Source organism: Taudactylus pleione, unplaced genomic scaffold (genome assembly GCF_031769625.1).
Source record: "Taudactylus pleione unplaced genomic scaffold, aTauple2 ptg000726l, whole genome shotgun sequence".
Taxonomy (NCBI): domain Eukaryota; kingdom Metazoa; phylum Chordata; class Amphibia; order Anura; family Myobatrachidae; genus Taudactylus; species Taudactylus pleione.
Window position 1 is genome coordinate 5,414,940 of NW_028285128.1, and position 72,089 is coordinate 5,487,028.

The window sequence follows — 72,089 nt, forward strand, 5'->3', positions numbered from 1 at the left end:
CCCCCAAAGGCAACAAATTGTTCTACCAAATTAAACCATATATTTTCTGTTGATTAAAATGGTGGAAAAAAAACAAAAAAAACATTTTGTTTTGATTTTTAACTTTAGCCATTAAATATTATTGGAGCCCTCTCCTAAGGATATGTAGTTATCTGTGCAGTTTCATTAACATGCTAAGTGCATAAAACATTATAAAACTGTATTGGAGCATATGTTAGCGATACAAGTGTTCCTAATTGTTATCTCCCCTCTTTCCTATCCAGTTACTATCCAGCGGTGTGCTGCAGAGGGGCAGTGACAGGCAAGGCTTCTATGGCTTCCTGTACCCAGACGTGCGGAAGGCAGCCAGCCGTGCGGCAGAGCAGGTGAGGAGCTGATCGTGCTGATACTTTCTCATGTCATGTGAGGAAGTCAACGGAGAACTGAATAACACATATTTGGCCTAATTGGGAGTTTATTCTATTCCCTGATAATCCACAGAGAATAAAATAAACAGCTTTGTGACGCCACAGTGAGAACGGCTCCGTCTGGAGCCGCGGTGCAGAATGACTGTGGAACTGCAGTGACCAGGAAGGTCAGAATCCACTCAGCCAATCAGAAGTGTTTTCCCAAGGTGGCCGACAGATTCTGGGGAGTCTTATTTATATAAAATGTTTGGGTCTATAGACCTAATTCAGAGGTGGATGCATTGCAGGTGTTGGCGCAGTTGGCCATTGTGTTTTTTTTACTGTTCATGTGTCCTGATGGTTTACCGACTGTGGTCGTAGTGATTATTTGGATGCAGAGCAGACAGTGGGTGCTTGTGGAAAGAAATGGGGGAGGAGGTGGGGGTTGTAGCTAGTCTAACACAATTCCCCAAATAGTCTTTGGGAGCAGATAAGCGATGCTGCCTGTCAGCGGTAATGCAGATCTTTCTGCTTCCCCGAGCCAGTGTGCTGCTAAATGCACATGTGTGATCCAGCTTGTCGGTTCCTGCATGCACAGAGGACTGGAAGCTCAGACATGCACTTGCACTTCCCTAATATTAGGAAGTAAAGGAGTCTAGAACAAAGGTTATTTATACTGGGGAACCTATTTACACTCATGTTTTTCTCAGTATTGTAATTAGTTAATCATGTTTTGCAGCCCTGCACAGTGTGCAAGAGGATGGGCGCCTCCATACGCTGCAGCAGGAAGGGCTGCACTGAGACCGTGCACTTCCCCTGTGGCCAGGAAAAGGAATTTATATTCCAGTACTTCAAGGAGTTTCCGTGAGTAATCCATTTGCTTCTAGGTATATAGGGCTCGATTCAGACTCGCTTGCTAGATGCGTTTGCACGCAGCCGGCGTATGCAAATCCGGCAAGGTAGACGATTGCACGGCAAGGCATTAGCACGCCCACTATGTCTTGGCGTGCGATCGCGCTGTGTATGTATGTTCCGTTACAGTGGGGTTTGTTGTTTGAACATCTCACAATTTATTCTGTAATATCTGTTTCCCTGCAGATCATTTTGCCCAAGGCATCGGCCTGTTCAGAAGGCTGCGGTACAGGACGGACTAAGTGCATGTACCATCTGCCTGGAGGAGCTGACCCCCGCCCCTGCATATGATGTGATTAAGAGCCCCTGCTGCAAAAACACCTGGTTCCACAGGACTTGCCTGCAGGTGAGCTATGGCTTTACTATTTACTCCTCACTATCGGAGTCACCGGGAGGAGGCCAACCAGGAGAGAGCCAAGGCATGAGAGCCAATGGAGTGGAGGGTTTGAAGCTGATCCCGGTGTCCGCTCTCTGTATATGAAGGATTATGGCGAGTCCGGCCTGACGTTAGGCTGGTCGGCTTGTCCTTGCTCGTCAGCTCTTGTGCAGAACGATTGCTTTATGACTGTAGATATATATTTGGTATTTCATCGGAACTTCATACATTACAGATGCAGGCATTAAATGCAGGGAAGTATTTCCTGAAGTGCCCCATATGCCAGAACATGGAGAGTTTCCAGCAGGAGATGCTGCAAATGGGAATTTACATTCCCCACAGGTATTTGTAACTATTGTATTTATCTAGAACATAAAATCCAGCTTCATCACAGAGGCTTTGCCGGAACTCTCACTCGATCACATGGCTATATGCATGTGCCAACCAGGGGGCAATTTAAGACTGGAGGGGGCCCATGTGAGGATTTCTGTGAGCCCCCTACCCCTGAAAAAAAATGGCACTGGCGCATGCGCAGAACATCACCCAAAATCTGGAATTTACCTAGAATCCCTTGTGCATGCGCAATAATCTGGCGTTATATCCGTACATATGGTGCAGCTGCCATGTTTCTGGGAATCGCTTCTGATACACGGTGCTGGCTGCATTTTTTGAAAGCTATCAATGGAATAATGGGGCGAACGGCATCAGTACGGCTCTGAGACAAATCTGTTGCATCCGTCATTGTAACTACCAAAGTGCCTTCTCTTTGGAAGCTTACACACCATGCTCCAGCTTGCACACTTCTATCATAGCTGAAAGCCTTCAGGCTTCTACCTACAGCCATAATTAATAGCCAGCCTGGTGTGCAATGGCCGTGAGGTTTATAATATAGTCACAGTGCTGGACACTCCATTCCAGGCCCAGTTTCCTTGGCCAGGTCTGTAGATTTGGTGCCCGGGACACATTAAGACAAATTTATGTGTGGATGATACCAAGGACCCGTTACAGTGTCCAGATATAATGTGTTTTCTGCCATCTGTATTAGTCGGAGGAAGCCCATGTAGATGCCAGTTTCTGCCTGTTAATATTACTATGTGTCTGGCAAGGCTTGGAAAAGACTACATCAGTGGTTCCCAAACTTTCTTGGATCATGGCACCCTTACTATCTCAGTATTATTTTGCTGCACCCCTAGGCCTAGGAATAGATTCAATTAGCGTTGAGGTTCTTTTGGAAATTATATTGCTAATGTAATACTAGCAAAACCAAGTGAGGTCATCTCACAATAATAACCTCTTATGTGTGCATAAGACATACAGACATACATATATACATACCGGCAGGGTCACGCATAGACACATACATTACATACAGATAGGCGTGGTCACATATAGACACATACATTACATACAGACAGGCAGGGTCATATATAGAGACATACATACAGACAGGCAGGGTTATATATAGAGACATACATTTCATACAGACAGGCAGGGTCACACATAGACACATACATTACATACAGACAGGCAGGGTCACACATAGACACATACATTACATACAGATAGGCAGGGTAACATATAGACACATACATTACATACAGACAGGCAGGGTCATATGTAGAGACATACATTACATACAGACAGGCAGGGTCACATATAGACACATACATTACATACAGACAGGCAGGGTCACATTGAGGTACCTCTCACCTTGATGTGGAGCCATTAGCTCCTTCCTCCATGCTGCCAGGACAAGCTGCTGCAGTCGCGCCCTCTGCTGGGGTTAGAGAAGCATGTGCTGGGCTCCACCAATCACGGCTCAGCACAGGCTCCTCTGACCCTGGAGCCTCACCATAGAGCAGCAGGAAGGAATGACCAGAGCTGCTGCTTTGTATCTCCCAATACCATCTGGCCCTTCCCTAATGCAGTTCTCCCAAAATCAGGAGTACCGCATGGTCCCAGAGACTGGCTGGGGAGAACGCCTGGCGGTAGCCAGGCCCGGGCCTGCGCAGCACTCCTGTAAATACACTATGACTCGTCAGGGCACCATGGTACACAGTTTGGGAAATGCTGGACTAGATGAAACAGACAGAATAAAGCGTTGTAATGTCACATTGATTAATTACATCAGCGATAATAACTCACATTAACCTTTCAGAGATGCATCCTGGGAACTGGAGAATAATGCCTTCGGAGAACTGCTGCAGGTCCACCAACAGTGTGACGTGGATCCCTGCTGCTGCGAGCATGGAAGAACTCATAGTGAGAGCGGCAGGTAAAACTTTTTGCATTTTATTTAGTAAGGGCCCAGCAGCAGCCCCTGGGAAGGTTCCCCTGCTCATTCCGCATGATTAATGTGGCCGAGACTCTTGATAAATAGGCCCCTACGTTTATTAGCTAAGGATCTACTGGGTGTTTGCGTAATATATGTGATGGTATATTTACTAAGAGGCTGAGGACCTCATTCAGAGTCTCTCATTAGGGCACGCTCGCTCGCAGGGAGCGATAATCGCACATCTGCACATGCGTATAATTCGCAGTGCGCGTGCGCAAGTCATTCGTTGCGATCTGATTTTGCTAGCTCGCAAGCCACTTTCAGGTCATTGCTTTGAGTGACAGATAGTGCCGTTTGTGGGTGGTAACAGGGGAAGGTGCTTGTAAACGGAGAGTGGTTGTGTGAACGCAGGCGTGTCTGGCTGCCAAAATGGCGTTTAAAGGGTGTGCATAATTAGCAAAGTAGCGTCATAGCACACGTGACTTGGTTGTTTTTTAGCCTGAACTGCTCGCAGTGCTTGGGGTAGGTTAGGTCAACCTTAAGCGCTGCGAGCAGCTCTGATGGCCCTCGATGTTCACGATTAATCAGACTCTTCCCGGAGATGACGTGTGCTGCGAGTGACAGGTGGGAGGTTTTATAGTCCAGTGTACACTAACTGCCGTTGCTCACTAAGACATAGAGGGCGTCCTTACAGCGCAAAGAGCGATCGCTTCATTTGCATACCTGGCCCCTTTTTGCAAGGGACCGATCTCATCTTGCAACCGACTCTGAATGAGGTCCTGATATCTTTCACATTTACTATGTGCTTACTAAGAGGCCGACACTAAGAACCTGGCTACTATAATCGTTTTCTGTTATTATATATGTTATGGGATGGGTACAGGATGTGCCGGGATACTGAACATATCCCACATTTTATGTGTTGTGAATCTATTGTGTATTCAATAAATTGTATCATTGGAATCTTTATCAGAGAGTTCCCAGTACGTTAGGTTTTCTTGATAGCGCTGCCCACTTTGTTATTGGTTTTACCCCACACTTACCTGCTCCTCTGCCTCTATCTTCTTCCTTTGCCCTATAATTCCGTTCTTCTTTATCGTGCTTCACTGTGCTGGTTGGGCGGCTCAGAGGCTTCTCTTCCCGACTGCTCTTCTATTCGGCACCAGAGACACATTATTCTATCCCATGCCCACAATATAAAATAATGAGGGAAGCAAGGTGGCGTTTTAACCATTGTGCCGGGTGGCGTATCAACCATTGTGCCGGGTGGCATATCAACCATTGTGCCGGGTGGCGTATCAACCATTGTGCCGGGTGGCGTATCAACCATTGTGTGGGTGGGGTATCAGCCGTTACAGTGTTGCAGCCACTGGCACTGTAACATAGCATTTCGCATACAGATACACCCGCAGTCACACACAGAATATAGGCATGCCGTATATCATTTTAATCAGCAGAAGCTGCTTGTGCATCCTACTCCCATCACTGTTTACGATGCATTTGAAGGTAAAAAAAACGCATGAAAATACGCTCAGCACTACAGAGTCGTGTCATGGCATGGCACGACAATAGGGGCACGCAAGGAGGCTAGATGTATTTGGACACAACTGTATAATATAACTCCCCTACAAATTGGGAAATGTTTGCTGTAGAATTGCTGAAATGTATACATTCTTATAAGCTGCCAAACTGTTTAATCCTCTCTAGAATACAATAAAACATTTAGTATCTTCGGGGCTATTTCTCAGATTTATAGCTCTAGCTGTAGGGAAGAGATTTATCCTCTGTGTCTCCTCTTTCAGTGAATGGTATATAATTCGATGTCACTGCTGTGGGTCAGCGGGAACCCACCTCGCCTGCTCAGCCCTGAGATCTGCTGAGAGCACATGGACCTGTGCAGAGTGTGTCTCCATTCTGGAGAAGCCGGAGGATGTTGATGGTAAGTACTTTCCCCTGTCATTTGTCACGTATTACTAGGTAGTACAGTATCTAACATGATAACTTATATTTCTCTTACGTGGTAGAATGAGACATTAGTGAAAACTATCATTAAGTTACCAATATTGGGTTATTGTCGCTGTAGTGTAATTGATGTGTGGCCCTTTTCATGTTACAGTAGCGTTAGCCAACCTGTGACCTGTAGGACACAGAGTACGTCCATCCGCATAAACATATCGCTAACAATGTTGGATCTCTTTCTGATTGCAGAGTCATTGCCAGAGGCATCTGTGGTAATACCATCAACGAGCAGAGAAAATCCTCCGCCTGCAGTAACACCAGGAGAGACCTGCGCCCGGACGAGGGGGCATTATTCAGTAACACCAAGAGAGACTTGCGTCCGGGTGAGGGGTAACAAAATGATAACATCCAGGAGGACCAGAAAATCACCTCTTTATAGGGTGCTAAACCCAGAACCTGGGGGCCCAGGTGGAGACAAAATGCCTCATGATCCGCTCCCTACCTCACGTGCACATCCTGCAGGAACAGAGAACTGTGTGGATCCGTGCAGTGTCTCTCACTCTCGTCCCCATATACACATCAGTGGAATTAGAGCAATTAAATAACTTTTGCTTTCCAAACCAAGTAAAGAGAAAAATCTTCTTTATATAATATTTTAGCAGGGGATTACAAATCAGCAATATTGATTTTAGCCATGCCTAAGGTTTCAATCCAAAGGCTCTCATTTACATAGCTTCAGGGCATTACGGTGGATTTTGTTCTGATCAAAGTGAATGGTTATACCACATAACCAATTGAGTGAGTACAAATTAACACACTTTAAGTACAAGTAACATACAAAGTATACAGTATACTTTTGTCTATGTGTTCAGATGACACCAGTGAATCATTATCTTCAACATAAGATCTAGTTCATGTTAATCTGGGGAGCCCTCGTTTCACAATGCCCAGGTCTTTCAATTTACATTGCAGACACTCTACTGCAGTCTCAGGTCCATGTACGAGCCGAAGAGCCTTTGTCTAAGTCTTGATTTATAAACCATTGTATGGGTATTGATTTTCCGGATATTAAGCCCATATTTGTTACATACGGAGTATCTAGCACTGATTGGTACAACATAGCATGGACCATTCTTATCTCTTGCACATGCTCAGTAAGCACTAAGATATACTCAGGACAAAGAAATACAGTTATGACGTGTTCTAGAATGTCTGGAGTTACACTATCTCAAAGCCCCTCTTTGTCTAAAGAATATGGACATCGCTGTCAGTAACCCATAATGCTTAGCATCTATACACATCTTACAATGGTTATTCTATTGGAATGTGGCGAACTGTCTACAACTAACACCATATAAGGTCTTAAGGGCTCATTTCTGCTAATGACAGGTACAAGTAGGCCCCCCAATATATGTCTTGTCTGACCCCAAAAGTGAATCTGACCAGTCTATGCATAGACTAGAACTACATGAATACAATCTCTTTTCAAACCTCAATGGGGCCTAGCACAGTTGTGTATTACAACTTATTTACCTATCTAGAAATTAATTATTTAACCCACTGGTTACACTTCAGTCCTGCTATTTATCCTGTACTTGTGCCTATCAATCACATATTCAAATGAGTTTTAATTAAAGACTGTTGCTTTTAATCAGACATTATAAATATAAGTGGTTGGCACGGTTCCTGGCATCCTCCCATCAGTTATGGATTGGTTGATAGACCCCTACAATGTTCTGGAAATCAATTCATCAGTGAATGTTATCAAAGGGGATTGTGTTAATCTGTGCTGCTACCACGTTTATGTGAGACCGCAATCACTGGTGACAGATGGACCTTAATATCTCTAGCCCTTGATCTTCATATCATATAGCAAGGTGAACAGTATCTTTTAGCATTATCATCTATGACATCTCAGGAAGCATCTGTGAGCCTGTAGATTACACTCGGCATTAAAAGAAACAACATGTTGTATAACAAGACCTCTTGGGATTCTAACATCTTCGATAAGTTAAATGCATATATATTCCTCTAATTGTGCATTTTCTATATGCAAGCTTTTATTAATTTTAGACTTGTTACTTATTATTTCTAATCTCATATATATATATATATATATATATATATATATATATAAAATCGCTTATCAATATGTTATCACTTATAAACATTGCAAGGTTAATAGCTCAATTAACTTCACACAAGTGTCTTTATACTTAATATATGGGAAAATTATATTCTTTCTGTAACAGTAAAAACTCTGCTATTTTCATTGGAGTATGACAGGGAGAGACATGCGGTGAGGTATCGATAGGTTCTCTGACAATCAGAAACTGCCTGGAGCACAGGGGGCTGTGCCACGGGCAATAATACTGCACTGAAAATATACAGGGCACGTCCTTCTCAGAGATGTGATAGCTCTGATGGGCAACTCTAATGATCAGGTGACCTATCCAGAGGCTATTGACAGCACACTGCCGCTGCCATAATGCTCCTGTGCCATCTATACCCAGCATCTACATCATCTACCACTTGCTAATGAGAGGTGAGCTGCTATTTTCATTGGAGTATGACAGGGAGAGGTGAGAGGTGAGGCAGCGACAAGGTCAGCCTCCCCTCTGATTATCAGAAACAGCTTGGAGCACAGGGCAGGCTGTGCCACAGGCAAAAATACTGCACTGAAAAAGCTGGGTGGCAGCTCAGTTCTGCAGTAAACCATTGGTGAGTCAGCAGAATTGCTAGAATCAAATACAGACCACACAAGCGCCTGATAGTATAGCGGAAAAACTAATTTCACATCAGAATGGGTACAACTCCAAATGATATTGTATTGGTAATAACATGTATTTTTCCCTCTTGTACAGTTGTATGTAAATATCCTTTGTATAGCGTTATTCTAGGGTCTGGAAACAGACAAATCTCAAGTGCACAACTTCAAATTATTAATAATATATATAAATGCAATAAAATGTTGCCATCAATAGAGGTTTTCAGCATAATCATGGCCAAGCTTATGGGCCTACCCACCATATCCAGGTAACCTCTTTGGGGTAGGTCCCTAACATACTAGGGTTCAAATCCAGAGCGCAGGACCCCCCAAAAAAACTGCCCCAGCCAAGCCACCCCAGTGCACCAGCATAGTAAGAAAAGTGCAGTGTAAAGAGATAGTTAGGAGAAGCTGCAGCTGCATATAAAGAATGAAAATAAAAAATTGAAGTACATATATATTAAACACACAGTGAAGGGTTAAAATGTGTTATAATGGAAAATGTGTTATAATGTAGTGCCCTGAGACAAATCAGCCAATGCAATCCAGGTTGACCCACGCCCCAAAAATGAACCAAAGTTGCACTACAGTATATAACTTGTAGGACTTATCTAGAATTGTGCATAATACAGTGTGCATATACATTACAAGACTCCATGCTTTTAAACCAATAAGGTAGGGTGCTAGTCCAGAATGAGGGCGTCTCATTTCCCTCAAAAGTGCAGTAAAGCACATTAAATGGAACATATGGGAAAGATTTCTGGACTGCACAACCTGACTATATATATAATGGGAGGTGCTACCTGATGAGACTAATTGCAGGCACAGAAACAGACAAATCTCAGGTGCACAACTCCAAATTATTAATAATATATATAAATGCAATAAAATTTTGCAATCAATAGAGTTTTTTAGCATAACCATGGCCAAGCTTATGGGCCTACCCACCATATCCAGGTAACCTCTTTCGGGTAGGTACCCCCCAAAAAACTGCCCCAGCCAAGCCGTGTTTAATATATATGTACTTCACTTTTTTATTTTCATTCTTTATATGCAGCTGCAGCTGCTCCTAACTATCTCTTTACACTGCACTTTTCTTACTATGCTGGTGCCCTGGGGCGGCTTGGGTGGGGCAGTATTTTGGGGGGTCCTGCGCTCTGGATTTGAACCCTAGTATGTTAGGTACATACCTGAAAGAGGTTACCTGGATAGGGTGTTTCAGTGTCTGCAATTAGTCTCATCAGGTAGCACCTCCCACCATATATATAGTCAGGTTGTGCAGTCCAGAAATCTTTCCCATATGTTCCATTTAATGTGCTTTACTGCACTTTTGAGGGAAATGAGACGCCCTCATTCTGGACTAGCACCCTACCTTATTGGTTTAAAAGCATGGAGTCTTGTAATGTATATGCACACTGTATTAGGCACAATTCTAGATAAGTCCTACAAGTTATATACTGTAGTGCAACTTTGGTTTATTTTTGGGGCGTGGGTCCCCCTGGATTGCATTGGCTGATTTGTCTCAGGGCACTGCATTATAACACATTTTCCATTATAACACATTTTAAGCCTTCACTGTGTGTTTAATATACAGTCAGGTGTATAAATATTGGGACATTGACAGAATATTCATATTTTGGCCTCTATTCACCACCACAATGGCTTTGAAATGAAACAAACAAGATGTGCTTTAACTGCAGACTTTCAGATTTAATTTGAGGGTAATTACATCCAAATCAGGTGAACGGTGTAGGAAATACAACGGTCTCTATATGTGCCTCCCACTTTTTAAGGGACCAAAAGTAATGGGACTATCAACTCAAAAGCTATTTCATGGACAGGTGTGGGCTATTCCCTCATTATTTCATTATCAATTAAGCAGGTAAAAAGTCTGGAGTTTATTCTAGGTGTGACATTTGCATTTGGAATCAGTTGCTGTCGACTGTCAATATGAGATCCAAAGATCTGTCACTGTCAGTGAAGAAAGCCATCATTAGGCTGAAAAATCAAAACAAACCCATCAGAGAGATAGCAAAAACATTAGGTGTGGCCAAATCAACTGTTTGGAACATTCTTAAAAAGAAAGAACGCACCGGAGAGCTCAGCAACACCAAAAGACCCAGAAGACCACGGAAAACAACTGTGGTGGATGACAGAAGAATTATTTCCCTGGTGAAGAAAAACCCCTTCACAACAGTTGGCCAAATCAAGAACACTCTCCAGGAGGTAGGTGTATATGTGTCATAGTCAACAATCAAAAGAAGACTTCACAAGAGGGAATATAGAGGGTTCACCAAAAGATGTAAACCATTGGTGAGCCACAAAAACAGGAAGACCAGATTAGAGTTTGCTAAACAACATCTAAAAAAGCCATTACAGTTCTGGAACAACATCCTATGGACAGATGAGACAAAGATCATCTTGTACCAGAGTGATGGGAAGAGAAGAGTATGGAGAAGGAAAGGAACTGCTGATGATCCAAAACATACCACCTCATCAGTGAAGCATGGCGTGGGCATGTATGACTGCCAATGGAACTGGTTCCCTTGTATTTATTGATGATGTGACTGCTGACAAAAGCAGCAGAATGAATTCTGAAGTGTTTCAGGCTATATTATATGCTCATATTCAGTCAAATGCTTCAGAACTCATTGGACGGCGCTTCACAGTGCAGATGGACAATGACCCGAAGCATACTGCAAAAGCAACCAAAGAGTTTTTTAAGGCTAAAAAGTGGAATGTTATGCAATGGCCAAGTCAATCCCCTGACCTGAAACCGATTGAGCATGCATTTCACTTGATGAAGACAAAACTGAAGGGAAAATGCCCCAAGAAGAAGCAGGAACTGAAGACATTTGCAGTAGAGGCCTAGCAGAGCATCACCAGGGATAAAACCCAGCGTCTGGTGATGTCTATGCATTCCAGACTTCAGGCTGTAATTGCCTGCAAAGGATTTGCAACAAAGTATTAAAAAGTGAAATTTAGATTTAGGATTGTTTAGTTTGTCCCATTACTTTTGGCCCCTTAAAAAGTGGGAGGCAAATATAGAAACCGTTGTAATTCCTAAACCATTAACCTGATTTGGATGTAATTACCCTCACATTAAATCTGAAAGTCTGCAGTTAAAGCAGATCTTGTTTGTTTCATTTCAAAGCCATTGTGGTGGTAAATAGAGGCCAAAATATGAAAATTCTTTCAATGTCCCAAAATGTATGCACCAGACTGTATATGTACTTCACTTTTTTATTTTCATTCTTTATATGCAGCTGCAGCTGCTCCAAACTATCTCTTTACTCTGCACTTTTCTTACTACGCTGGTGCCCTGGGGCGGCTTGGCTGGGGCAGTTTTTTGGGGGGGTCCTGCGCTCTGTATTTGAACCCTAGTATGTTAGGGACCTACCCGAAAGAGGTTACCTGGATATGGTGGGTAGGCCCATAAGCTTGGCCATGATTATGCTAAAAACCTCTATTGATAGCAAAATTTTATTGCATTTATATATATTATTAATAATTTGGAGTTGTGCACCTGATATTTGTCTGTTTCTGTGCCTGCAATTAGTCTCATCAGGTAGCACCTCCTAGTATATATATAGTCAGGTTGTGCAATCCAGAAATCTTTCCCATATGCTCCATTTAATGTGCTTTACTGCACTTTTGAGGGAAATGAGACGCCCTCATTCTTGACTAGCACCTTACCTTATTGGTTTAAAAGCATGGAGTCTTGTAATATATATGCACACTGTATTAGGCACAATTCTAGATAAGTCCTACAAGTTATATACTGTAGTGCAACTTTGGTTCATTTTTGGGGCGTGGGTCCCCCTGGATTGCATTGGCTGATTTGTCTCAGGGCACTGTATTATTATAACACATTTTCCATTATAACACATTTTAACCCTTCACTGTGTGTTTAATATATATGTACTTCACTTTTTTATTTTCATTCTTTATATGCAGCTGCAGCTGCTCCTAACTATCTCTTTACACTGCACTTTTCTTACTATGCTGGTGCCCTGGGGCGGCTTGGCTGGGGCAAATTTTTTGGGGGGTCCTGCGCTCTGGATTTGAACCCTAGTTTGTTAGGGACCTACCCGAAAGAGGTTACCTGGATATGGTGGGTAGGCCCATAAGCTTGGCCATGATTATGCTAAAAACCTCTATTGATTGCAAAATTTTATTGCATTTATATTAGGGGTGTGCACCGGCCACTTTTCGTGTTTTGTGTTTTGGTTTTGTCTCTGGATCTTTCTTCATGTTTTGGATCTGGATTGGTTTTGCCAAAACCACCCTTCGGTGTTTTGGGTTCTGGGTTTTGTGTTTTGGATCTGTATTTTTTTTTAAAAAAGCATAAAAACAGCTAAAATCACAGAATGTGTTGATTTTTCTGCTCCTATGCTGTTATTAACCTCAAAAACCTTAATTTCCACTCATTTCCAGTTTATTCTGAACACCTCACACCTCACAATAGTGTTTTTATGTTCAAAAGGTTGCACCGAGGTAGATGGATGACTATGCTAAGCGACACGAGTGGGCGGCACAAACACGTGGCCCATCTAGGAGTGACACTGCAGTGGCAGACAGGATGGCAGTTTGAAAAACTAGGCCCCAAACAGTACATAATGCAAAGAAAAAAAAGAGGTGCAAGATGGAATTGTCCTTGGGCCCTCCCACCCACCCTTATGTTGTATAAACAGGACATGCACACTTTAACAAACCAATTATTTCAGCGCCAGGGTCTGCCACACGACTGTGGCTGAAATGATTGGTTCGTTTGGGCCCCCACAACACAAGCTGGCAATTAATCTGGCCCTGCACAAACTGGCTCTACGGAGGCAAGATGTCGTCCTCATCCACCTCATTCACCGATTCCTCACCCTCTTCAGTGTTGTGTACATCCTCATCCTCACAGAGTATTAATTCGTCCCCGCTGTAATCCACCACCACAGGTCCCTCTGTACGTTCTGGAGGCTGGTCTCCCTGGAAAAGTTGATAATTCATTTTTATGAACATCATCTTCTCCACATTTTGTGGAAGAAACCTCCTACGCCTTTTGCTGACAAGGTTCCCGGCTGCACTAAACACTCTTTCGGAGTGCACACTGGAGGGGAGGCAACTCAGGTAAAGTAGAGCCAGTTTGTACAGGGGCCTCCAAATTTCCTCTTTTTCCTGCCAGTACATGTACGGACTGTCTGACATGCCTACTTGGATGCTGTCACCGATGTAATCCTTTAACAGACAGACGCACGCTTGTCGCTGCTGCTTTGAGGATGCAGGTGCGGCTACAGCCCACACAATTCACAAAGACAGGAACAAAAAGAAGAATTTTTTTATTGCTTGTGGAGCGCACTTTGAGGGTTACACCACTCTTTAACAGACAGACGCACGCTTGTCGCTGCTGCTTTAAGGATGCAGGTGCGGCTACAGCCCACACATTTCACAAAGACAGAAAAAAAAGAATAATTTTTTTATTGTTTGTGGAGCGCACTGAGGGTTACACCACCCTTTAACAGACAGACGCACGCTTGTCGCTGCTGCTTTGAGGACAGCATCATATGCAGTGACAGTAGACTTGTCAGAAATTGTTGGCACGTCCTTCAGTCCGGACCAGATGTCCAAACCGGCCCTTGACTTATGACACAGGCGCACGCTTGGCGCTGCTACTGTGTTGATGCACGTGCGGCTACATTGCACACAAGTCACAAACACATAAAAAAAATAGTTTTTTATGTTTTGGAGCACTTTGAGGGTTACACCACCCTTTAACAGACAGACGCACGCTTGTCGCTGCTGCTTTGAGGATGCAAGTGCGGCTACAGCCCACACAATTCACAAAGACAGAAAAAAAAAGAAGAATATTTTTATTGTTTGTGGAGCACACTTTGAGGGAGTCACCACCCTTTAATAGACAGACGCATGCTTGTCGCTGCTGCTTTGAGGATGCAGGTGGAATCTAGACGGGATTTGGAACCGGGGACACACTACCTCCATCAATTGTCTAAATCCCACTACACTAATGGTGGATATCAAACGCACGTCTAACACCAACATAGTAGTCAAGGCCTCAGTTATACGATTTGCTTCAGGATGACTGCTGTCGTACTTCATCCTCATCGCTAGGGACTGTTGGAGTCTAAATTGTTTAGTAAAAGTAGTGGTGTTCCTACTTCCTCTCTGGGATGATGAACAACTCCCAGCAGCAGCAACAGCACTAGGAGGAAGTGGTTCTTGATCTTTCCCTATTTTATTTTTATCGGAGAAAGTTTGGTCCTCCATTTATGTTATATTGATATATACGTGTGGCTAAGGCGCACACAAACACAGAAAATATTTTTTTATTTAGTTTGGAGTGTACTTTGGGGGTAACAGCACCCTTTAACGGTCAAGCCAGCCGGCCCTTTACTTATGACACAGGCGCACGCTTGGCACTACTTTGTTGATGCACGTGCGGCTACTGCGCACACAATTCACAAACACAGAAAATATTTTTTTATTTGGTTTGGAGTGTACTTTGGGGGTAACAGCACCCTTTAACAGTCAAGCCAGCCGGCCCTTTACTTATGACACAGGCGCACGCTTGGCACTACTTTGTTGATGCACGTGCGGCTACTGCGCACACAATTCACAAACACAGAAAATATTTTTTTATTTAGTTTGGAGTGTACTTTGGGGGTAACAGCACCCTTTAACGGTCAAGCCAGCCGGCCCTTTACTTATGACACAGGCGCACGCTTGGCACTACTTTGTTGATGCACGTGCGGCTACTGCGCACACAATTCACAAACACAGAAAATATTTTTTTATTTGGTTTGGAGTGTACTTTGGGGGTAACAGCACCCTTTAACGGTCAAGCCAGCCGGCCCTTTACTTATGACACAGCGCACGCTTGGCACTACTTTGTTGATGCACGTGCGGCTACTGCGCACACAATTCACAAACACAGAAAATATTTTTTTATTTGGTTTGGAGTGTACTTTGGGGGTTACAGCACCCTTTAATGGTCAAGCCAGCCGGCCCTTTACTTATGACACAGGCGCACGCTTGGCACTACTTTGTTGATGCACGTGCGGCTACTGCGCACACAATTCACAAACACAGAAAATAATTTTTTATTTGGTTTGGAGTGTACTTTGGGGGTTACAGCACCCTTTAACGGTCAAGCCAGCCGGCCCTTTACTTATGACACAGGCGCACGCTTGGCACTACTTTGTTGATGCACATGCGGCTACTGCGCACACAATTCACAAACACAGAAAAAATATTAATTTTTTTAGCACTTGGGGGGAGCACCCCTGACGGACAGAGCACCCCCTGGACAACACTACAGCACCCCTTTAGGACTGGGACACTGCACAGGACTTTGGAGTGGACACAGCCCCTATAGACAACTGACTGCACAACACAGTCCAGCCAGCCCCTATGGACTTTGAAGTAGTGGACACAGCCCCTATTAACAACAGCAGCACAGCACAACACAGCCAGCCCCTATGGACTTTGAAGTAGTGGACACAGCCCCTATGGACAATAGCAGCACAGCGTAGCACAACACTACTATGCACTACACTACACTACACTACACTACACTGCCCAGCCAGCCCTAACTCCCACCCTCCATCTTCACTGTCCACAGCCGAGTGAGAAAATGGCGCCGACGCAGGTACCTTATATAGGATCCAAAACCCGCGAGACCCGGAAGGCGGGATGATGACGTTTTGCCTCAATTTCAGATCCGAGTCAGGCGGGAAAAGTTGAGCCTGACTCGGATCGGCCTCGGATCGGGGGGGGCTCGGGGGGGTTCGGATTTCAGAAATCCGAACCCGCTCACCCCTAATTTATATATATTATTTATTTATTTGGAGTTGTGCACCTGAGATTTGTCTGTTTCTGTGCCTGCAATTATCTCATCAGGTAGCACCTCCCAGTATATATATATATAGTCAGGTTGTGCAGTCCAGAAATCTTTCCCATATGTTCCATTTAATGTGCTTTACTGCACTTTTGAGGGAAATGAGACGCCCTCATTCTGGACTAGCACCCTTATTGGTTTAAAAGCATGGAGTCTTGTAATGTATATGCACACTTCTAGATAAGGCACAATTCTAGATAAGTCCTACAAGTTATATACTGTAGTGCAACTTTGGTTCATTTTTGAGGCATGGGTCCCCCTGGATTGTATTGGCTGATTTCTCTCAGGGCACTGCATTATAACACATTTTCCATTATAACACATTTTAACCCTTCACTGTGTGTTTAATATATATGTACTTCACTTTTTTATTTTCATTCTTTATATGCAGCTGCAGCTGCTCCTAACTATCTCTTTACACTGCACTTTTCTTACTATGCGGGTGCCCTGGGGCGGCTTGGCTGGGGCAGTTGTTTGGGGGGTCCTGCGCTCTGGATTTGAACCCTAGTATGTTAGGGACCTACCCGAAAGAGGTTACCTGGATATGGTGGGTAGGCCCATAAGCTTGGCCATGATTAGGCTAAAAACCTCTATTGATTGCAAAATTGTATTGCATTTATATATATTATTATTAATTTGGAGTTGTGCACCTGAGATTTGTCTGTTTCTGTGCCTGCAATTAGTCTCATCAGGTAGCACCTCCCATTATATATATAGTCAGGTTGTGCAGTCCAGAAATCTTTCCCATATGTTCCATTTAATGTGCTTTACTGCACTTTTGAAGCAAATGAGACACCCTCATTCTGAACTAGCACCCTACCTTATTGGTTTAAAAGCATGGAGTCTTGTAATGTATATGCACACTGTATTAGGCACAATTCTAGATAAGTCCTTCAAGTTATATACTGTAGTGCAACTTTGGTTCATTTTTGGGGCGTGGGTCCCCCTGGATTGCATTGGCTGATTTGTCTCAGGGCACTGCATTATTATAACACATTTTCTATTATAACACATTTTAAGCCTTCACTGTGTGTTTAATATACAGTCAGGTGTATAAATATTGGGACATTGACAGAATTTTCATATTTTGGCCTCTCAGACTTTCAGATTTAATTTGAGGGTAATTACATCCAAATCAGGTGAACGGTGTAGGAGTTACTACGGTCTCAATATGTGCCTCCCACTTTTTAAGGGACCAAAAGTAATGGGACTATCAACTCAAAAGCTATTTCATGGACAGGTGTGGGCTATTCCCTCTTTATTTCATTATCAATTAAACAGGTAGAAAGTCTGGAGTTGATTCTAGGTATGACATTTGCATTTGGAATCAGTTGTTGTCGACTGTCAATATGAGATCCAAAGAGCTGTCACTATCAGTGAATCAAGCCATCATTAGGCTGAAAAATCAAAACAAACCCATCAGAGAGATAGCAAAAACATTAGGTGTGGCCAAATCAACTGTTTGGAACATGCTTAAAAAGAAAGAACACACCGGAGAGCTCAGCAACACCAAAAGACCCGGAAGACCACAGAAAACAACTGTGGTGGATGACAGAAGAATTATTTCCCTGGTGAAGAAAAACCCCTTCACAACAGTTGGCCAAATCAAGAACACTCTCCAGGAGGTAGGTGTATATGTGTCATAGTCAACAATCAAAAGAAGACTTCACAAGAGGGAATATAGAGGGTTCACCAAAAGATGTAAACCATTGGTGAGCCACAAAAACAGGAAGACCAGATTAGAGTTTGCTAAACAACATCTAAAAAAGCCATTACAGTTCTGGAACAACATCCTATGGACAGATGAGACAAAGATCATCTTGTACCAGAGTGATGGGAAGAGAAGAGTATGGAGAAGGAAAGGAACTGCTGATGATCCAAAACATACCACCTCATCAGTGAAGCATGGCGTGGGCATGTATGACTGCCAATGGAACTGGTTCCCTTGTATTTATTGATGATGTGACTGCTGACAAAAGCAGCAGAATGAATTCTGAAGTGTTTCAGGCTATATTATATGCTCATATTCAGTCAAATGCTTCAGAACTCATTGGACGGCGCTTCACAGTGCAGATGGACAATGACCCGAAGCATACTGCAAAAGCAACCAAAGAGTTTTTTAAGGCTAAAAAGTGGAATGTTATGCAATGGCCAAGTCAATCCCCTGACCTGAAACCGATTGAGCATGCATTTCACTTGATGAAGACAAAACTGAAGGGAAAATGCCCCAAGAAGAAGCAGGAACTGAAGACATTTGCAGTAGAGGCCTAGCAGAGCATCACCAGGGATAAAACCCAGCGTCTGGTGATGTCTATGCATTCCAGACTTCAGGCTGTATTGCCTGCAAAGGAATTGCAACAAATTATTAAAAAGTGAAAGTTAGATTTAGGATTGTTTAGTTTGTCCCATTACTTTTGGCCCCTTAAAAAGTGGGAGGCAAATATAGAAACCGTTGTAATTCCTACACCGTTAACCTGATTTGGATGTAATTACCCTCACATTAAATCTGAAAGTCTGCAGTTAAAGCAGATCTTGTTTGTTTCATTTCAAAGCCATTGTGGTGCTGAATAGAGGCCAAAATATGAAAATTCTTTCAATGTCCCAATATTTATGCACCAGACTGTATATGTACTTCACTTTTTTATTTTCATTCTTTATATGCAGCTGCAGCTGCTCCTAACTATCTCTTTACACTGCACTTTTCTTACTACGCTGGTGCCCTGGGGCGGCTTGGCTGGGGCAGTTTTTTGGGGGGGTCCTGCGCTCTGTATTTGAACCCTAGTATGTTAGGGACCTACCCGAAAGAGGTTACCTGGATATGGAGGGTAGGCCCATAAGCTTGGCCATGATTATGCTAAAAACCTCTATTGATAGCAAAATTTTATTGCATTTATATATATTATTAATAATTTGGAGTTGTGCACCTGATATTTGTCTGTTTCTGTGCCTGCAATTAGTCTCATCAGGTAGCACCTCCCAGTATATATATATAGTCAGGTTGTGCAGTCCAGAAATCTTTCCCATATGTTCCATTTAAAGTGCTTTACTGCACTTTTGAGGGAAATGAGACGCCCTCATTCTTGACTAGCACTCTACCTTATTGGTTTAAAAGCATGGAGTCTTGTAATGTATATGCACACTGTATTAGGCACAATTCTAGATAAGTCCTACAAGTTATATACTGTAGTGCAACTTTGGTTCATTTTTGGGGCGTGGGTCCCCCTGGATTGCATTGGCTGATTTGTCTCAGGGCACTGCATTATAACACATTTTCCATTATAACACATTTTAACCCTTCACTGTGTGTTTAATATATATGTACTTCACTTTTTTATTTTCATTCTTTATATGCAGCTGCAGCTGCTCCTAACTATCTCTTTACACTGCACTTTTCTTACTATGCTGGTGCCCTGGGGTGGCTTGGCTGGGGCAATTTTTTTGGGGTGTCCTGCGCTCTGGATTTGAACCCTAGTATGTTAGGGACCTACCCGAAAGAGGTTACCTGGATATGGAGGGTAGGCCCATAAGCTTGGCCATGATTATACTAAAAACCTCTATTGATTGCAAAATTTTATTGCATTTATATATATTATTAATAATTAGGAGTTGTGCACCTGAGATTTGTCTGTTTCTGTTCATGCAATTAGTCTCATCAGGTAGCACCTCATATTATATATATAGTAAGGTTGTGCAGTCCAGAAATCATTCCCATATGTTCCATTCAATGTGCTTTACTGCACGTTTGAGGGAAATAAGATGTCCTCATTCTGGACTAGCACCCTACCTTATTGGTTTAAAAGCATGGAGTCTTGTAATATATATGCACACTGTATTAGGCACAATTCTAGATAAGTCCTACAAGTTATATACTGTAGTGCAACTTTGGTTCATTTTTGGGGCGTGGGTCCCCCTGGATTGCATTGGCTGATTTGTCTCAGGGCACTGCATTATAACACATTTTCCATTATAACACATTTTAACCCTTCACTGTGTGTTTAATATATATGTACTTCACTTTTTTATTTTCATTCTTTATATGCAGCTGCAGCTGCTCCTAACTATCTCTTTACACTGCACTTTTCTTATTATGCTGGTGCCCTGGGGTGGCTTGGCTGGAGCAGTTTTTTTGGCGGGGTCCTGCGCTCTTTATTTGAACCCTAGTATGTTAGGGACCTACCCGAAAGAGGTTACCTGGATATGGTGGGTAGGCCCATACGCTTGGCCATGATTATGCTAAAAACCTCTATTGATTGCAAAATTTTATTGCATTTATATATATTATTAATAATTTGAAGTTGTGCACCTGAGGTTTGTCTGTTTCTGTGCCTGCAATTTGTCTCATCAGGTAGCACCTCCCATTATATATATAGTCAGGTTGTGCAGTCCAGAATTCTTTCCCATTTATTCTAGGGTCTGTGTACTCTAAACCGATGGCGAGTCAGCAGAATTTCTAGAATCAAATGGAGACAGAACAAGTGCCTGGTAGTATAGCAGAAAAGCTAATTTCACATCAGAATGGGCACAACTCCAAATTATATTGTATTGGTAATAACATGTATATTTTTCCCTTGTACAGTTGTATGTAAAAATCCTTTGTATAGTGTTATTCTAGGGTCTAATCAGCATGAGGTCTGGTGTGTGGAAAGGTGACAAAACTCCTCTTGACTAGTCCCCTTCCTTAAACAGTCATTAAGAGCCCTGTGTTCTGTTTGGAGACAGTGATCAAAACAATGGATGGACCAAGGAGATACTTGGTTTCCAGAGGTGTGAATCTCCTCACCTAGTCACTGGGCATGTTTATTGACCCAGGCTTGTTCCCCAAACTTTAAATAGAGCTGCGTGTGTAATTAAAGAACCCCTGCTCAGGTGACCAGGAAACCCTGAGCTCCAGTCAGCTAAACAATCCACTCTGAGGTAAAAAGGGTAACATCATCCCCAGGGAGGGGATGAGGGGGGTGTCTGGAAAAAGTAGGAATAAATGTAAGTCAACCATGACCCATTGGTTCATCCTGCACAAGGCTATCGAAGGATACAGATGATCCCGAGTTCGTCACTGGGAAGGCCTCATCCCAGAACCATTTAATCCACTGTGACCTGAATAGTTTGTTTCCCCATTTATTATTTTATTTTCTGGAAAGTGTGAGTAACTGTGATTTTTTTTTAACATTATTATATTCTTTGTAAACTTTGGTACATAAGCTTTGAAGACATTCTTCAATTAAACATTAATTCTAATTCTGGATCTGTGTTTTTATGACCCAAGGCCTCATATGGCTCGTTACCTATTTTTCCAAGTATTGATAAATGTGTGTGCAGGTAAGAGCAGAAGCTTACCTTATGCTTTAGCATTATATTCTTCTGCTGGTGGCAGTTACCAGGTTTAGTTAACTACACATGCTGAGGTAACCTGTAAAAGTCACAGGCGGCGATTCTCAGATTGGCAGATCTGGAGGGTCGGCCCGCAGGACCGTGACAGATAGTGTAATATTATGGTTGAAAATCCTTTGATAATATGCGTACCAAGCGTAACTGCAGGAGTCACTTTTCAGGTTTGGTACTCCTCGCAGAAGAGAATACTTCACTTATGAGAAGCCTCATATATCAATAAAAGATTTCTCCATAGTATAGTATGTACGTTTAAAAAATAGGAACAATACATACAGCATACAAGCTATATCACACAGAATAAAATAGCTTATCTGTGAATGAAGATGTGAGGGCATGGATGCCGTCCAATAGGATATCTCATTTTAAGAAGCAAAAGTTCAGAAGACGAGGTAGATCCTAAAAACAAAGGTATATTCAGCTTGTCATCCCACCATTTATCACAATCTGAAATATCAATACTCAGTAAAGGATTGATGTTTGCCCCCACACAGAAATCCAATAAGTTTAAAATTTTTATCGATTTGAACACATTTGTCAGGAAATTAACACTCCTAAGGCATTTGGCAAAGAAGTAAACAGCTGTAATAACTCTAAATCAGGATACTCAGGCACTGGCCCCGTTACTCCGAGAAAACGGGGCCAGTGCCCTAACGTGCGAACCATGGTAATCTGGCAGCATCTTAGGGGGCACTTAGCTTAAACTACTGGTACGAGATCTGCACATGTATAGTTTGTAACATGGATGTGTGTAGATATCGCTCCATAGGAGTTGTACATAAACCCAATGAATTGGGACCATAGTATCCTATACAAGTTTGACCGAAATATTAAATTTTTCTAGCAGTTTCTTTTGTTATCATAAAAAAAGACATTTATAGGATGTTTGTCTCCAGCTGTTCAGTTCTATGTCACATTGTTCAGTATGGTAATATATGTAATTAATTAAAGTAAGATAATCTTGCTCTACTCAGTTCTTCCAAAAACAAAAACATACATCCTTGCTCTACTTATTTCTTAGAAAAGAGCACTGTAATATGTTTTATCCTGATCTTGCTATCGATCTCCCAGATAACACTGTCAGTGATGGATGTATTAGCATGCTTCCTGCTGGACATTTGCACAGTGGTCTGTGTTTACCTACTAAAGCATAGCAGTAATACAAAAATGTATAGAATACTTGTGGATTTGTTTTTAAATATAAGGTGCAGCTTTGTGGAATTGCATTATCCAGAAAAAGGAGATTTATGTTCTTACCTGTTAAATCCTTTTCTTTGACTCCATAGGGGGCACAGGGATCACTCTAGCTATAGCCTGGAGAGAGGAGAGTCTGGTCACCAAATAGTTAACATTTATTTCCCTGCAGCCCAGGCTCCCTTTCCTTTGTACCCTGGCCTCAGCCACCGGCAGCCAGTTAAGTTAACAAGCCATGGTGAGGAGAAGGAAGACAGGCTGACACTCTGAATCACACACATAGGCAAGGTGAACAGAACCGATACTCAAGCAACTATACCGCGTCAGCCAGGTGCGTCAGGGTGGGTGTCCAGTGCCCCCTATGGAGTCGAAGGGAAGGATTTAACCAGTAAGAACATAAAATCTTTCTTCCTCCACTAGGGGGCACAAGGATCACTCAGGGACGTTCCAAAGCTTGTCCCCATATGGGAGGGGATGCTCCTGGGCTTCGCATGAAGGCTGCGTCTGAAGATGCAAAAGGTGTCAAATACATAGAAGCAAACAAAAGTTTGGGCGGGAGACCACGGGGCAGCCTTACAAAGCTGTTCCGCAGAAGTGCTACATTGAGCCATCCAAGAGGCTCCCACTAACGGGGTGGAATGGGCAGTCACCATGGCAGGGGCAGGAAGATCTGCCAAAGAGTAGGCCTGGCGGATAGTCAAACGGAGCCATCTGGCCAAGGACTGCTTAGGAGCGGCCAGTCCTGCTTGTGAAATCATACAGGACAAACAGAGAACCTGTTGTGCGGATATCTCTGGTCCTGTCCACGTAAATCCGGAGAGCCTGCACAACATCCAAAGAGGTTTCCTCCCGCGAAAAATCTGGAATGCTAAAAAGTGGGACCACAATCTTCTGGTTAATGTGAAAGCAAGACAACCCTGGCAAGGTAACCCAAGCAAGTCCGCAGAATGGACGGATCCGAGTGGAATACCAGAACGGTAACGAGGCGATCAACTCAGACATTTTTGGGGGTTGATGCATAGGCAAGCAGAAAATAGTCTTCCATGCAAGCCATTCCATGTACACCTTATACAGAGGCCAAAGGGAGCCCACTGGAGAGCCCTATGAACCAAGATAGGGTCAATGGAGCCACCGGAGGAACAAATGGCAGCTGTATGTGGAAAACTTTATGAAAAAAGTCAGAACATCTGGAAAGAGCGCAATCTGCCCTCTGGAAGAGAACAGACCAAGCTAAAACCTGTACCTTCAAGGAAGGGAGCTGGGAGAGGCAGAATATTAAAGCCTGTGGCCAAACATCAATATTAGTATGTCCGCCAAATGCAGAGATAAAGAGTAGCTGAAGAGAGCTTCTAGGCATTAAGCATGGTACAAATGACCCTTCTGGAAAACTCCTTTTGTTGCATGACTGATGTCGTAAGAGCCACTCCATCAAAGCAAGACAGTCCAGGTCTGAATGGAAGCAGGGGCCCTGATACAGAAGATACCACAACAGAGGAAGATGCAGCAGGTCATCGAGGGAGAGGCTCAGAAGTTCTGATAGAGCCAAAATCACTGCAGGGCTTGCGGCAACGAGACCCTACCGCAGGGTCTCATCGCAAGCCCGATGGTCGCGATGGTCTTGACCATCGCGACCATCATCATGGATGCTCGCATAAGCTGTGGGTGGTAACCCACAGCTATGCGAGCATCCAAAAGGCCGCTCCACATTTAAATAGGATGGCCCTGATTCAGAGCGAGTGCGCTGGTCAGAGCGTCCGGCTCTGAGTCCAAAAGACCACCTGTGCTTTCTTCCAATTTTAAGTTTCTTTCATTTAAAGCTCCAGAATTTTTTTTTTCACAGCCATAAAAGTAAACAAAGAAAGTGCATTAGTTGTGTTCCAAAAAAACTCTCTTTTTACATGCAACGACCACCACCTCTGTAGGTGTAAATTCAATATTTGTTTTGTATGAGAATTGTTGTGCCCCTCATACACAATATAGATTATACCAATGCAAAAAAACACAGCAAAGTAAATAAAGTGTACAGTGTTATGTCATGCCCCCTACAAATATCTGAAAAACCAGTATGCATCAGGCTTGCCTACCCTCCCGATTTTGCCGGGAGCCTCCCAAAATGGGGTGCAGCTCTCAGCCCCCCAGAAAGGCAGGCAAGCCTCCCAGCAGCCGCCGATCCACCTGACCCCCCCTGCAGTTAATAGTTAAACCCGTGCAGCGGAGGGGGCAATGATGCGATTCACACTGAATTGCATCATTTTGGCCCTGCCCCCTGCTACACAATGCCTGTATTATCGAGCATGGTCCTGCCCCTACCATGCCCACAAATGCCAGTCGCCCATCTGGCCACTCCCCCTTGTCCCGGCCATGCCCCCCCCACCCCCGGCCTGCCGATCTGGCTGCACCCTCCCGGAAGGAGGAGCCAAAAAGTCTGCAAGTATGGTATGCATGGTATGGGCAGATCCAGGGGAGTGGGAGCGACCAGTACGATCCCTTCCCCACACACACCATGCAGCCAGAGAGAGCCTCCACAGCCCAGCACACAGCAGCTGGGCTGGGGAGAGAGGCTACTGCCAAAAACAGTTAAGAAGTGTTATGGGGGGAACCAGACCTCCAACAAGCCCAGGCCTGGGTAATTAATAACCCCCTCTCTCTGCGCCCCTGGAAACATTCTCTTCTGCCTAAACAGCTGCTGTAATGTCTATACACAGATTGCAGGTCTACATACTGCAGCAGAATATTTCAGTCAGAAAGGGATATTTGTAAAACAGGAAAATGTGTCTCCCTTTCTACGTCGGATCTATTTGTGCACATTTGCTCCAATTTATTTGGTTTAAATCAAAAAAAGGGGGGAAGGGAAAAATGGAGAATCGACGCACTGACCAATAATAGTAAAGTATATATATTCTCAAACGTATAGCCACTGTTCCCTATTCATACCAAGAATAACATGTCGGGTAGTGGAGGTGCTCACTAGAGTAAAAAGCCTATTTGAGGAAAAAAGAAGAAAAAGAAACTCTATTTTGTGAGCACTCTTTGTAGATATGAAATAGTTAAAACATAACCTTTAATAGATCCAAAATAATATATCTATGACAAAGGACAATAGACAAGACATATAACATATAACATAGATCCACCCACAATATAGTAAGAAGGTCTATGGATGTATACTAATCAGGATATTCCACCAATCTCATAGGACGACCCCTTTAAATCAGCATTTAGTATAGTGGGTGGTAAGTGAGAATCGATACCTCAAGGGTAAATCATAATCACATAATTCAAAGAGATTATTTTGTCATAAAACAATCGGCAAACATCTAAAGCAGCATAGTAGTCACATTATAGCTCTATAGCACTATTTGAAATCACACCAGTCTGTATAGCATGTGTCTCAATTTAAGATGAACTAACATGATGGTCAGGGTGAAGATTAGTCCACCTATAATTCTACTTCCCCTCACTTAGCAAAAGCCATCAATGAGGGGTGAGAGATCATCCAGTGGCAGTTAAACCCCTAGAAACAACAGTGTAACCGCAACGTTACTCACTATTTCGCTTCTGCTGTTAAGGGTCTTACATAATGCATTGGACCCTTAATGAGAGAGTTACTCTGAATGAGATTGTCATCAGTTAATAGAGTAAAAAGAAAAAGAAGGTGAGTAAGCTAACATAATATTTGTTGCTGTTAAACCATAATTATAACATTGATACAAAGTGTAGGTCTCGTCCTGTAGTATTATATGCAAAGATCTTAAATTGGTACTACAGATAATATGCTTGTAGATTTAGTCCTTTAAATATACAACCCTTTGCAAACAAACGATGTTAGAGACATGATTATAAATTTATAGGATATATCTTGTTACTCATAATAAACCCGGACTAATGATTCATAAATACAGATAACAAATGCTAAAAATATTGACACATTGATAAACATATTTGTTTGCTATTAATAGACTTGGACAAATAAAGAAGGTGATAACGGATCATATTCAGATGTTTTGTCATTTATAACACACACACACACATTTTTAAACGTATCTTATTTGCTGCTTTTTAATTATAGAGTCAGTTATATAGCATTGGAGCAGCATCTGACCTTTCAAAGGTTAACTAAGATACAGGACCAGTAAAACATTAGGTGAGATATAAATGAAGAAATAAAGCCTCAGATAGAGCAATTTTCTAATAACTTAATACCCTTACACATTTAATGAATTGTTATTCCAATGTTCTGAACAGATACTTCAATGATTACAACAGTGTACCTCAAAATGCTGTCTTAAATATAAGTAGATATTGCACTTTCAATATAAGTATATATAACATGACAGAACATGCTGTCTGAAAATAGTTGAAAACTCTTATACAGGGCAATGTACTGATCCAACCTACTGCAAAATGATATCACACCCTGCATGTTTAGCAGTGAGAAAAGTGTTCATAAACACAATGCCTGTAATTGCATATTATGATCCAAGTCATTAAATGTAAGCTCCAAACATGGCAATCAAACATATCCCCAGTACCTGTACGGGTCGGTCGCCGCACAGCGACTCACCATGTCCTTAGCACATGGGACATGCAGTCGCCGGGAAGGAGCAGTAAAAATAAAACACATGTGTGTATACTGACTGGTAGATGGGGTGTCCTGCGTGGCGCCAACGCAGTCACCCTCCCGCCGACACGCGTTTCACCAGAAAGGCTTGTTCACGGAGGAAGCAGCTACTGCATAGCAGTCCCAGGTAAGTCTAGATGATTATACTGTGCGCTGTCCAATCATACCGCTATGTCTCCTGATTGACAGAGCTTCTAGCCAATACGCAAGTGGCCAATCACACCACTGTTTAGCTTGATTGTCAGAACATCTGACCAATGAGTGTGTAGCCTATACTATTACTGTATTAATGGGGGTAGAGATAAAAATAAAAACAAAAAACTCCTCTATATCTGACAAAACAGTCTGCCTAAATGTCTGAACTTTAGTCAGGTAGAGCCTTGGATTTAGCCAGCTTTGAATTATAAAATACTCATTATACATTAATATATATTTAATTTAGCATGTGATTAAGAAAAAGGAAGAGATAACTAGCATTGTATCGTCCCATATTAATATATACACAGATCACGTTAATTAAAAAGTGTTTGTTACTTACTTATGAATCATATTTAATGTGCATTAATTAAACATCCAATATATTACTAATGTAAATCCTGTGTGCTTTCTAATTTCACCACTGTGTCTCATGATTGACTGAGCATCTAGCAAATAAGCAAGTGGCTATTCCACTGTTTTGCTTGATTGCCAGAGCATCTGACCTATGAGTATATAGTCTACATTATATACTGTGTTTGAGGGTAAAAAATAAAAATAGAAATAAATAAATAAAATAAAAGATTGAACTCCTCAATATCTGACAATGCATACAGCCCAAATGTGTAAACTATAGCCAGGTAAAGCATTGAAATTGGTCAGCCTGGGATTAAAAATTACTTATTATAAATTAATATATATTTAATTAGCATGTAACCAAAAAGAAGGGAGAGATAACTAACATCGTGTCATCCCATATAAATAAATACACAGATCAGGTTAAAAATAAGTTTCTTTCTTACTTGTTAACCTTATATAATCTGCATTAGTTGGACTTCCCTATCACACTCTTAATTAGTTGTTTGTTAATGTAAAATAATTAAAAGTAAGTAAAGAGGATTATTTAAAATCCCAAAACTATTAACCATAATTTGATGTCTCTCAGTAAAAATCAAGAACCTCAGACATAAGTAAAGGTATAAATTTCCTACTACTATTATTGAGAAAACCATAAAGAGTGATAAGAAAATAATAAAAGTGAGAGCTGCCTTCTCAATACCTTGGCTAATATTATGATCAAATTCAAAATCAGAAAAAAAGAAGAAAAAAAAAAGATGAAAAGGTGGGGGAGGGGGACATTGAAGAAATGAATAACTAATATTGGATAAGTAATAAAATTGTGTTTAAAAGACCTATCCTGCTAAGGGAAATATGTATAAGTTAATAAAACATTAATCTAAAGGTGAAATCAAGAAGAAAGAAAAAAGATGAAAAAAGGAAAAAAAAGGAAAAGAGGGATAGTATGTGTAAAAAGGTGAAAACACAAAGATACAAACTAATTATTCATGTCACAAGAATATATTAACATAATCAAAAGTGAATACAAAAAAACACTCTGCATAAATTAATGATCCTCAGTGCTATCTAAAAATGAATACAGTATAGAAGACTCCTGTGCATTTATTTATTATTATTTATTTATTAACAGTTTCTTATATAGCGCAGCATATTCCGTTGCGCTTTACAATTGGAAACATTGATAGAACAAAACAGGGTAATAACAGACAGACATAGAGGTAAGAGGGCCCTGCTTGCAAGCTTACAATCTATAGGGAAACAGGCATTGATACACAAGGATAGGTGCTATATATATTGCAATTTGGTCTGGCCAGAATGCAGAGTTTCTTGGTGGGCTGCATGATCCAGTCACATAGGAATGTTGGCAAAATGTCAGGAGTATGTGAAAGAAAGACAATATGTGAGGTTATGTGTGGACTGTGAGAGGGGATGTGATAAGACATGGAAGCTATGAAGGTTATGTGGTCGGTTCTGGAATCTGATAAGCTTGTCTGAAGAGGTGAGTTTTCAGGGAACGCTTGAAGGATTGAAGAGTAGAGGTAAGTCTTATTGTGTGTGGTAAGGCATTCCATAGAGTGGGTGCAGCCCGAAGAAAGTCCTGTAACCGTAAATGGGAGCAAGTAATGCGTGGGGATGAGAGACGCAGTTCTTGTGCTGAGCGGAGAGGTCGGGTTGGGAGATATTTTGAGATGAGTGAAGAGATGTATGTTGGTGTAATTCGGTTAATGGCCTTATGTGTAAGTAACAGTATTTTGTATTGAATACGGTAGAAAACTGGCAACAAATGGAGGGACTGACAGAGCGGGGCAGCAGACGATGAACGTTTGGCAAGGAAGATAAGCCTCGCAGCTGCATTCATAATGGATTGTAATGGCGATAGCCTGTTTTTGGGAAGACCAGTAAGGAGACTATTGCAATAGTCAATGCGGGAAATAATGAGTGCATGGATTAGAGTTTTTGCAGTGTCTTGTGTGAGATATGGTCAAATTTTGTATATGTTTTTTAGATGTATGTAACATGATTTTGAGACAGATTGAATGTGGGGAACAAAGGACAATTCAGAATCAAGGATGACACCAAGGCAGCGAGCTTGTGGGGTGGGGTGGATTGTTGAGTTATCAACAGTGATAAAGAGATCAGATTGGTAACTGTTATTGGCCGGTGGAAATATAATTAATTCTGTTTTAGAAATATTAAGTTTCAGGTAGCGAGATGACATCCAAGATGAGTGCATGCACTTGTTAGGGTCCATGTGTGTGCAGAAGGGCACGTTATTATCTACAATAACTGTATAATAAACGTACCTTATATTGATGGTAAATATACCATCTTATAAGTGTTCCCAAATTATCCAATGTGAAAAGAAAAGTGAATGTAGAAAAATATCAATATTATGAAACTATATTAGGACAAATCCCTAATTATATCATATCAGCATCGAAATAGAGCATGTCCCCCATGGTCACAAAAACTTACAAAAAGGGCTGTAGCTGTTATACTCATTCATGCCTCTAGGTGTTAACGTGTCTAGCTTAAAGATCCATTCTGTTTCTTTTTTAAGTAGGGCTGAACTCAATCCCCTCCTCTAATGCCCATTCTAACTCTTTCTAAGCAGGTTACTCGTAATTCATTTGGGACACTGTTATGTTTGAGTAAAAAATGTCTAGATACTAAGGATAGTTTCTTCATCCTGGCAACATCCAACTTCGCATTCTTGATATTATTGACATGCTCCAAAACCCTTACCTTAAGAGCTCTAGTGGTCATACCAACATATTTATATCCACAAGTGCAAATTAAGCAGTAAATGACTCCTGTCGTATTACAATTGAAAAATGTGTGGGTCTGAATGTCTCTTCCATATTTATCCTGAATAGGACTGATGGTGCCTATATATTTACAGGCTTTACAACCTCCACATGAAAAAGTGCCCACCTCCTTAGGTTTTTTTCTTGGCATATGTTCATAATGACTATGAGTGAGCAAATCCACCAAGTTTTTTGCTCTTCTCCAACTCATGGACACTTCTGTTTTTAAATGGGCTTGCAAATGATCTTCTTGAGTTTAAGCCAATCTCTGCTAAACTCCCCAACAAATCTTATCTCTTGTTTCTGTTCTCTGATCTTTGGTTTGGGGAAAACAAGGGGTATCCCTCTCAATTTTTGACACCAGATATCTGACTTTCTTGATTGAACGTTTGCTATAGACTCTATTTGATAATCTAGAGGAGAGATCTTCACATTGACTCTTAAAGTCCTCTTCTTTGGAACAATTACGCCTGAGGCGTAAAAATTTGCCTTTGGGTAAATTAGAAATTGTAGGCGAGAAATGACAACTTTCTTCAAAGAGGAGACTGTTAGTTGCCGTTGTTTTGCTGTACAACTTGGTAGTAATTTCCCCGTCACTTTCTTTATTAATTCTCAAGTCAAGGAAAGGGATACTATTGTTACTCATCTCCCAAGTGAATTTCAAATTCAATTGGTTGGTATTCAAGATATCCATGAACTCCAGGAATTCATATTCCTCACCTCCCCAAATGACAAATATATCATCGATATATCTTAGCCACTGTAACACATGTTGTGTGTATTTCTCATCATTTCGGCAAAATCTACCTCACGCTCCCACCAGCCAAGAAATAAATTAGCATAGGTGGGAGCGCAGGTTGGCTGTTCCCCTGGTCTGGAGGAAGAATTTGTCCTGAAAAGTAAAGTAATTTTTATGTAAAATAAAAGATAGTAACTTGATCAGGAATTCATTAAATTCCCCATTGTTGGTCATCTCCAGGAAATATCGTACTGCTGACAGACCATTCTGATGTTGTATGGAGGTATATAATGATTCTACATCTATAGATATCAATAGATGTTTCTCTTCTAATTTGATACCATGTATTTGTTGTAATACATCTCTTGTATCTTTTAGATATGAGGGAAGAGATAAAACATGGTCTCTCAGATGTAAGTCTACAAATCTACTTCCCTGTTCTGTCAAGCTACCTATCCCGGAGACTATTGGTCTACCTGGGGGATTTTGGGCATTTTTATGTACTTTGGGGAGTGCATAGAAAGTGGGTACCTTAGGGTTCTTTACCTGTAAAAATTCTGATTCACTCTTGGTGATTACATTCTCCTGTAGGGCTTCTTGAATCATCCTGTTGTACTGTATGTGAAATTTGTCGGTTGGATCAAACATCAATAATTTATAACAGGAAGCATCCTGTAATTGTCGCATAATCTCTTTCATATACATATCCTTTGGCCAGAGAACAATATTGCCCCCTTTGTCTGATGGCTTGATGATTAAATGATTCCATTATCGCATCTCATGCAGGGCTTGTGTCTCCGATTCTGTAATATTATGGTTCATATTTTTAATACGCAAATTTTCTTCAAAAAGTCGGTCCATGTCCGAGATACTACTTCCACAAATACCTGTACCGGTGCACATGTGTTCTCCGGAGGAAAGAAGGTGGACTTCTTCTTGCAAATGTGTCTACTACCACTTATCTCACTGCTGGATACAGAAGTAGATTCTCCTGCCAGTTCTTCTAACATAGACAATGCCTCCATGTCATTATCTGAGTCCAGACCTAATACTTCTTGTGAGACAGTATTAAACTCAACAGAATCAGCGGAAAGACTTCTCATCTCCTTTATTCTCTCTTGATTGCAATAGAATTTAGTAAGGTGAAGTTTCCTCGCAAATAAGTGTAAATCCTTCTCCCATAAAAATCGGTTAAAATTAACCATTGGGGAGAATGTAAGTCCTTTCTTCAATAAGGAGATTTGTGCTGGTGTAAGGATTTCATCTGGGAGGTTAATAATCTGTAGTTCTTCCTGTAATGGATTTATTGTCTCCGTCTGTTGATTCGTGATGACTGTCTCTGTGGTAGGGAGGGTTCCCAATTTGGGGTACCCCTTCCTCTTTTTCCTCCCCCTCCTCATAGGCCTTCCGTAGGGTATCTGCCTCAGGATTCTCTCGTGCCCTCTAAAAAAGAGACTGCAGTAGTGGAGGGTGTGGACCTAAAAGTAGAACGGATATCAGAGTAATCCTCTGTACCAGAGGATTCCGCCTCTGATGATGAATAATTAAAATTCTCTCATCTAGAATATCTAGGCTTAGTTAATTGGTTCCACTTAAAAAATATGAGATATGGTAAGAACTTACCCTTGTTATCTCTATTTCTACAAAGTCAATAGGGTTCCACAGGATACCTTGGGGTATAGGTGTGACGTCAGTCATCGGGCACCATAGAGTTAAGCTTTCAGCCTCCCAGGATGCACTAGAGTCCCCCTCCTATACCCCGCCCCCGAGCCAAGGCACCTCTGTTAGTTACCAAGCCATAGGCCAGAGGAGGAGAAGGAAGAGAGAGAAAAAAGATCTGGACACACACAAGAATCACATTCTCACCACAGGGAGACGGAAAAACCGGTGACCAGAGCAAAGCCCATCTGCAGCACAGGTGCGACAGGGCGGGATTCCTGTGGAACCCTATGGACTTCGTAGAAATAGAGATAACAAGGGTAAGTTCTTACCATATCTCATATTTTCTACTTCAGGGTCCATAGGGTATCCACAGGATACCTTGGGGATGTCCCAAAGCAGTATCCTTTATGGGTGGGGACGCTCCTGTGCAGGAAGGAGAATCCGCCGCCTGAAGGAAGCATCCTGAGAGGCGAAGGTGTCAAACCTGTAATACCTCACAAAGGTATGGACAGAGGACCACGTAGCAGCCTTGCAGATCTGGACTGCAGAGGCACCACGTCGAGCTGCCCACGAAGGACCCACAGACCTAGTGGAATGAGCCTTCTCAGAAGGAGGAACCGGCAGGCCTTCATGAAGATAAGCTTCAGAAATAGCCATATGGATCCAGGCCGCCAAAGTTTGCTTTGAAGCAGGCCAACCCTTTTTACAGAAGCCATAGAGGACAAACAAGGCGTCCGACTTCCTAAACGAAGAAGTGCGGTCAACATAAGTCCTTAAGGCCCACACGACTTCCAAAGAGGCCTCACCCACTGAAAGACCAGGTGAGTTAAAGGCCGGAACAACGATTTCCTCGTTAACATGAAACTGGGAAACAACTTTGGGAAGAAACTCGGGCCGAGTGCGGAGCACTGCCCTGTTTCCATGAAAAACCAAGAAAGGGGGTTTACAAGAAAGAGCCCCTAAATCAGAAACACGTCTGGCCAAAGCAATAGCCAGAAGGAAAACAGCCTTAGCTGTTAGCCATTTAAGATCCACTGAGCCCAGTGGTTCAAACGGCGGTCCCTGGAGAGCCCTCAGGACCACAGCCAAATCCCAAGGCGCTACAGGTGGAACAAAGGGCGGCTGAATGCGGAGAACACCATGCATAAAGGTGCGCACATCCGGGATTGTAGCAATCCTACGGTGAAACCAGACAGACAGGGCCGAAACCTGTACCTTCAAAGAAGCAAGGCGAAGCCCATGATCTAGTCCCGCTTGTAGGAAGGCGAGTATCCGAGACAGACAAAATTCCTGCGGTGCATAACCTCTCGGTCGACACCACTGGAAGAACGTATGCCACACGCGATGGAATATCCTCGCGGAAGACGGCTTCCGAGCTCGTAACATGGTACGCACCACAGAGCTGGAAAACCCCCTGGACCTCAGCATGGCTGTCTCAACAGCCACGCCGTCAAAGACAGCCGAGTCAGGTCCGGGTGAAGACAAGGACCCTGTGACAGAAGGCCCGGTCGTAGCGGCAACCGCAGAGGACTGTCCACGGACAGACCCTGAAGGTCTGAGAACCAGTGCCATCTGGGTCACGCGGGAGCTATCAACAGGAGCGTCCCTCCTTCCTGTTTGAATTTCCGGATTACCCGTGGAAGAAGGGAGACCGGAGGGAACAGGTATGCGAACTGGAACGTCCACCGGACGGACAGAGCATCCACCAGAGACGCCCCTTCGTCTCTTGTGCGAGGCCCGTACACCGGCAACTTGTTGTTGTGCCAGGACGCCATGAGGTCGATCTCTGGAAGACCCCATCTGTCCACCAGCAGTTGAAAAACGTCCGGGTGCAGGGACCATTCCCCCGGATGAACGTCCTGGTGACTTAGAAAGTCCGCCTCCCAATTTAGCACTCCCCGGATGAAGACCGCTGATATGGCCGGAAGATTGAGCTCCGCCCATACCAGGATCCGAGAGACCTCCATGAGAGCCGCCCGACTTCGGGTTTCTCCTTGCCTGTTTATGTAGGCCACGGTGGTAGCGTTGTCCGACTGGACCTGTACCGGACGACCCTGGAGAACCCGATGTGCCTGCTGGAGAGCATTGAAGACCGCCTGGAGTTCCAAGATATTGATTGGAAGCTCCGCTTCTGTCGGCGTCCACCTGCCCTAGAACAAGTGTGGACCCGAAACTGCTCCCCAGCCCCGAAGACTGGCGTCCGTTGTCAACAGGACCCAATTTGGAACCCAGAACGGACATCCCTTGCTGAGATGGGTCGTCTGTAACCACCAGGCAAGGGACAGGCGAACCTCCGGGGTGAGCACAATCGTCTGGGACTTCAGAGACTGAGGCAGCCCGTTCCACTTGGACAGGATCAGGTGCTGCAGAGGTCTGGAGTGAAACTGGGCACATTCCACCATGTCGAACACCGACACCATGGAGCCCAGTAACCTCATCGTCGAGTGTAGAGACACCCGGCGGCTGTGCAGACAACTGCGCACCCTCGACTGTAAAGCAGAGATCTTTTCCCCATCACGAAGATCCTTTGCTGTTCCGAGTCCAATAAGGCTCCGAGGTGCAGAATCCGCCGAGACGAGATTAGAGTGGACTTCTGCCAGTTGATTAGCCAGCCGTGCCGTTGCAGTAGTGCAATGGTCAGGTCCAAGTGGCGTAGAAGGAGCTCTGGAGATCCTGCCACCAATAAAAGGTCGTCCAAGTACGGCAACATGCGGACTCCCTGCAGCCGAAGAGAAGCCGCCATGACCGCCATCACCTTGGTGAACACACGTGGTGCTGTTGCCAGGCCAAAAGGTAACACCCAAAACTGGAAGTGGTCGCTGCGGATTGCAAACCTGAGGAACTGTTGATGGCGCAAAAGAATAGGGACATGCAGGTAAGCATCCTGTATGTCCAATGACACCATGTAGTCCCCAGGTTCCAGCGCCAGAATGATGGACCGTAGGGTCTCTATACGAAACTTCTGTACCCGCAAAGACTTGTTGAGAGCTTTGAGGTTGAGAATCGGACGATACGACCCATTGGGTTTCTGTACCAAAAAAAGATTTGAATAGAAACCCCGGCCCCTCTGGGAGAATGGAACAGGCACTATAACTCCAGCCTGGAGCATAGTGAGCAATACCTTTTGCAGCTCCGTAGCCTTGTTCCGGTCTGATGGTAGACCCGTGGTGAAGAATCGAGCCGGAGGTCTGTGCCGGAAAGAGAGGGCGTACCCGTGGGAGACCACCTGGAGAACCCAAGTGTCTGTCGTAGTGACCGACCAACACTGGGCGAACTGCAGCAGGTGGCCTCCCACTTTGGGATCCCCCAAAGGGAGGGCCGGACCGGCAGGCCGCAGGCTTGTCATCTGGCTTAGGGGCCGGACGTCTGGTACTCCATGCCTGCTTCCGGGGCTTGGCCGATTTCTTAGGGCCAGCCTGTTGAGGAAAAGACTGTGGTTTGGGCCTGCCCTGGGCCCTATAAGACCGAAAGGACGATGGTCAAGAACCAGAAGGAGCAGCGGCCGATGGGAGACAAGCCGGTTTGGCTGCCACCAGCGTGGCCACAATCTTATCCAGATCCGGACCGAAGAGAACTTCCCCGGTAAATGGCAATGCCTCCAAACCCTTTTTGGAATCTGCGTCTGCCTTCCAGGATCGCAGCCACAAGGTGCGACGAGCAGCCACCGCTGCTGAGGAAATTCTAGACACCAGAGTACTAATGTCTAAGGCCGCCTCGTTGATATAAGTGGCCGAATCACGGAGATTACCAATCAACTCCGCCTGTTCGGCCGGACAGTCGGAATCAAAAGATGCCTCTAATGAATCCGCCCAGTGCTCCATCGCTCTGGCAACCCAGCAAATGGCCATAGCCGGCCATGCTGCCCCCCCCGCAAGAGAATAAGCGGACTTCAGGCAGATATCCACCTTGCGGTCCGTAGCATCCTTAAGGGAGGACATGGATGGCATCGGCAATGTGGCACTACGGACAAGACGGGTCACGTGAGAATCCACCTGTGGAGGGGATTCCCACTTTGCAAAATAATTATCCGCGAACGGATAAGCCACTGCCAGGTGCCTCTATGGCTGGTATCTTTTGCCAGGCTGTTTCCACGCCTCCTCTAAATGGTCAACTAACTGACCCAAAAGAGGAAAGACTGTGGCATCGCCCTTCACATCTTTAAAAAAGGCATACTTGGATTTAGCCACTGGGGGAACTTCGTCCTCAATCACCAAGGCTGTGCGGACTGCCCGAATAAGTCCAGGAATATATACCTTGGACTTAGCGTCAGTGTCCTTAGTATGGAGAGGTTCCTGATCGTAAGGATCCAGAATCTCCCCATCATCAGACGTCCCCTCGTCATCCTCATAAGGAGCTGACAGAGACGCCACCGGCCGTTTATGTGGCGGCATCACAGACTCCCCTTGCAACACATCCGACAAGTGCTGTACAGAACTCGTCAGGGAGTTAACCCACGCCGGCTCCTGAGATACCGGGAGCGGGGAAATAGGGAGACTGTGGGGTACCACCAATTGTCGTGGGAAACCCTGCATGGGTGACGACACCACTGACTGCTGGGACAAACCCATCGGCAGAAACGCGGGCTGCGGAGCTAACTGGCCCACTAAGGTTGTAAGCGCCTGAGCGAAACAAGCCCAGGGCGGCTCCTGTACTGGTGCTGTAACCGTAATAGGCCACACCATAGACAAACACTGCCTGCAGAGGCCCTCCGCGCTACCCTCCCCCTCCGCTAACGGTACTTTACACGTAGCACACTGTAGTCGGAGAGGAAAATCACTTTCAGACATGATGGCACCAAGTATGTGACCCCTCTCACCAATTATATATTAAATAGGCGAGAGACCACCCTGCAGCACCGCACCGCAAGGGCTTAGCAGAAATGACAGGGACAGTAATAAAGCTGACAGTTTGAAGAAAAGTTACAGGCAGCAGCGCTAGCACAGTCACATACAACGCAAAGAAAAATCAATTCCTGCACTAACAGCACTGATCACTCAACTACACAGACACAGGGCCTGGTAGGACACAGCGCAGCATACACAGACCTGACCCAAATCGGAGGAGAGGTATGCGGGGGGACCCAGACCACGATGCTTCCGTCCAGCGCTTCCAGCAGCGTTCACCATGCGTTGAAAAGATGGTCGCCGAGGAGCAGAGAGGAGGCTGGCCTGGGGGAGGAGCGCTGCTACAGGACCAGTCGGCAGTGTGCAGAGAGGGCTGTGTGCAGCGTGGGAGGTGCCGGCTGTGAGACAGGGAAGGCGCGCTCCCCTGGCATGCATTTAACCCCTGGGATGCTGCAGCGCTACCGCTCTGCTGCGGTCCGCTGTCCCAGGGGGTAGTGGAAGCGCAGGTTCAATACCTGGCTCCACGCTGCAGCCAGTCCCCAGGAAGCCCCCTGCCTAGGGACTCTGGACCATGTGTCAGCGGGGACCTACCGTGGGACCCCGCTGCTTACCTGCTGTCCCCCTTGAATCCGACCATGGTCCGGAACATCTGGGGTCACTGCTAGCTGTGACCCCAGATGCTCACCAGCATCCCCGGATCGGTACCGGTGTTCTGGTACCGGTGGGGGTGTAGGGAAGACAGCATGGATGTCAGGACCTATACCCCAAGGTATCCTGTGGATACCCTATGGACCCTGAAGTAGAAATAGTACCTGTGGAAAAATCGTTCATATCTCTGGAGAATTTCTGGTGTTTCCGTGCAATAATAGTCTTCTCAAAGGTCTCTAACTCCTGTTTGTTCTTATCAAAACTTTTTTGAAATTGTAAATCCTGTTCCCATTGGGACAATTGTTTCCCCAAATTATCTACCTCTTTCTCACATTCCTCCAGTATTAGGAGATTGTGTTTGATAAGTATGGTAATGAGATCTTGGGAACATCTCAGGAGGCTAGACTCCCATTCCTTCTGCAAGTTCTCTATGGCTAATTTAAATGATGGAAACTCTTTGGGTCTCAAGCCCCTGGGAAAGATTTTATAAAACAAAATTAACAGAGCCAAATGAGCTGCCAGCATAGAGCAGGTGGATGGTAGAATCTTATAAGAAACAGCAAAAAACCCATGGTATTTTTACATTAGAAACAAAAAAGGAGGGGTCAAATCAGCGAGGGGGAAGGCACAGCCAGAACAGAATGAGGAAGAGGGAGAGGAAATAGAACAACTAGCAGTATCTTTAGTAGAACCCACTGCAGTTAGTCTGGAGACCTCTCATTTAAGCACCCAGGGGACTCCAATACATGAAGGGACAAAACCAAAGAAGCCCCCTAGTTTCAAGGCAATATACCCCACTGCAGACCTGACATCCATAATAAATCCTGGCACTCTACCACTGCCTAGGTATGCGGAGTCCCAGGTCCAGGCTACTGCCCCTGAATATGCACCTCCTCACTCTACCCCCACCTCTTGGCAGAATATATCTGATCCAAGGGGAGGAAGGGTTTTGTGTGGAGTGGAGGGTGAGCTTCTCATCACGCCCAAAGTAACTCAAAATGAGATAGATGAGATGGCTGAGGAACATCGCTTGTCTCAAGCCTCAGCTTACCCGGTTAGAGAGCAATTTATCCCTGGTACAATTGGACAGGCAGATCAGAGAGTGACCCAACATGTCCCGTGGACACCTGGGGAGATGAAAGGATTCCTTTCATCTGTCCCTAAACCATGAAATAATCCATATGGGTTTGCAAATGAACTGCATAATATTGCAGTCAGTTACAATCCAACATGGAGAGATCTGCTACAGATAATAAAATCAGTAGCCGGACAGATCGACACTGCCGCTATTTGTACCAAACTCACCCTACCATCAGACCCATCAGAACAAGAGAACACTCCCCTTAGGGCATTAGAATATGTTACCCACATAAAGGGCAAGATTGGGAAAGTGTTTCCCCCACAGTCCTGGGTCCGGGTAACCAATATTCAACAAAAGGTTAAAAAACCAGTGGAGGATTATTTTGAGAGATTTAGGCAGGCAGCAGAAGAAGCAGGGGGGGATTTAGAGGAGCAAGGTACGGGAAAGATGCTGACTGCCACATTAGTCTTGGGACTTAATAAAGACATACATGACATGCTGGTTTCAGCCCATGCTGACTGACGAGACAAATCAGTCCCGGCACTAATGAATGTAGCCAGCTCAATCCAGAGAAACATACTAGAAGTACAGGAGAAAAAGGCCCAGAAGGTGATGATAGTTGACACCTCCAGCAACCCCCAGAGGGGTAGGTTTAGAGGGAGGAATAATTGGGAGCCCAGAAGAGTGAAGTGCTACAATTGTGGGAAACAGGGCCACATTGCAAGGAACTGTCCAGCTTCAAAAAAAAGGAGGGCAGGACAGCGCCTGACAGAGAGGGCTTCCAGTGTTACCAGTCACCTCTGAGAGTAGGGGGGGTGATGCCTTTGTCCACTTGACCCTCCCTGAAATGCCTTTTTACTCGGTGGAGTGCCTGGTGGACAGCGGTGCAGCCCATAGCGTTCTCAAAAGATCTGAAGCCCCTAATTTACAAATTTCAGGATTAATAGATGCTGTAGGACTGGAAGGTAACCCCATCACACTGAGGGAGACTGCAGAGACCCTTGTAAATATAGGCCCAGTCAGCACCTCCCTCTCCTTTGTTCTCAGTGACACTGTCCCTTGCAACTTGCTGGGAAGAGATGCACTGATGAAATTAAAGGCAACTATTCAATACACGGAGGATGGGCCTATTGTGACTACATTTGAGGGATCGGAGGACCAGAACACTCTGGAAAGTCTGGTCCCTCTGATGGCAGTTCAGCATCCTCCAGATCAGGAGATCCCTCCTGACCTGAGGGATGTACCCCAAGAGGTATGGGCTGTTAAGGGTGTACCGGTGGGCCTGATCAAGCAGGCAGACCCAGTGGTCATCAAGCTCAGACCCGGAGCTAAATTACCCAGGGTTCCTCAGTATCCCCTTAGTGCGAAGCAACTTAATGGTGTGAGAAATCAAATCAAAACCTTCATGGACCAGGGGATCCTGGTCCCTATAAAATCCCCAGTCAACACACCCCTATATCCAGTAGCCAAGCCTGGAAAACCAGGCCAGTTCCGTGTATGCCAAGATCTGCGGGCAGTGAATAAGATTATTCAAGAGGATGCTCCGCTCATCCCAAATCATCACACTATTCTAGGAGAGATCCCACCAGATGCCTCCTGGTTTAGTGTGATAGATTTGGTTGATGCTTTTTTCAGTGTACCTGTGCACCCAGACTCCCAGTACCTGTTTGCCTTCACCTTTGAGGGACAGCAGTATGCTTGGACTCGGTTGCCACAGGAAATGGTCTCCTCACCATCTGAATTTGGTCAGGCGATGAAACAAGTCCTGGATAGGTGGCAATCGCCAGCAAGGGTCACTATTGTACAATATGTCGACGACCTCCTGCTGACAGCCACCCCAAAGGAGCAGTGCATTAATGCAACTGCTTCTCTACTTTCCCACTTGAGTGTTGAAGGATGCAAAGCATCCTCTAGCAAGCTACAATTTTGTCAGGAAAAGGTAATTTTCCTAGGCCACTGTATTTCACGGGGCTCTAAACACATAACTGTGGACATAGTCTCAGTAATACAGAAAGCGCCATACCCACAGAGTGCCATACAAATCAGAGGTTTTTTGGGATTAGTTTCATATTGCAGACAATGGATACCAAACATGTCTCAAATCGCTGCCCCCCCTATACGCTCTGACCACTCATGCTGGACGCATAGAGCTGTCTGAGGAAGGAAAACAGGCTGTGGACCAGTTGAAGGCGGCCATACTCAGTGCCCCCTCACTTGCACTCCCAAACTACACTAAACCATTCAGCCTGTTCTGTCATGAACAGGAAGGACAGGCTTCGAGAGTACTTACTCAAAAATTTAGAGATGACAGAAGCCAGTAGGGTACTTTACTACCAAATTGGACTCAGTGATTTCAGCGGGCGCCGCATGTGAAAAATCAGTCGCAGCGGCAGCCCTGCTAGTTGAATAGACTGCCAATATTGTCCTGGGGAATAGACTATTTCTTATGGTTCCCCATGCTGTACAAGCAGTTCTCCACAGCCTAACCACCAGACACCTCTCTGCTGCCAGATTGACCAAATATTAAATTTCTCTGCTGGCGCCATCTAACATCACTGTACTTCGGTGCAATGTGTTAAACCCAGCTACCCTTTTACCACTCCATGACATGGGAAGTGGGCCGAGCCCAGAGCATGATTGTGAGCAGGAGGTGGAACTCTTCTACACCACTCCCGGTCCTGTTCTGGACCAGCCCATTCTGAATGCAGAAATGACCCTCTATGTAGACGGGTCCAGACTACAAAAGCCAGAGGGAGGGTTTGCTGCAGGGTTTGCTATAGCAGACGACACCTCTATTTTGTACTCTGAAGCACTTGATCCTGGTGTACATTCTGCCCAAAGTGCAGAATTAATCGCCCTGATCAAGGCATGTGAACTGGCAGAGGGAAAGACTGTAAACATATATACAGACTCCTGCTATGCATTCAGAATTCTACATGATTTTGGCTTTCTGTGGAAACATAGAGGCTTCCTGACATCCAGTGGGAAAGTTGTAAAACATGCAAATCTGATCCAGGACCTTTTAGAAAAGGTAACATTGCCTAAAGCTATAGCAGTTATCAAGTGTCAAGCACATCAGCGCGCAACTGATCCTATCACTAAGGGTAACAGAAAAGCAGATGAAGGAGCCAGGCAGAGTCCCCAAAAGATACAGAAAGTATGTCCATGGTCACCCTAATAACCCTGCAAAATCAAGCAGGTCCCCAAACACTTGGCAAATGGAGGAGGGCCGGGTGCGAACAAATAAATGATGTTTGGAAACATGGAGATGGTCAATTGTGTGCACCGCCATCTCTGTATCCCATTCTAGCAAGCTTGTCTCATCTCCCTTCACATGTTTCTAAAAGGGGAATGATTGCTAGTGTCAATAAATTTTGGTTCGCACCGGGCTTTCCACAGTTTGCAACAGAGTGGTGTAAGAAATGTATGATTTGTGCTAAACACAATCCAGGCAAAATGACTAAGGTAGAAATGAAACACCTTGTAAAACCTGACTACCCGTTTCAAAGGTTGTAGATAGACTACATTCAGCTACCAAAATGTGGGGTCTATGAATTTATATTAGTGTGCGTGGACATGTTCTCGTCAAGGGTGGAGGTGTGGCCTATTGCCAAGGCAACCGCGGCGGTAACAGCAAAGAAATTAATATCTGAAATCGTGTGCAGGTATGGCCTACCTGAGACGGTAGAATCAGACAGAGGAACGCATTTTACAGGACAGGTATTTGCAGAAATGTTGAAAGGGTTGCAAATTGAACAGCATCTTCACACTCCATATCATTCTCAGGCGTCAGCCAAGGTTGAGAGAGCCAATGGCGTTTTAAAAAACAAAATAGCTAAGATATGTGAGCAAATAAAACTTACATGGTTACAAGCGTTACCGTTTTTGCTATTAGGCATAACCCAAAGGGATTACATGGACTTTCACCGTTTGAGATACTGTTTGGCAGGCCACCACTAACAGGCCTTTTCTTTCCACAAGAATTACATGGACAGTACGCCTCTCTTACTGATTATGTTGTTCAGCTTAACAAGCAACTGACTAACTTGTATGGAAAGGTGTTTTCTTCTTTACCAGATCCACAAGACACATCTGGAACCCACCACCTACAACCCGGAGACTGGGTGGTAATCTAAAGACACGTGAGAAAACATCTTGAACCCCGATTTGACGGCCCATTCCAGGTGCTACTGACCACAGCTACCTCAATCAAAGTAGAAGGGAAGTATACTGGGTAAATGCTTCTCATTGTAACAAAATTAACTTTCAGGTCAATGGCGCAGACCGGCTCCAAAGGGGTGAGGCCGCTCAGGGAAAAGGGGAGCAGATGGACTGCTAAGATGCGCTTGTTGTTCTGCCTGCTCGGTTGTGCTTTATTTCCTTGCATGCAGGTGAATGGGGAAAAACAAAAGAACTCTATATGGCTCCTGCATCAGCAGACGGCCAAGCAGCTGAACTCCACTAACTGTTGGATCTGTTCTCATGTTCCTGCCAACCATAAAGGAATCCCTTTGCTTGGTATCCCTATATCAATGAACGATCTTAACCTCACAGACTATAGCTATAATGTTGAAATAGATATAAATCACACTGCTCACAATGCTATCTCAGACCTAGGAATATACTTAGAAATTGCTGGTATAATCTCTCCACCCACTATGTGTATAGGGCCTATGTACGTTAACCATGTGGCCGAACTAAAAGGTAGGAATTGTAGGAATGTTACCTTAGTGTTTAATATGGAATACAAGGAAGCTACATGTGACAAGGTGGATGGGAACTGTAATAATCAATGTTGATGTGCAAATATGAAAGCTCTTTGTGCCCCTAGGTGTGCCTGTCCTGACCAGAAGGATGAGGATGATGTGGAGTGTAGGACCCAAATGTACAAAAATATGGTATGGTTTCAGAGCTGGTTGGGAAACCATGGTAAAATAATTCCCAGGGTATTGAAGCAAGGGCTATATTATATTTGTGGTAATAGAGCCTACTCCTAGCTTACTATGGGGGCATGGGGTAACTGCACTATAGGAAGAGTTGTACCAGCCATAAGGCAACGTGCAAATGTCTCTTTTACCAATATGATAGAAACAGGCCCTAGGGAAACTCGATACAAGAGGAAATTGTTTACTACAGCAGATAAAGCCTGGATGTGGTCCCCTGCCTGGACAGGTTGGGGAATTGAATTAGCGAATAAATTGAATAATTATGCAAACATTATGGATGGGATAATTAATGAAACCACAAGTGCCATCCATGCTATAAATGAAGAAATGGCCCAAATTAGGAAAGTGACCTTACAAAATAGAATGGCTCTTGATTACTTGTTAGCCATAGAGGGAGGAACTTGTGCTATCATAGGTGAGGAATGTTGCACTTGGATTAAGCATACACATGACCCCATAGAGGCACACATGAATAAAGTAAAAGAATTACAGAAAAAAGCTAAAGACATATCCAAGGAGGGATGGAATCCCTTCTCCTGGATGGGGACACTTGGTGTCTGGTTTAATAATATGTTGTCAGATCTGATAAAACCCATAGTGATAGTGATAGGATTGATTGTATTTCTTTTGATTGCTTGGAAAATTCTAATGTGCTGTATTTTGCATTGCAGGAAAGGTGTGGATCCACTCATTTAATGGGAAGAATGATAACAGCCACAGAGATGACCGTCTGATGGCCTAGCCCAACTGCCCATCTCTTCTGAAAGACCCCTAAGCTGTTGTAAAGATCTGGGTGGAAGACATCATCTCTGAAAGAGGGTCCCGCAGGTGCACTTTGTCAGTTTGGACACCGCCCAGAGGAAGTTTTCTCCCTCGCGAGTGAGTTCGACGAGTCATTCATCTTGATTCCAGCAAATTCACCGAGTGGTCTCTGTGCCCTAGTGCACCTCCGGCTGCTGTTATAGTTCTTATTGATAGAGAGTGTTTGTGTGAGATTGCTTAATAAAGATGTGTGAATGCTGACCTAGATGGTGGCAAGGGCGGTACTTTAGCCAGAGGGTCCTTTTGCTCATACCCTGTCTCAATTGCACTTTGTCATCCTATAAGACCTGGGGGCATCAGAGTACTGGGTGGACCTAATCTGCCTGGGAAAAGCGTCTGCTATAGGTGAAGACATTAACCTGTGGGTGCAATTTACTGCGGGGTATATGGCAACAGAGTCAGTGTAGTCCCAGTTGTCTAGGTGGTGTGGACTATCCCATCACCTTCCCTATCTCAGTAGTACTGCCATTGCTGCCATTTCAGGTGGTGTTTATATGTGTGATAATGAAATTATCAAAAGGGTGAGAATTGTTAAGGAAATAAATGGGTCCCAGCAATCCTATCCTGCAATATCATTTATTTGTTCTCATAGGCAATATATAAATGTGTTCATGACATGCGTGACAAATAAGTTGGTCTTTCTTTGCTTTTGGTAAGCTTCATCACGCTATTTCATAAACCCTGCACCCTCTATCTCGAATACAGTAACAGATGGCTTTCGATAAGGATCACCACCATGGAAGCCTACTTGGATTGGTCCAGCCATGGGTGGAGGGGTGCTGGAGTGTGTGTGTATACTGTATGCCGCCTATCTCATTCATACACATACAAACTCTGCCACTCGCACTTTTTTGTTATGTCAACAGCGGCAGGCAGGGCCGCCATCAGGGGGGGACCGCCGGGGCTCGAGTCCCGGGCCCGGAGGAAGGGGAGAGAGGGGGGCCCGGCGGGTAGCAGCACCGCTGCAGCAAGTGACAGCAGGGAGGAATATACAAGCAGGGTGGCCTCAAGCCAGCCTGAGATCGCAGAACGGCAGCCAATGAGGAGCGGCCATAGCGGCCGCTCCTGATTGGCTGCCCGGTCCGCGAGCTGTGATTGGCTCTGCAAACGTCAGCTTCCTATTCTCTCTCTGCATTCCTGGCTGCCGCTGCAGCACAGATGCCTGCCGGGCCCCCCTCTCTCTCCATACTTAAGCAGCAGGGCAGATTCTACCTGGCTGGCTGCACCAGCGCAGCCAGCTGAATGCACCGCTGAGCAGGTACACCCTGATCTTGACATGCTACCCTCCCTAGTTCAGCCACTCTTCCCTGTCCACCCACCTGTTCCTGTGCCCTATGCCTCCCCCCCTTGCCTTCTCTGCACTGCCCCCTTTCCTGTTACAGCCTTATCTGCCCTGTACCTCCCCCCATAGTTCAGCCAGTCTTCCATGTCCACCCCCTCCAGTACAGCCAGCCTTCCCTGTCCACCCACCCAGTACAGCCAGCCTTCCCTGTCCACCCCCCCAGTACAGCCAGCTTTCCCTGCCAAGTCCCCCCCCCAGTCCAGTCAGCCTTCTCTACTCTGTGCCTCCCCCCTAGTTCAGCCAGCCTTTCTTGTCCCCCCTAGTCCCGCCAGCATTCCATGCCTTGTTCCTCTCCCTTGTCCAGCCAGCCCTTCCCTGCCCTGTGCCGTACACTTCTACACTTACCCTTCCTTCTGGCTTTGTATGTGGATCCGGCCTTTTTAGTGTATTTTTATGTGGGTGTGATATACACACATATATTTTTTTATATATATATATATATATATACACACGGTCCACAGTATGCTGGACCGCCAACCGAATACCTATTACTTTTGATTCATATCATTCTTCATAAAAATTACTTTTTGATTGACAATTCTTTTTATTTACAGCTGGTTGGCACTGCGATGGGGTCAAACATGGCCCCATCGTATGCCAACCTCTTTATGTATGATTTTGAAAAGGTTCATATTATGGCGGATCCAGACTTTTCATGTTTTGTTGCTTTTTATGTTCGATTTATTGATGATTTGTTCATACTGTGGACTGGGGATGAATCGACTCTTCTGAACTTTGTAAATAGGCTTAATAGCCTACCGGGCACTATTAAGTTCACTTGCAAGCACAGTACTGAGACCATCGAATTTTTGGATGTCCTTGTGGGCATCAGTGATAACTCATTTACCACAGAGATCTTTAAGAAAGTCACCGATAAAAATACACTACTCATGTCCTCAAGTTTCCATCCCAGGCCACTAAAGAGAGGACTTCCCTTCTCTCAATTGGTACGTGTGATGCGGATTACATCTGAGAGAGATAAAGTTCCAGGGGCTCTGGAAAAAATGGGACTAAACTTCGTAGATCGTGGATATGATCCAGTAGAAGTTCGCCAAGCCATTGAGCATTGTAAGAGATTGGACCGAGTCACTTTATTGGAGAACAGAACAGTTCCCAAAAATGAGAATCGACTGGTGTTCTCTAGCACTTTTTCCATCTCCTCAAATGTGATTAAAAAAGCGGTTCTTAAGCATTGGCATATCATACAAACAGATCCTGTAATGAGTGGATTTTGTGCACGTACTCCACTATTTTGTTTTAAACGCAGCAGCAACATTGGAGATATGATTGTGCACTCTGACATCAGTCCAAGAGTGAATTCTGCTACAAGCTGGCTCAGTTTGCAAAAAGGAGCATTCAAATGTGGCAATTGCGTCAATTGCAAATTTATGCAAGTAGGAAAAATTTTCAAACATTCTACTACTGGAGTGTCTTACCAACTGCGACACAGGATGACCTGTGAAACCAAGTTTGTCACCTATGTGGTCCATTGTCCGTGTCCAAAGTTATATGTAGGTATGACAATACGGATGGTTAAAGAACGGATAGCGATGCATCGCTCCTCAATTAAGAAGGCTGCAACACTATTAGAGGCCAGCACTCCACCGGTTGCAAGACATTTTGTGCTCAGTGAACATACTATTCATGACTTTAGATTTATGCCCTTGGATCATATACCTCCATTGCGATGCGGCGGTGACAGAAGCAAATTGTTGCTCAAACAGGAATGTCGGTGGATTTACCAATTAGCCAGTATGGCTCCATCAGGATTAAATGAGCAGTTGTCATTTGCACCTTTTTTGTAGATCTTCTATCGATATAGCGGTCGTCTGTACTGTGCTTGCATTGGACTATGTATATATTGTTTGTTATATATTGTTATATGTGGGATTCTACTTTAACCTTTTTTGGGGGGGGATTTTTTCCTTTTCTTCACATTCTCTTGCTCATGATTTTGAATCTGAATTATGTCACCTAGTATCGAACCAATTTGTAAATTCGATATCTTCATGTGGGACCGGGGCTGACTATGGCTGTCGTGTGGGAAAGCTTGGGGTTCCCATGACAACTGTCACTAGTTGGAAGATTTTCTTCCTGTTTAACTGGTCTCCTAGGTGCCAAGGGGCATCTCCTGGACCTATTGGCCGGCAGTGCGGCGGCGTGGTCACGTGGTCGCGGGAGACGTGAATCGGGATACCCGATCTATGTCACTGGCGGGCGACGGTGGCTGGTGCTGCTGCACGCGGCTGTGCAGGCGGGATTGACGGGCTTGTGTACACAGGTGAGACAGTTTTCTTTGCTGATGGACACAGGTATTTATAGGCTTCACTGTACATTGTTAATTTGATATCCCCTGATGACGGTTGATACTGAAACAGCTGTAGGGATCTGACAGTAGGGGAAGGAGCTTTGATGCACTGATGCTCACACCTACTGTAATGTATGATATGCTGAACTAAGATGCAAAGATGTACCTGTCATGTATTATGGTGTTGCTATAAAATCTTCTCTGGGATTCATTTATCTTTCATTGAGTGCTGGCCTCGTCTCTTATTGAGCCCCTGGTGGATCTACAAGTGGACGGTTTTCCATATTACCATTTATGTGGCCTTGCACCTGCTAATGGATCAATAGGTGTTGTGCGGTTTTTTCAAATACATATATACACACACACATACATATATATATATATATATATATATATATACATATATATATTAGAATCAATGTTGATTTCCATGTATATATTTATATATATATATATATATATATATATATATATATAATGTGTGTGTGAGTTTTACAGCAGTTGTTGAACTGGTTTACGTACCAATTGATGCCGCCCCCCCCCGCCGTCAACTCTGCTCCATCCATCCCGGGGGGGAGGGGGGCCCTGCCTATTTTGCCAGTACCGGGCCCCAGGATTTCTGAAGGCAGCCCTGGCGGCAGGGAGTAAACGTCGGAGATGTCACATTGAAAGTCTCTGCATATGCAGACGACTTACTATTGTACTTTAGGAACCCACATTCTGCCATACCTAAACTTCTTCACATCTTGGAAAATGTCCACGTAATCTCCGGCTTTCTGATAAATTACAACAAAACGGAAGCCCTGGCCTTACATACAGATGCAACTAAAGATTGGAAGGATTCTTTTTCCTTTAAATGGGCTAGGACAAATTTGAAATACCTAGGTTTTAACATTTCGACACATCCCTCAAACCTGTATTCCCTGCCCTGATACAACGCACACGTCTAGATTTTTAAAAATGGAAACACCTACCACTCTCATATCTCGGTAGATGTCAGTTAATCAAAATTATATCTTTTCCCAGGATTTTATATTTCTTCCAGATGCTTCCTCTGCTTCCCTTGGAATCTGATTTAAAATTGATTAACAGAGCGATCAGTAAGTTAATTTGAGCGGATAATAAACCCAGGATCTCAGTATTCAAACTTACTCAGCCACCCACTTTAGGAGGAACCAATCTTCCTTGCTTAAGATCCTATGCCATAGCGCCAAATTATCGCTATGCAATTGACTGGATCAAGGGAACAAATGGATTTGCTGACACTCTGGTGGAGCAATCTTTTAGCACTGATGTTCCATTAGTTAGCCTATTACATTCACATCCCTCATTTTCCCAACTCATGTAACACAAAACTTACTACTACATACTACTTGCATGGCTTAGCGACAAGCCAGAGCTCAAATGAAAGTCTCTCCTAGCGTCTCCCTATTTCTCCCCATTAGTCATAACCCGGGGTTTACTGCTGGGTTGTTAACGCAGGTTTTTTAAGACCTGGAGCTTACAGTGACTTCGATATATAAATTAATAGATTTATCCACCATGAAGATTTATTCCCACAACCAGTTACAGGAAAGATTCCCTCGTCTTCCAATCCCAATATTTATCTAGTTCCAAGTACGTAGTTATATCACCGCTTTAATCCCTCGACTCCCCATTTCACCTGGGAAAAGCGATTTGGATGATGTGTTGTCTCGCTGCCCTTCTATGTCGTTCTCCACTTCCACACTATACACTTATCTACGCCGGGAAATAAATTTGGAGACAGCTGGAGTTGCTAAATGGCATTCTACATTTCCTTCCATATCTCTATCCACTATTGTTAAATCTTTTGTTAGACTTAATAAACAATTAATCTCGGCATCTTACGCTGAAATGCAATATAAGTTATTGCATCGAGCCTATTTCACCCCCAAATTAAGATTCCTTACAGGCGCTTCTACAGACTCTAACTGTTTCAAGTGCAAACAACCTGATCCAGACCTCATGCATTGTATGTGGTGATGTGCAGAGGTACAAAGGTTCTGGTCCCTAATACACACATACTGTATATATCCACCACGTTGGGAATTAGTTTCGTATTAACACCTGAGTGGGCCATGTGGGATATTATGCCATCGTCTGGGACATTCTGTCCTTCTAGAGGTGCCCATCTGCTACTAGCAAAGATTGCAGCAGCTGCAAAGAAAACCATATCCCAATGGATCTCTGCTGACACTCTAACACTCAATCTTCTACACCCTAGAATATTGTATCTATTCAATATGGATTGGTTAGAATTATCTCTTAATAAAGATAAAGGAGCAGAGACATTTTTTGACACCTGGCTACCGTATGTTCACACATTACCGCCTCAGGTCAAAGATACACTCCGTGCTGCAGTCCAACTTACAGCTTGGTACTATGAAGAAACCCTGTCTACAGGTTCTACCCCCTTTTAGATTTTGTAACACTATGTTCCTCATGGACTTAGATTTGGTTTACTGCTGTACACCTACTTATGTCTTGCTATTTATTGACCATTAAGTTGTAATGTTCAATGCAGTCTTACAATAAAATAAGTTTAAAATAAAAAAAAAAAATACAGTGGTGTCACAAGTTCTCCTACTTATTCTGCTATTTCCATGGACGACAGATCTCCGGAGCTTACACTAGGGCTGGTCCTGGAATGGAGAAATATGTAAGCGGCTGAACATGTCCAGGATCAGTGGCATAACAACTGCCCCCACAGACCCTGTGGTGGCTTGGGGGCGCCGGCAGGGGGGGGCATAGTGATATGATATAATAATACAAAGGTATAGGGCAGAGGGTGCCGGTGTAGAGATATGATATATAATGGCACTATACATCGCGCTTACCATGCCCCCTTCTTGACGTTAAGCGCCGCTGTCCCCGCCCCTGGTGATGTTACGCCGCCTGATTGGAAATGCTCAGCACTTGGAGGCCGGCCCGTACCAGGAATACATCGGGGAGGCATGCTGCCCTGGGGACTAAGGGCCTGATTCAGAGCCGCTCGTAAGCGGCCGATCGTTCGCTCCGAGTAATGTTTGCACAACTGCGCATGCGTATGGGTTGTAATGCGCATGCGCCAACCAGTCATTGCGGTCGGAAATCGAGCGCTTGCAAAATTGCGAGTGCCTGCTAATTTGAGTGACAGGATGAGGCGTTTGTGGGTGTTAACAGGGGAAGGTGCTTGAAAACGGGGAGTGGAGATCCGAACGCAGGCGTGCCAAACGGTCAAAACGGGCGTTTTAAGGGTGTGCATAATTAACAAAGCAGCGTCATCGACCACGTCACTTGGTTGTTTCTTAGCCTGAACTGTTCGCATGATTGCGGTAGGAAAATCCTACCACAAGCACTGCGAGCAGTTCAGACGCCTTTCGATGTACTCAATTAATCAAATAAATAGCGGAGATGACGTAGGATGCGAGCGGCCAGGGGGCGTCTTTACAAAATAGCGAGCGCATGTTTCGTTCGCTCGCTCAGACACAGAGGCGTCAACAGACCGCAAAGAGCGAGCGCTCAATTTAAATAGCCGGCCCCTTTTTCTGAATGAGCCAGCTCAAATAGTGTCCGGCTCTGAATCAGGCCCTGAGTAGAGAGGCTCAGCGCGGGTCCCGTACCCCGGACTGTTGACATCATAGTCTCCAGGTACAGGCAGGGCCATCGGGTTCATGTCTGGGGGATACGGGAAGCGGAGTGGAGCCAGAGAGGAGGCAGGTGAGACAGCACACTGCTGCTAACCCAGTGCAACCGTGTGCCTGTCCTGCCTGTGCACTACCCTGCTCACCTCAGTGACTGCCACTGCCCAGCCTGGCAGCATCCTATTCCCGCTGCCTGCACTTCCTTCTCACCTCCGGACACCACCCTGTCTGCTGTGCACCCTCACACACATACCCCCTTATACTAAACACCCTGTCTCATCCCCCCTCACACCACGCTGTCTGCTCTGCACCCTCACACACATCCCCCCTCATACCAACCACCCTGTCTCATGCCCCCCTCAACCACCCTGTCTGCTCTGCACCCTGACACACATCCAGCCTCATACCAAACACCCTGTCTCATTCCCCCCTCACACCACCCTGTCTGCTATGCACCCTCATGCACATCCCCCCTCATACCAACCACCCTGCCCCCCCTCACACCACCCTGTCTTCTCTGCACCCTCACACACATCCCCCTCTCATACCAAACACCTGCCTCCCCCCCTCACACCACCCTGTCTGCTATGCACCTTCACACACATCTCCCCCTCATACCAAACACCCTGCCTCCCCCCCTCACACCACCCTGTCTGCTCTGCACCCTCACACACATCCCCCCATACCAAACACCCTGTCTCATTCCCCCCTCACACCACCCTGTCTGCTCTGCACCCTCACACATCCCCCCCTCCATAGGCGAAACTGGGGGGTGGTCCGAGGGTGCACAGGACCACCCATTAGCCTCTGCCACCATTTTCAATTTTTTTTTATTTAAATTATTAGCCGGTACTCGGGAGTCAGGAAGGGGTTAATGCCGCTAAGTACGCTGGCCCGCTATATAATGCACCTGACCTTCAAACTCTGCAGCCGCACCTCCTTTTTGCTGGCACCAATGGGAACAATCGTGCACGAGCGCGCGATGACGTCGTGACGTCAGGCCATGCGCGCTCGTGTTAGAGCGAGGAGCTGCTGTGTCTACCTGCACGCTACCCGGCCCCTGTCTTTGATTTGAAGAGGAGTGTGGGCCAGGAAGTTTTAGAGCAAGTAAGCCTTTTATTGACTGGCAGCAGCTTGTAGGGGGGGGGAGGGGTTGTAGTGCGCTATGCATGTTTTGGCGAGCTTTTTTTTTTTAGTGTTTTATTTTCTCATGTAAACCAAATAGAACTTATTTTTCTACACCATATTTATTGGCTGATGTGATGTAGTATGTGTGTGTATATAATATATATATATATATAGTGTGTGTGTGTGTATATATCTATATATACATATATATATATAGTGTGTGTGTATATATTAGGGGTGAGCGGGTTCGGATTTCTGAAATCCGAACCCCCCCGAGCCCCCCCGATCCGAGTCCGATCCGAGTCAGGCTCGACTTTTCCCGCCTGACTCGGATCTGAAATCGAGGCAAAACGTCATCATCCCGCCTTCCGAGTCTCGCGGGTTTTGGATCCTATATAAGGTACCCGCGTCGGCGCCATTTTCTCACTCGGCTGTGGACAGTGAAGAGGGAGGGTGGGAGTTAGGGCTGTGTAGTGTAGTGTAGTGTAGTGCTGCTGTTGTCCACTACTTCAAAGTCCATAGGGGCTGGCTGTGTTGTGCTGCTGTTGTTAATAGGGGCTGTGTCCACTACTTCAAAGTCCATAGGGGCTGGCTGGACTGTGTTGTGCAGTCAGTTCTCCATAGGGGCTGTGTCCACTCCAAAGTCCTGTGCAGTGTCCCAGTCCTAAAGGAGTGCTGTAGTGTTGTCCAGGGGGTGCTCTGTCCATCAGGGGTGCTCCCCCCAAGTGCTAAAAAAATAATATATTTTCTGTGTTTGTGAATTGTGTGCGCAGTAGCCGCACGTGCATCAACAAAGTAGTGCCAAGCGTGCGCCTGTGTCATAAGTAAAGGGCCGGCTGGCTTGACCGTTAAAGGGTGCTGTAACCCCCGAAAGTACACTCCAGTCCAAACCAAAAAAAAATTATTTTCTGTGTTTGTGAATTGTGTGCGCAGTAGCCGCACGTGCATCAACAAAGTAGTGCCAAGCGTGCGCCTGTGTCATAAGTAAAGGGCCGGCTGGCTTGACTGTTAAGGGTGCTGTAACCCCCGAAAGTACACTCCAGTCCAAACCAAAAAAAAAATTATTTTCTGTGTTTGTGAATTGTGTGCGCAGTAGCCGCACGTGCATCAACAAAGTAGTGCCAAGCGTGCGCCTGTGTCATAAGTAAAGGGCCGGCTGGCTTGACCGTTAAGGGTGCTGTAACCCCCGAAAGTACACTCCAGTCCAAACCAAAAAAAAAATTATTTTCTGTGTTTGTGAATTGTGTGCGCAGTAGCCGCACGTGCATCAACAAAGTAGTGCCAAGCGTGCACCTGTGTCATAAGTAAAGGGCCGGCTGGCTTGACCGTTAAGGGTGCTGTAACCCCCGAAAGTACACTCCAGTCCAAACCAAAAAAAAAATTATTTTCTGTGTTTGTGAATTGTGTGCGCAGTAGCCGCACGTGCATCAACAAAGTAGTGCCAAGCGTGCGCCTGTGTCATAAATAAAGGGCCGGCTGGCTGGACCATTAAAGGGTGCTGTAACCCCCGAAAGTACACTCCAGTCCAAACCAAAAAAAAATTATTTTCTGTGTTTGTGAATTGTGTGCGCAGTAGCCGCACGTGCATCAACAAAGTAGTGCCAAGCGTGCGCCTGTGTCATAAGTAAAGGGCCGGCTGGCTTGACCGTTAAGGGTGCTGTAACCCCCGAAAGTACACTCCAGTCCAAACCAAAAAAAAAATTATTTTCTGTGTTTGTGAATTGTGTGCGCAGTAGCCGCACGTGCATCAACAAAGTAGTGCCAAGCGTGCGCCTGTGTCATAAGTAAAGGGCCGGCTGGCTTGACCATTAAAGGGTGCTGTAACCCCCAAAGTACACTCCAGTCCAAACCAAAAAAAAAATTATTTTCTGTGTTTGTGAATTGTGTGCGCAGTAGCCGCACGTGCATCAACAAAGTAGTGCCAAGCGTGCGCCTGTGTCATAAGTAAAGGGCCGGCTGGCTTGACCGTTAAAGGGTGCTGTAACCCCCGAAAGTACACTCCAGTCCAAACCAAAAAAAAATTATTTTCTGTGTTTGTGAATTGTGTGCGCAGTAGCCGCACGTGCATCAACAAAGTAGTGCCAAGCGTGCGCCTGTGTCATAAGTAAAGGGCCGGCTGGCTTGACCGTTAAAGGGTGCTGTAACCCCCGAAAGTACACTCCAGTCCAAACCAAAAAAAAATTATTTTCTGTGTTTGTGAATTGTGTGCGCAGTAGCCGCACGTGCATCAACAAAGTAGTGCCAAGCGTGCGCCTGTGTCATAAGTAAAGGGCCGGCTGGCTTGACCGTTAAAGGGTGCTGTAACCCCCGAAAGTACACTCCAGTCCAAACCCAAAAAAAATTATTTTCTGTGTTTGTGAATTGTGTGCGCAGTAGCCGCACGTGCATCAACAAAGTAGTGCCAAGCGTGCGCCTGTGTCATAAGTAAAGGGCCGGCTGGCTTGACCGTTAAAGGGTGCTGTAACCCCCTAAGTACACTCCAGTCCAAACCAAAAAAAAAATTATTTTCTGTGTTTGTGAATTGTGTGCGCAGTAGCCGCACGTGCATCAACAAAGTAGTGCCAAGCGTGCGCCTGTGTCATAAGTAAAGGGCCGGCTGGCTTGACCGTTAAAGGGTGCTGTAACCCCCGAAAGTACACTCCAGTCCAAACCAAAAAAAAATTATTTTCTGTGTTTGTGAATTGTGTGCGCAGTAGCCGCACGTGCATCAACAAAGTAGTGCCAAGCGTGCGCCTGTGTCATAAGTAAAGGGCCGGCTGGCTTGACCGTTAAAGGGTGCTGTAACCCCCGAAAGTACACTCCAGTCCAAACCAAAAAAAAATTATTTTCTGTGTTTGTGAATTGTGTGCGCAGTAGCCGCACGTGCATCAACAAAGTAGTGCCAAGCGTGCACCCGTGTCATAAGTAAAGGGCCGGCTGGCTTGACCGTTAAAGGGTGCTGTAACCCCCGAAAGTACACTCCAGTCCAAACCAAAAAAAAATTATTTTCTGTGTTTGTGAATTGTGTGCGCAGTAGCCGCACGTGCATCAACAAAGTAGTGCCAAGAGTGCGCCTGTGTCATAAGTAAAGGGCCGGCTGGCTTGACCGTTAAAGGGTGCTGTAACCCACAAAGTACACTCCAGTCCAAACCAAAAAAAAAATTATTTTCTGTGTTTAGCCGCACGTATATATCAAATCGATATAACATAAATGGAGGACCAAACTTTCTCCGATAAAAATAAAATAGAGAAAGATCAAGAACCACTTCCTCCTAGTGCTGAAGCTGCTGCCACTAGTCATGACATAGACGATAACATGCCATCAACGTCGTCTGCCAAGGCCGATGCCCAATGTCATAGTAGAGGGCACATACAATCCCAAATGGCAAAGTTCAGGAAAATGACCTTGAAAAAGACATTTAAATCAGCTGAAGAGAAACGTAAACTTGCCAATATGCCATTTACGACACGGAGTGGCAAGGAACGGCTAAGGTCGATCCCTAGTATGTTCATGACTAGTGGTTCAGCTTCACATGACGATGGAAGCCCTCCTCCCACTAAAAAAATCAAAAGAGTTAAGCTGGCAAAAGCACAGCGAAGAACTGTGCTTTCTAAGAAGATATCACAAATCCCCAAGGAGAGTCCAAGTGTGGTGGTGGTTGCGATGCCTGACCTTCCCAGCACTGGACGGGAAGAGGTGGCTCTTTCCACCATTTGCACGCCCCCTGCAAGTGCTGAAAGGAGCACCCACAGTCCACTTGCTGATATGCAAATTGAAGATGTCACTGTTGAAGTACAACAGGATGAGGATACTGGTGTAGCTGGCGCTGAGGAGGAAGTTGGCGAGGAGGATTCTGATGGTGATGTGGTTTGTTTAAATCAGGCTCCGGGGGAGACAGTTGTTGTCCGTGGGATGAAAAAGCCCATCACGGTCATGCCTGGGCAGAAGACCAAACATTCCACCTCTTTGGTCTGGCAATATTTCTATCCAAATCCGGACAACAACTGTCTTGCCATATGTACCATATGTAAAGGTGAAATAAGTAGGGGTAGGGACGTCAACCACCTAGGAACATCCTCCCTTATACGGCACCTGCAGCGCGTTCATAAAAAGTTACTGTCAAGTTCAGAAACTTTGGCTAAGACCGTAAGCAGTCCAGGGACACCTAAATCCCGTTGTCCTGTTGTATCCAAGCGCCTGCAAACCACACCATCAACTCCCTCCTCGTCAATTTCCTCCTTAGTCAGGATCGGAAGTAGTCCTGCAGGCCATGTCACTGGCATGACTGACTCTCCTATCCGGGATTCCTCTGGAGGATCCTGCATTGCTACGCCTACTGCTGCCGCTGCTGCTGTTGCTGCTGCTGGGAGTCGTTCATCATCCCAGAGAGGAAGTAGGAACACCACTACTTTTACTAAACAATTGACCCTCCAACAGTCCTTAGCGAGGAGGATGAAGTACGACAGCAGTCATCCTGAAGCAAAACGTATAACTGAGGCCTTGACTGCTATGTTGGTGTTAGACGTGCGTCCGGTATCCGCCATTAGTGCAGTGGGATTTAGACAATTGATGGAGGTAGTGTGTCCCCGGTTCCAAATCCCGTCTAGATTCCACTTCACTAGGCAGGCGATACCGAGACTGTACAGAAACGTCAGAAAAAGTGTCCTCAGTGTCCTGAAAAATGCCGTTGTACACAATGTCCACTTAACCACGGACATGTGGACAAGTGGAACAGGGCAGACTAAGGACTATATGACTGTGACAGCCCACTGGGTAGATGTATCACCTTACGCAGCAACAGCAGCAGCGTCACCAGTAGCAGCATCTCAGAAACGCCAGCTCGTTACAAGGCAGGCTACGCTGTGTATCACCGGTTTCAGTAAGAGGCACACCGCCGACAACCTCTTAGAGAAACTGAGGGAAATCATCGCCCAGTGGCTTACCCCACTTAGACTCTCCTGGGGATTTGTGATATCTGACAACGCCACCAATATTGTGCGGGCATTACATCTGGGCAAATTCCAGCACGTCCCATGTTTTGCTCACACAATAAACTTGGTGGTGCAGAATTTTCTGAAAAGCGACAGGGGCGTGCAGGAGACGCTTTGGGTGGCCCGAAAAATTTCTGGCCACTTTCGCCATTCAGCGACTGCGTGCCGAAGACTGGAGCGCCAGCAAACACTCTTGAACCTGCCCCGCCATCACCTGAAGCAAGAGGTTGTGACGCGGTGGAACTCAACCCTCTATATGCTTCAGAGGATGGAGGAGCAGCAAAAGGCCATACAAGCCTATACATCCACCTATGACATAGGCAAAGGAGGGGGTATGCCCCTGACTCAAGCGCAGTGGAGAATGATTTCCGTGTTGTGCAAGGTTCTCCAGCCCTTCGAACTTGCCACACGTGAAGTCAGTTCAGACACAGCCAGCTTGAGTCAGGTCATTCCCCTCATCAGGCTTTTGCAGAAGCAGCTGGAGAAAGTGAAGGAGGAGCTAAGACGGAGCGATTCCGCTCGGCATGTGGGACTTGTGGATGAAGCCCTTCATTCGCTTTGCCAGGATTCCAGGGTGGTCAATCTGTTGAAATCAGACCACTACATTTTGGCCACCGTGCTTGATCCTAGGTTTAAAGCCTATGTGGTGTCTCTCTTTCCGGCCGACACAAGCCTGCAGAGGTGCAAAGACCTGCTGGTGAACACACTGTCAGCTGAAGCGGAACGTGACACGTCAACGGCTCCTTCTTCATTTTCTCCCGCAACTGGGGCTGCCAGGAAAAAACTTAGGTATCCTAAGCAACCCGCTGGCGGTGATGCAGGGCAGGCAGGACCAAGTTTGGACATCTGGTCTGGACTGAAGGACCTGGCAACAATTTCTGACATGTCTACTGTCACTGCATATGATACTGTCACCATTGACAGAATGGTGGAGGATTACATCGGTGACAGCATCCAAGTAGGCATGTCAGACAGTCCATACCTGTACTGGCAGGAAAAAGAGGCAATTTGGAGGCCCCTGTACAAGCTGGCTCTATTTTACCTGAGTTGCCCCCCCTCCAGTGTGTACTCCGAAAGAGTGTTTAGTGCAGCCGGGAACCTTGTCAGCGAAAGGCGTAGGAGGTTGCTTCCACAGAATGTGGAGAAGATGATGTTCATCAAAATGAATTATCAGCTCTTCCAGGGAGACCAGCCTCCAGAAGGTACAGAGGGACCTGTGGTGGTGGATTCAAGTGGGGACGAGTTAATACTTTGTGAGGATGAGGATGTACACACTGAAGAGGGTGAGGAATCGGTGGATGAGGAGGATGAGGATGACATCTTGCCTCCGTAGAGCCAGTTTGTGCAGGGACACATTAATTTCCAGCTTGTTTTGTGGGGGCCCAAACGAACCAATCATTTCAGCCACAGTTGTGTGGCAGACCCTGGCGCTGAAATGATTGATTTGTTAAAGTGTGCATGTCCTGTTTATACAACATAAGGGTGGGTGGGAGGGCCCAAGGACAATTCCATCTTGCACTTCTTTTTTTTCTTTGCATTATGTACAGTTTGGGGCCTAGTTTTTCTAACTGCCATCCTGTCTGCCACTGCAGTGTCACTCCTAGATGGGTCACGTGTTTGTGCCGCCCACTCGTGTCGCTTAGCATAGTCATCCAGCTACCTCGGTGCAACCTTTTGGACATGAAAACACTATTGTGAGGTGTGAGGTGTTCAGAATAGACTGGAAATGAGTGGAAATTAAGGTTATTGAGGTTAATAATAGCATAGGAGCAGAGAAACCAACAAATTCTGTGATTTTAGCTGTTTTTATGCTTTTTAAAAAAAAAATACAGATCCAAAACACAAAACCCAGAACCCAAAACACGGAAGGGTGGTTTTGGCAAAACCAATCCAGATCCAAAACCAAAACACAAAACACGAAAAGTGGCCGGTGCACACCCCTAGTATATATATATATATATATATATATATAATGTGTAATATAATATAGTTTGCAAGCCCCAGCACTCCCAAATTGCAGAGAAAGATAATGCCTTGCTCTGGAGCCGATCTAGAGGGTCGGCGCCCTCATAGTATAATATTGTCAAATAGAGGCGGCACTCATAGACTTGAGTATCAGTGAAAAACCCTATGCCAGGGTGATTTTTTGGCCAACGTTTCGGGGACCGTATCCTCTTCCTGTGGTCCTGAGGAAGAGGATCCAGTCCCCGAAACGTTGGCTAATAAATCACCCTGGCATAGGGTTTTTCACTGATACTTAAGTCTATGAGTGCCGCCTCTATTTGACAGTATTTTTTTATATGTGTATATATGTGTGTGTGTATATATGTGTATGTATGTATGTATATATATATATGTATGTATGTATATATATATATATATATGATGTATATATATGTATGTATATATGTATGTATATATATATCTCTATCTATATATATATATATATATATATATATATCTTATGTCACAATGGGTGAGCAGTCTTTTGCTATTTATTTATTTCACTCACTTATCCCTCCAGGGCTTCTGTACTGAGTCCGCATTGCAACGGAACACAGACGGCGCCCTGCAGTCACGTGTAGTCTCCATTGGTGCCGTTGAATCTTCCAGGTTCCGGACGCCATCTGAGTGAGGTGGACCCACTCATGGTATATAAGGTTAGTCTCTTTCACTTATCTGGTTACCTACCTTGAGAAAGGGACATTGTGGTCCCGAAATGTTGGTGTTGGATGTTCTTGTGAATATATAAAGTTTTTCTAAAAGTCTCTGAGTGCCGCCGATTTTTGTTGCAGTATGTATGTATGTATGTATGTGTGTATATATATATATATATATAAATATATATAATGTGTGTATTTAATAGATAAAGATTACCAATGGGGCGGATGGAGCTACAGCTCCAGGCCCCCAATCAAAAAAGGCCCACAGCGTATGTGACTAACCTGCTGCTGTATACAGGATTGTATTTTCCTGCTACAGCAGCCTTCCAATGGCCGTCCAAAGCCCAGCCCCCAGCTACGAGCCGCAACCTCCCCCTTCCCCCTGCCGCGTCACTGGTGGATCATGCGCGGCACACATAACGGCAGTTACACGGGATGTCAGTGCAGTGAAGGGCTTCTCTAATCCTTCCTGCGCGGGCAAACGCTGCGGAATACTCATATTGACACAGCGCTTCCACGGTGCTTACCTGAAGCTGCGTGAAGGCTGACCGAAACAGCATGAGGTGAGGTCAGCAGCTGATCATGGGGCATGCAGGCTGACTGGCTGAGGGTTGAGGCACAGACAATATTATTTTGGAAATTGAGAGTGTGCTGTGTATACTGCTCTGGTAATGTTGTGTACATTGTATCTGTGGGGGCAATGCTGTAAATACACAGATATAATATACACAATTATTTGCTCCATAACAGCAGTATACACAGTATTTCCCTCTACAGATGTAATATATACAATAATATTACCCCAATATAAGTGTTATTGGGGTAATATTATGTATATTACATCTGTGGGGGCAATGCTGTATATATTGTTGGTATAGGGGTAATATGTATATTACATCTGTGGGGTCAATGCTGTGTATATTGTTGGTATAGGGGTAATATGTATATTACATCTGTGGGGTCAATGCTGTATATACTGTTATGGGGGTAATATTCTGATTATTACATCTGGGGGGGCAATGCTGTGTATACTAGTGGTAAAGTGGTAAGATTATGTATATTACATCTGTGGGGGCAATGCTGTGTATACTGGTGTTATGGGGGTAATATTATGTATATTACATCTGTGGGGGCAATGCTGTGTATACTGGTGGTATTGGCGTAATATTATGAATATTACATCTGTGGGGGCAATGCTGTGTATACTGTTGGTATTGGCGTAATATTCTGAATATTACATATGTGGGTGCAATGCTGTGTATACTGTTGGTAAAGGGGTAATATTATGTATATTACATCTGTGGGTGCAATGCTGTGTATACTGGTGTTATGGGGGTAATATTATGTATATTACATCTGTGGGGGCAATGCTGTGTATACTGGTGGTATTGGCGTAATATTCTGAATATTACATATGTGGGTGCAATGCTGTGTATACTGTTGGTAAAGGGGTAATATTATGTATATTACATCTGTGGGTGCAATGCTGTGTATACTGGTGTTATGGGGGTAATATTATGTATATTAAATCTGTGGGGGCAATGCTGTGTATACTGGTGGTATTGGCGTGATATTCAGAATATTACGTCTGTGGGTGCAATGCTGTGTATACTGTTGGTATTGGCGTAATATTCTGAATATTACATATGTGGGTGCAATGCTGTGTATACTGTTGGTAAAGGGGTAATATTATGTATATTACATCTGTGGGTGCAATGCTGTGTATACTGGTGGTAAAGTGGTAAGATTATGTATATTACATCTGTGGGGGCAATGCTGTGTATACTGGTGTTATGGGGGTAATATTATGTATATTACATCTGTGGGGGCAATGCTGTGTATACTGGTGGTATTGGCGTAATATTCTGAATATTACATCTGTGGGGGCAATGCTGTGTATACTGTTGGTATTGGCGTAATATTCTGAATATTACATATGTGGGTGCAATGCTGTGTATACTGTTGGTAAAGGGGTAATATTATGTATATTACATCTGTGGGTGCAATGCTGTGTATACTGGTGTTATGGGGGTAATATTATGTATATTAAATCTGTGGGGGCAATGCTGTGTATACTGGTGGTATTGGCGTGATATTCAGAATATTACGTCTGTGGGTGCAATGCTGTGTATACTGGCAAATATATATATATATAAAATATATATGTATATCTCTATATATATCTATATCTCTATATATATCTATATCTCTATATATATCTCTCTGGGGCAGCACAGATGGTGTAATAGTCAGTATTACTGCCTCCCAGCATTGAGGTCCAGGGTTTGAGTCCCACCATGGCCCCTACTGTGTGGAGTTTGTATATTCTCCCTATAATATACTTGTCTATATTTCCTCTGGTACTCTATAGTACTCATTAAAAGACAATTTCCTATTTCCGTCAAGGTGATTATCTGGCATTAATGGATGGCTGGTCACTGATAAGTGATCCTTTTTTTATCCAAAGTATGATTAAAATTGGCTGATATTTGTACGTAATACATGTGGATATAATGCACCATGGGCCTGATCAGGGCTGCACACAATGCCGATGTTGTCGTATTTCAGTGATGTTTTGCTACTGCGCATGCACGAAAATCACTATAAATTGGTACACTGCATGCGTCACACTGTGTGTATGCACAAAGACGCTTCTGTGATTGAGATGCATGGTATCAGAACTGTCTTGGGAAAGTGATGAGCGTTCCTGGCCAGTGACTGGGAGTGGACTATTACTGCGCACAAATATGTTCTGTGTCAGCTTTTGGATTTCTTGTATCATAAATTTAAAAGTCTGAGTGTTGACAAACAGTTAATTTTTTTGTGGAGAATGGGAAAGAGTGGACCCAATGGATCTCTGCTAGTCTGCTAAAAGTCTATATGTCGCTCCAATGTCTAAGGCAAAATTATCGTTATCAGGTATATTTCTGTTAATAAAATAAAAATTGTTGCATTTTAATAATAACCATAGTTTGTATTTTTACAATTTTTTTATTCAGTGGTCAATAATGTAACAGGGGATCTATGCTTCATATTAGCACACCCCACAGCACAGGCCATACCTCCACAGTACTGGACACATCCTCATATCACTAGCCACATCCTCATTTCAGTTGTCACGCCCCCTGCGGCGGAACACAATAGGCCCCTCATAAAATTCAGCTCCAGGACCATGAGGACATTAATCTGGTACTGGCCTACTCTTTTCAACATTATGGGGTCTATTTACTAAGCTGTGTTAGGAGACAGAGTGAAAAGTGATAAGGTGCCAGCCAATCAGCTCCTAACTGTCATCTCACAGGCTGTGTTTGAAAAACGACAGTTGGGAGCTGATTGGCTGGCACCTTATCACATAGATAGATATCTATCTATCTCTCTCTAACTAAGGGGTCTATGTACTAAGCAGTGATAAGAGACAGAGTGAAAAGTGATAAGTAAAGGGGGGCATCCACTAGACTATTTTATCCCTGTCCAACCTCTTAACGATTTTCCCTTGAAGTTTCCCTTGAAATTTGATCTTACACTCTGAACAATTTGCAAAAGATCTAACGATAAACTGTTGTTTCAAGCTGTGATCGAGAGCTTTCAGCTATAGTGGGCAGATAGTGGTTCATCGTTTGATCGTTCAGCGTGAACGATGTGTAAACGATTTGGAAGCAATCAAGTGAAATTGACCTGCATGTTCAAATCGATGGAGGAGACGATCAAACGACCAGCGGGAGCGCGCATCGTACATCGTAAGAAACAATTACTGCACGATTTGCAAACGATTTTTAAACTATTGAACGATATCTTTATCGTTCAATCGCCTACTAAAATCGTCTAGTGGATGCCCCCCATAAGTGATAAGGTGCCAGCCAATCAGCTCCCAACTGTCATCTCACAGGCTGTGTTTGAAAAATGACAGTTGGGAGCTGATTGGCTGGCACCTTATCACTTTCTTATCACTTTTCACTCTGTCTCGTATCACTGCTTAATACATAGGGCCTGATTCAGAGCCACTCATAAGCAGCAGTACGCTAGTTTCCCGAGTGATGTTCGCCCATCTGCGCATGCGTACGGTTTATAATACGCATGCGCGAACCAGTCAGTGCGGCCGAAAATCATTTGTTTGCTATATAGCGAATGCCTGCTATTTTGAGTGACAGAATGAGGCGTATGTGGGTGATAACAGGGGAAGGTGCTTGAAAACGGGGAGTGGAGTTCAGAACGCAGGCGTGCTTAAATCAAAACGGGCGGTTTAAGGGTGTGCATAATTAACAAAGCAGCGTCATCAACCACATCAGTTGGGTGTCTTTTAGCCAAAACTGCTCGCAATATTGCGGTAGGAAAAAACAACCACAAGAATAGCGAGCAGTTCATACGCTGTTCGATGTACTCGATTAATCTGATAAATAGCGGACATGACGTATGATGCAAGCGCCAGGGGGCGTATTTTTCAAATAAACGACCGCATGTTTTGTTCGCTCGTTCAGACATGAGGGCGGCAAAAGACCGCAAGGAGCAAATGGTTCATTTGAATAGCCACCCCCTTTTTCTGTACGAGCGAGCGCTAATAGCGTTCAGCTCGGAATCAGGCCCATAGACCCCTATATCTGTCCAAAGATACAGCATTCAGGTCATAATGATTGCCATACCACCTTATTGGGGAGCAGGGGCTTTGGATGTGTGTGGAAAAAAAATAAAAAATATATATATATATGTTTTAAAATTTATTTGTGCCGGACCTGGGTAAGTAGTACCTGCTCGCGCCTCCTCCCCCCCCTCTGCACCGCTGTGTACGGGCGATCGACTGATTGCCTGTACACAATTGCCGATGGACAGATATGTCTGCAGATATCTGTTCATTGGCTGTGCAGCACAGCCAATGCCATATGTCTGTGAATGACGTCGTTCACAGACATATCGTCTGTACACACTGGCCGACAGGGGCACGATATATTGATCGGCCAATATATCGGCCAGTGTGTACCCAGCTTTAGGGGTTTATTTCTGTGTTCTATCTGTTACAGAATAATTCTGAAATATTGCTTGAAAATTTGCCATTAAAAAGAAAGGTGGTGAATCAATTCTTTGCTATGTAAATAGCGCTGGGAAGGAGTTTCTGGAAATGTTAAATTGTCCCCCTCGCATCCAGGCACTTAGTCAGCAAATGGGGGTAAGCACAGGCGTTTAGGCGTGTTAAATGGCACTTTCCTACTTAAACTCTGGGCCTGATTCAGAGCCGCTCGTAAGCGGCCGCTCGTTCGTTCCGAGCGATGTTCGCACATCTGCGCATGCGTATGGGTTTTAGAACGCATGCGCGAACCAGTCAGTGCGGTCAGAAATCGTGTGCTCGCAATATAGCGAATGCCTGCTAATTTGAGTGACAGGATGAGGCGTTTGTGGGTGGTAACAGGGGAAGGTGCTTGAAAACGGGGAGTGGAGATCCGAACTCAGGCATGCCAAACGGTCAAAACGGGCTTTTTAATGGTGTGCATAATTAACAAAGCAGCGTCATCGACCACGTCACTTGGTTGTTTTTTAGCCTGAACTGCTCGCATGATTGCGGTAGGAAAATCCTACCACAAGCACTGCGAGCAGTTCATACGCCGTTCGATGTACTCGATTAATCTAGTAAATAGCGGAGATGACGTATGATGCGAGCGGCCAGTGGGCGTTTTTTTCAAAATTGCAACCGCATGCTTTGTTCGCTCGTTCAGACATAGAGGCGTCAACAGACCGCAAAGAGCGAGCATTTAATTTAATTATCCGGCCCCTTTTTCAGAACGTCTGTCCGCAAATAGCGTTCGGCTCTGAATCAGGCCCTCTGTTCGCAATTCTGTTTATGCTGCGCTAAACTGTAAAAGACCTTTGCAGCCAACACTTTAGTTGCATTTCTGTTCTTCACCTCTGGAGGGAGTGAGCAGAAAAATTCAAAATCAGGCTTAACAGCGTGGTAAGTGGAATAGCTCTGGGAAACCCTTACAGGTGCAATTATAGTTAGAGTGTGGTGTCTGCAGTACTTAATAAAAGTACCTGTCACAACTCACGCAGTTCCTCTTTCCTGCCTGAGGTGTCTCTCTGCTCTGGTGCTTCTAGTACACTTTGGTCTGTATCTCAGCAGTCTGTTGAATCTGAGTGCGCTTAAACACCGGAGCAGTGAGTGCCATCCCAGGCAGAAAAGAAGAACTGCACGGGTTGTGACAAGTGCAGGGTGCTAGAATAAACACTATAGATGATGCAGATTTCCATTCTGATTTCTGTTGAAAAGGTGTGACTGTATTTAGTCAAGTAATCAGTAAGAGCACTTTTTCATGCTATGGGGCCTATTCATCATCACTTATTTTTCACAAAAGCATGAAATTTGTGAAAACTAAATGTCAGGGCTATTCATCAAGTTCCCCCAATAACCTTGACAGGCTGCTGTTTACACAGCAGCCTGTGAAGATTTACAAGGCATCCACAGCCGAGGGATGGATCTATTAAGATCCCTCCCTCCTGTGTCTGCGGGGCCCTGCAGACATGTGGCCACCCTCACTGGCCAAAGACACTGACGTGATGGATCAGGTGAGAGGGGATGCGGTAGGGAAGGGGTGCATTGGACACTTGCGGGAGGGGAGGTGTCAAACACCCGTGGGTGAGATCGGACTCCCACGGGGGGGCATCTGCACCCGCGGGAGGGGGGTGTGCAATGGACACCCAGGTGGGTGAGAGGGGGGCAGGATTGGACATCTGAGGCACCATGGGGGAGGAGGTGAGCCAGCAGAGGAATAGAGGGGGGGAGAAGGGGTAGAGCCATGCAGCAGTGAGTAAATCCTTGTGGATACCTTAGCTGCAGGTGGAAAAGTATCACTTTTCCAAAAGTGGAGTCTGCAGAAAGAACAGCTTTTCAGAAGTTCTTATGTTAGGGAGGCATGATGTTTGCCTCCATAACAATTTAAACTTTCAGCGAGTTTAAAACATAATTTTCTACTTCAGGGTCCATAAGGGATCCACAGGGTTGACCTTGGGGTATAGCTGGATCTGGATCCACGGGCAGTTAAAGCTTTAACTGCTCCCAGGATGCACTTGGGTCCATCCTCCTCTATACCCCACCCCCCGAGCCACAGGCACCTCAGTTTGAGTTGGTGCCCGGCCGGAGTCGGGTCACCCTGAGCAGGGGGGCTGCAGGTGCAGCCCCCAAAAGCTTTTTGGGTTTTTTTTTTTTTTTTTTAATGGCTCTTTAGTGGCAGCGAAGGGCTGTCTATACAGACGCCCATGCTGCCGCTCTTATTTCCCGCTGGCACCGCGACGCCAGTATCGCACTGGGGATCGCGGCGGGAGGCCAGAGTCCGTACTAGCCGGACTCTGGGGACCTCCCTGGACTGCTGCCGGAGACGCCGGGGACAAAGTAAACCGCGAGTCATCGATTAGCGGTGGCTCGCGGGTCTTGCCAGAAATGCAGTCCTATGCCCCCGGTTCTAGGGGACAGACCAGGGGCTGCTAGCGGTGGCGGCGGGCTCCCCCTCTGCGGAGGAATACCCCGTGAGACCACTAGACCACCAGAGATTTCAATGGCAAGCGGGAAGCCGGCAGCCCTGGGGTTAATTGCTAGCCAGGGGAGGAAGCCTTCCCTGTTTAGCGGCTCCTCCCCTCAGCTCAGCGCACCTTTCAGCACGTAGTCTGGCATCGCTGAGCTGCAGATTACTTTGCCACTCCTCCTCTGAGGTCTCTGGGGGCCATTTTCTCTGTGGCAGCGCAGATACTCTCAGGGAGCACGCGGACCGGTCCCCCTGGGTACCTCTCCCCCGATCAAGGACGGTGTACACAGCGCTATAGCCCTCCCAGACACTGAATCTGTGCAGGTTGATTGTAGTGGAAAGGTGCATTGAGTATATCTTCCTGCATGGTATGTGACTTTTGCTAGTGCTGCCTGTCTGTGCTTATTTCTACTTACTGTCAGCCTATACCTATCCCTTTACTTCTCCTACAGGTGTGTGGGGGAGGGGAGTTTCTACAGACCTCACCTATATAAATCACGTATTTGTGAGGTCCGTCACATACAGTTGTGTGCTACACAGTGCCATATTGTGGGCTGTCGTTCAGCACACTGGTGAGTGTGCTTGATTCGGCTCTGTTGCCAGATATATTTATTTATATAATATATTTTGTCATGTCGGACGAGGAGATTGAGCACTCCGTGGCTCCAGTATTGGTCTCCTGTGGACGCTGTTCTGCAGGAGTGGATAGGGAGGATTTGTCACAGGATGGCCTGTGTAGATGGTGCCAGGTGGTTCCTGGCCCATCAAAACCTCCTATGATGCAGGAACCACCATGGGCGATGTTTTCTCAGGAGCTGGTGTCTATTGCGAACCGTCTGTCGGTCCTGACTGCGGTTCCTGCTAGGGCGTTGCCCCAGCCGGCCGTCACCCATTCCCCGGGTGTCCCGCAATTATTGCGCAGGCCCCCCGGGTCTCAGTCTGTTGGTCCTTATGCAGGGTTGCCTATGTATCTACAGGCTTCTCCTGGGTCGCAGCAGTCTGTGGCGGCTCCTCCACCCTGGATGTGCTCTCCAACTCCGTACAAAATTTGGCGGCCGCGTCTTCGGCTTTTCAGTCAATGTTGCAGACTGACATGCCTTCTAGGGCGTCAAAACACACACTAATGGCACGGGCGGCACATGTATCAGACTCAGAGGTGTCCTCAGATGATGGGGAGGTTCCTGATGACACTGACTCGGACACATCAGTCCAGGAAGTGGATACCAAGTCGTCCATTAATGTGCGAGCACTGGTAAGGGCGGTGCGAGTCATTCTCCTAATAGAGGATGAGGCACCAGCTCCTAAGTCGAAGTATCCTAGTTTTAAAAAAACTAAGGTGGCTTCTGCAGGGTGTTTCCCCTGTCTGATCAGTTGACGGATCATATGGCGGTGGCTTGGCAGGCACCCAGTAAGAGATTCCTACCTCAGAAGCGGTTGGCTTCTAATAACCCCTTTCGTGAGGCACATTGTAAAAAATGGGAAACTCCACCGGCGGTGGATTCTCACGTCACCCGTTTAATACGGAGCGCTACTTTGCCATTACCGTCTATATCCTCGCTGAAGGATCCCACGGACAGGAAAGTTGAGACTTGCTGAAAGTCCATTTACTCCCTCTCAGGGGCAGTGGTCCGACTGTCCATGGCCATCTCCTGGGTGGCCAAGGCCATTGAGGGATGGGCCAACGCATTGGAGGATACCTTTCCGGACGATGCTCCAGATGTCCAGAGGGTGTTGTTGGGACAGATGAGGGACGCTGCTTCCTACATTGGAGAAGCCTCTTTGGATGCTAGTCTGCTGACTTCTCGAGTATCGGCTGTAGCAGTGTCTGCCCGCCGATCCTCATGGCTGAGGTCCTGGAGAGCGGACTCTGATTCAAAGAAGGGCCTGGAGGCCTTACCTTTCAATGGAGAATAACTATTTGGTCCGGACTTGGACAAAATAGTGGATACCCTGGCTAAATCCAAGTCAGCTTTCCTCCCTTCAGCGGCAACGCCTGCCAAGGTCCGGAGCTCGGCTTTTCGTTCCCTACGGGTTCAGGGTAAGGCAAAAGGTCAGTCCTTCCCAAAACAGTCGGCGACTAAGACCGCCTCTAATCCCAAGAAGCAAGCCTGGAGTGCTCGGCGCCCTTCTTCCACGCAGGAAGATAAACCTGCGGCCTGATGGGACGGACCTCCCTCTGGGGGACCTCAGAGTGGGAGGCCGACTTCTCCAATTCGCCAGTGTTGGCACAATGCCACCACGGATGCCTGGGTTCGAGAAGTAGTCTCTCAGGGGTACGCCCTGTCTTTTCGGGTCAGGCCGCCTGCCAGTTTTTTTGCACGGGTCCTTCTCTGGACAAGACCAAAGCTTCCCAGATTCAGGTGGCTGTACATTCCTTGCTACAAGCAGGGGTCATTGTTCCCGTTCTGCAGTCTCAATGCGGGACGGGGTACTATTCTACTCTGTTTCTGGTACAGAAGCCAAATTGTTCTCATCGCCCTATCCTGAAGTTGAAGTCTCTGAACAAATACCTCAGGGTTCCGAAGTTCAGGATGGAAATGTTACATTCCATCATTCTGGCGATGGAACCCAGGGACTACATGGTCTCCCTGGATATCCAGGATGCCTATCTTCATGTGCCCATAGCACCGGTACACCAGAGGTATCTGA

At 45.1% G+C, this 72,089-nt stretch overlaps 1 pseudogene; it reads left to right on the forward strand.

The window, feature by feature from the left end:
• The first annotated feature begins 44,556 nt into the window (after nucleotides 1-44,556).
• Nucleotides 44,557-45,756, forward strand: LOC148477317 (syncytin-2-like; annotated as a pseudogene).
• The last annotated feature ends 26,333 nt before the right edge of the window (nucleotides 45,757-72,089 follow it).